This window comes from Prinia subflava, chromosome Z (genome assembly GCF_021018805.1).
Source record: "Prinia subflava isolate CZ2003 ecotype Zambia chromosome Z, Cam_Psub_1.2, whole genome shotgun sequence".
Taxonomy (NCBI): Eukaryota; Metazoa; Chordata; class Aves; order Passeriformes; family Cisticolidae; genus Prinia; species Prinia subflava.
This window is the reverse complement of record NC_086283.1, coordinates 53,584,024-53,656,112: the sequence shown is the minus strand read 5'-3', so window position 1 is coordinate 53,656,112 and position 72,089 is coordinate 53,584,024. Positions and strand designations below refer to the sequence as shown.

The following is a 72,089-nucleotide window of genomic DNA, read 5'->3' as shown; positions in this document are numbered from 1 at the left end:
AATGGAGTCATAGCATTTGGAGCCTGTAGAATCACCCCCAAAACTGAGAAAAGTTTCCATAAGAGTTCATGCTACCATAGATACATTCTTGATATTCTTACCAATTTCTCCTTCCTTTGGTGGCGAAAGTGTATTTTCTCAGGTATTACGAGTGGAAACAATGATCCAAGGAACTTCCAGCTGTTCCATCTGTACAAGTTAGAAAGCTGATTAGCCAGAAACAAGGCTGTGCCATGAGAAAGGAACAAACTGAGATTGTCTTTGAGACCTCTAGGCATGGAGAAAAAAGTTCATAACTACATGCATCTCTGTTGCAATTTGACATGAAAGAACCACATGAGGACACAGTGACAATCAAAGCAGGAAAACCCCCGAGTTTTTTATTTACAAAACTCAATTGTATACATTTCCAAAGGTTCCTGTGGATTGGAGGGTGGAATTCCACCTCTCAATTCACATTGGTCAACCCAACTGTCAATCAACTTTCTCCTCCTACCTAACAATATGAAAACCGCGAAGGACAGTTAGCAAAACAAAGCTATTGTTTATAGTAGCACGTGTGAGAAAGTAAGAATTCTGACTCCAGCATGAACAACAAATCAGAAGGCTTAGAAAAGTCTTCAAAAGCGGGGCGACATCTCCACAGGGAGAAGAGCGGGACGTATGTGACAGTGACATTAAACCTACAGAAGCTATTTGAGGAACAGCTACTAGGCGTGAGGAACCAGATGCCTTCCCTCAGGAAGCCTAAGGTGATGAGCTCTGTAAAGATATCAAAGATTCACTGAAAATGCTCCATACCATGGGAAATCTTGTCTTGCACCTGCCTTTGATTTGACTACAGAGACAGATTTCTCCGTGACACAAGTACGGACCAATAAGAAATGCCTCAGTTTATGATTCATACCTAAGAGACTGAGACCTGTTTCAGTTAGAAATGTCTTCTAGGACCGTTCTTGTTAGAGGTGTTAACACTATGGTGATTTATTCCATCCCCTAATCTCCACCACCACTGAAAATAATGGAGCTTCTTTACACAGAACCTGTGGTCCTGTCTCAAGGTAGTGTGTTAGCTCCGATGTGGCACTATCAGAAAATCTCTACACAATGCTCATCCAGTGGAAGTCTCCAGGGAATTCCAGGAATTAAAAAAAAACTTCCTACCGCAAAAAATTGCATTCATGATTTTGCTAGAAAAGAGCTTTTTATTCTTGAATTTACTACATTATTTTATGGTTACAGTATTTGGTTCTGTTTTCAGTCTAAGCCCAAGACTTTTAGTTTATTTGTGCTCACATTGGAAAGATGATCCTATTTTCCTGGTGAGTTTTGCTTCAATTAACACTGAAGTCAATTTCATATCTAGATTTTGACACACAATTGAGAATTTAAGAAAAAATAAATTAGGAGCCTGAATCATAAACTCATGCTTTTAATGAAATAGTGCAGCATGCTGAGAAAGAGCTCTAGAAGAAATGAACAGGAAGTAAAAAGTGTTCAGACTTGCTGACTCCGAAATAATGTAAGAAAATACAATATGCGCTCAAAGCAAAGTAATTCCATACACCTATGGTGGCAGAGTTAATATCTCTATAAGCTACACACAAGATGAAGTGTGAGAAGGTTCTGAAAGCCTGCCTAGGACTTCAAGGAACATTGCTCTCCCCTTCATGTACCTTCTGCATATCCGGAGCTGGTTTGAGTAGTAAAGAATTTTATCCAATAAACATTTACAATAAAGACTCCATTAAAACTTGTGCTGTGTGCATGATGTTGGATTTTTAAGTGAAAAGGTGTAAAGCACCAAGTTTCAATCTGCTTATAATTCTTAAGCATCCTGTAGGAAATGCATACCTGAAATGCATACCTGAAATGCATCAACACAGTCAATGTTGGCAGGCTGTATTATCCACCCCGTGAGAAGGAGAGTGTGACCTGGATTGAGAGCTTGTTGGCTCTGTGTTCTATCAGTCATTAGCACATCGTCTACTTAAGTTATACCCTGATAAAAGCATGTAGGTGACAAAACTAATCAAGATAAACTCTGGCTGGACAATACTGTATGTAGTGCAATCCCTGAAGAAGTCATATTAGTAACTGGCCTTGGTGAATCCTATTATGCGTGAATACTAGCCGGAGGGGAAATCAGACCCCAAAGGAGACCAGAACAAACAGAATAAAGGAAACATATCAGTGGGTTGAAGAGTTAAATTTGTAGCAATCATTGACCAAATTTTATAAAATAGCTGGAGTTTTTAAAATTCACTTTCATAATACACAAAAATGCGCTTTACAGGAGAGAGTTGTAATGTGAGTTATTGGTGAGAAAGCAGGCAAAGATACTCACCACACTGTATGCAGTGAAAAAAAGGAACAGCAAGTTTCTGGGTCTCAATCCAACACATTAACCAATGAGCTAGGGAAAGAAGCCAGTGCACAAAGAATTACTGAGCCAAAAATATTAAACTTTACCATGCACAACCTACCAATTAAAGTAGTTATTGCATATTCATAGCATTCCTTAGAGCTGACACATTTGGAACACCTTTTCCTCAGCTGGGTTCAGGGTCCTTACAACACAGTCAGCAGTGATACAGACATTTAGTGAATGTTCCTTCATGATTGTTCTTGGATCTGTTTCTCCTACATAACCTCCAAACACAAAAGAAATAACACTGTCTTTTCTCAAGCAGGAAAATTAACCAAAGAAGTAGCATACCTTTAAAAAAAAAATGCTATTTTATTAGTTTTCTATAATCTCTTTAGCGTCCATTGCAGTAGATATCAAGGGTTACATGTTAGGGAATCTTTTCCTCCATAAGAGATACTGGAATGTTGCTTAGCATTCTTACCACAAAGACATCTACCATCATCAGGACTGGATGAGAGCTGTGGCAGCTACCAAGTAACCAAAACATTTTAGTGCAGAAGATACTGTAAGGTATATATATATATATTTTTTTTCTTTTCTTTTCTTTTTTTTTTTTTTTTCCTTTTTTGAAGCAACAGGTTGTTGCTGATAAGAGGCAATAATTATCAGAAAACACTGCATTGACGAGGCTTCACTTTGGGTCCTGTGTGCAGTTTTGGATGCCACAATATAAAAAAGACATTAAGCTGTTAGAGAGCATCCAAAGGAGGATAACAAGGATGGTGAAGGGCCTAGAAGGGAAGCTGTATGAGGAGTGGCTGAGGTCATTTGGTCTGTTCAGCCTGGAGGAGACTGAGAACAGATCTCATTGCAGGCATGGCCTGAAGTTGTGTCAGGGGAGGTTTAGATTGGATAATACTTAAAGGTTCTTAACCTGGAGAGTGGCTGGGCACTGGAACAAGCTCCCCAGGAAGTAGTCGCAGCACCAACCTGACAGAGTTCATGAAGTGTATGGACAATGCTCTCAGGCACAGGACAGGGTGCCCTGTGCAGGGCCAGGAGATAGACTCAATGACCCTTGTGGGTCCCTTCCAAATCAGGATATTCTGTGGTTCTAGAATAACAATGTATAAGTAAACATTTGCAATACTAACTCTGCATCCCAATTTAAGAAGCATTACTGGTGTAAATAAATAGGACATATGGAAAGGGTAAAAGAGTGCTCTTTCAAATATTTTAAAATTAGCTGGATTTGAGAGTTTACAGGAATATTTTTTCTTTTAACCAGGAAATACTGCAACCTATTAACAGAATCCTACCATGCAAAATGTCTGTTATAAGAAGTGCAACAACTACAGGTACATTCTTTCAATTTACTGGCTAGAAAAAGGGCCGAGTCCTAGGGGAGCCAATGTCAATTTTACAGTGGTGAAACTAGAATGCTTTCCTGCCAGTAACCAAGCTGCCAATGCAGCTATGCCTCAGCTGCTAGCAGGAGTTCTTAATAAGAGTTTTGGCAGAGCTTGTTGACCTCACTGCAGTCACTTTTCTCATGGATTTGCAGATAGATAGCCTCCTAAGAGTTTTCTGTCTAGCATGCTCCTTTCATAAGAAATCTCTGGTTTTGTTTGTTGAATTAAGGCAATATTCTTTTAAGGCTGGGATTCACTGTTGTGAAAAATAGGGTTATTTAATTCATGTTCTATAGATAATTATAAACTGGAAACTGTAATACATTGTATAAATGTATGATAGATTTGTACGTGCTCCACCCGCGTGCCTCACAGATTCCCGCTGAGCACCTCTCCTGATTTTCCTGGTCCAGAAATAGCAGGTGAAAAAGACAAGGCGCAAACGCTGTCAGAAGAAGACAATGAACATCGCCAACCTACACCCTGACTACCTCAAAGCAAGGACTTACTCTGGTCATTAGCATTTGAATATGGACCGAGGGACTGTTTCAGGGCCTAATGTAAACACTCTTAATTGCCGGTGCTTAGCAGAAACTATGGGGAGAGTGCTGCTAAGGGGAAATAAAACGTATTTAAACTGAGCCCCTAAGCGGGCAAATTTGTGTACCCAGCTAGAGACCAGACTGCCAGGCTCTGTGTCTAAGGGTTACCCTTGGCTATTTCTCCCGGGAGAAACTCTGTCAAGTAGGTATTGCTGTTTGGTGGGGGGGGGGGGGGGGGGGGGTTGTTGCTTAAAATTCTGTGATTTGATTCCAAATTTTGTGATTTGAATTTTTAATAAACCAAATTATTGAATTTGGAAATAAATTGTCCTGGCATTTATAACAACTGTCATTTATATTGTATATATTTTATCTAGCCGCTGTAGATAAGATAAATCCCAAAGACCTTCCCCTTGCACAGACATACCCAGAATATATAACATTCTCTAGCCTGTGGTATTGTGTGCTCTGATTTTAAAATCATTAGAAGCACAGAAATATTTAAGAAAGCAATGTCACTAAATAGTCTGAAAACTCCACTACAAAACCCCCCAAAAAGTAGCCTAAGAAGGTAAGACTAGTTCCTGTGGTTAACCATGAATTTAAAAAACAGTGACTGTACTTTAGAGCTCTGAAATGACAACTTCAGAGAATGACAGATGTCAAAGACTCAGTGCTTTCATGTGCTACCTTCCTTTGCCTCATGACCATTGACTTTCACATAATTTCAAAATTTAATATTCACATAGCATCGCTGCCCATGGTGGGGGTTTGGAAATAGATGAACTTACAATCTCTAAGACATTTTATGATTCTATCATTTTCAGTTACCCAGAAAATCTTCTTGGGCAAGGAAAAGAGAAATCATACATAAGGTTGTTGAGTAGAATAAATCCTTATGCTTTTGTGGTGGGTTAACCTTGCATGACTGTCAGAAGCCCACTCAACTGCTGTCTCAGTCCCCCTCCTCAACAGAACTGGCAGAGAAAAATATTGAGAAAGTTCATCAGTTGAGACAAAGACACATTGTTTACTAAGTACCATTGAAGGTGGGACAGACTTAACCAAGAGAAAACTAATTTTTTTGCAAATTAAAAATAGGAGTAGGATGGTAACAAAGAAAGACCAAGCCAAAAATTACTTCCTCCCATCCCTCTTTTTCCCAAGCTCAACTCTGCTCCTGAATTTTCTACCTCCTCCTCCTGCCCAGCTGGTGCAGGGAACTGGAAAATAGGTGTTGTGATCTCTTCATAATCCTCCATCTCTGCTGCTCCTTCATGTAATCATAAAATTGTTAGGGTTGGAAGGGACCTCTGGATGTCACCCAGTCCAAAGGCCTTGCCAAGGCCAGTCAGCTAGAGCAGATGAGAAAGGAATGCATCCATGTCAGTTCAGAATGTCTCCAGAAAGGGAGACTCCACAACGTTCCTGGGCAGCCTGTGCCAGTGCTCTGCCATTCTTGACATAAAGTTCTTCCCATTATTGAACTGGAACTTCTTGAGTTCTACCTGATGGCCATTGCTCCTCGTTCCTCCTCACACTTTTTCACTTTTCCCCCCTGCTCCTGTGTGGGTCCATTCCATGGGCTGCAGTTCCTCAGGAACAGATTGCTCCAGTATTGGGTCCCTGTTGGGCTGCAGTTTCTACCAGAAAAACTGGTCCAGTGTGGACTCCTTTCCCCAGTGCCATAGGTACTGCCTGGAGTCAGCTTCAGGACAGACTTTCCACAGACTGCAGCTTCCTTCAGGGCACGTCCACTTGCTGCAGCATGAGGTCCTCCAGAGACTACAGTGTGGATGTCTGCTCTTCGGTGGTACTCCACAGGCTGTGGGGGCACAGCTGCCTCACCACTGACTGGACCACAGGCTTGTCAGAAACTGAAATATTATCGTTTATGACTTAAACATCTTCATGAAGAACTTTGCCTTTAATAGCAAAACTGTATTAAAAAAGCAGCAGAGAAGACCACCACACCGTGAATGAGGCCCTGGCAGAGACCCTACATTGCTCTTGATGAAGATAAAGTAACAACTCGGGCTAGGGGAGAAGAATAAATTCACAGAGCACAAGCTTAACACCTTGTGAGTGGAGAGTGCAGCCCAGGGCAATCAGCTGCCAGGCCCCACAGGCCCTGACACCAAAGGGTGGGGGAGAGGGGCTTTGGGTGTGTGGGGAAAAGGCCCCTGGTGAGGGCCGTGAGTGCCTCTCCTCCGCCGTGCAGAGCTCAGCTCTGGCCCCTTGGCCCCAGGAGAAGCTGCGGCCACATGAGGGACACAGGGGCATCATGACCCGTCAAAGATTCCCCAAAGGGGTCCCCAGACCCTGCAGCAGGGCACTGCAGCACGAGGCAGCAGATCACAGTGCTGCAGGGACAGTGTCAGACTGGGTCCCTGCAAGGGACTTACATGGGCATCCCCACCTGCCCAAAATATATATTCATCCACTGGATTCTATAGTTTTGGCATGGCGTTGCATGGCTTGGTGTGGCATGGCAGCACAGCAGTGCAGGGGACCCTCAAGAAGACCAGATGGAGGGGAGCAACAAGATGTCACTGGGACCCCTGGAAGAGCGATATGTTTCTACCTAATCCGTCACTCACTCCCTGTCCTCCCACGCTTGCTCTTGCTCCTCCCTCCCTCCCTGCCTTCCTTCCTCTTTCTCATAGCCTCTTTTACTATTAAATAATTTTTTTTGGCCCCAACATCTAACCTCATTTGGTTTTAACTACACTTTTGGATGTATTTTGAACCTTCAAAGTTCCTTCCATTTTATACACAGAGACCTAATTTTCTTTACTCTTCTGGGTTTAAACTGGATTGTAACAGGGCTCCAGGAGAATCTCTCCTCCAATGACTGCAGCGCTTTCCTCCCCTTCTTTTGCCCTGACCTTGGTGTCTGCAGAGCTGTTGCTCTGACATAATCTCACTTTCCTCTCACACCTGTCTTGCAGCATTTTGTACCTCTTCTCTAATATGCTTTCCAGAGGCAACACTAGTAGCTTGGCTAATGTGATCAACAGTGTCCTGCAGTGGGACTGTTTAGGCTGACAGCATCCTACCCAAGGGCAGTGCCAGATGTTTTCTCACAGAGGCCACCCCTACATCCTCTCTACTGCCAACACTTGACAGGTACACCAAATACCGCTATTTTAAATTCCTGCATCCCAATTACTTCATCCCAAAACTTTTTCTATGGTTGAAGCAATTCAGAAGAGGAATTATTTGAACACAATCATCTTCATATTCAGAAATTGTAAGGCTGCTAACTCTGAAAAAAATGACTGCTCCAGGGATACTTCTGGGGCAAAGCCACAGGAACAGATCACTGCAAACAGGACATGGTGAAGATGCAGGAAGTTGGGTCTAGGATGCAAGGATGCAATGCTGTACATGTCACCTGCCACTAGGCGGCTGGAACTGTTAGCTGCATAAATAGAGAGTTAAGTATGAAAGTCTCAAAGCGTTAAGTCTTCCATGTTCAGAGTAAGACCATGTTTCATTCTGCATCTCCAAGTGGCTGTGGCAGAAATTCTTCCTGTGAGGTGGCCCTGGATCTTGAATAGAAGTAACGGACTTGGGGTCAGACAGGACTCCCCCAGTACCAAAGCATCAGGACAGAGGCTTCCTTATGTTGTTAATCCCACTGCAAAGAGAGCATGGGTCAGGACCAACCTTACTCAGGTCCAGTCAATAAAGGATTACTGCTTCAGAACTAAGTATTTACATACTTACTGCTCTAGTCCAAAGGCCAGTAAAAAGCAGGTTCAGTTGCTGTCATACCTCGCAGGAGCCTACCTCAGTGCCATTCCAAAAGTTCAGGATTTCAGTCAGTTGGTCAGTTTTCACTCCATAGCACCATTTTCTCTGGTGCTTACTCTGCATCTTTACTCTGCCATTCAGGAGTACTGACTAATCCTAGTAAAAAAATCTGGAAAAAAACCTTTGAAATTGCATTTATTTCCAAAATGCTTTTAGTAATAGAATCAGGTAGTTTACAGAAAAGCAGATGTCTGAAGAATTCAGATTCCTGCCTCTGGCAGCACAGTGTACTTGATTATTAATTGACTTAAAAGGACACAGCTATCACTATCACCCATCTTTGCAATCTTGAGACTACACTGAGTGCAAAAAAATGCTTATGCTCCACAGAGAAGCATCTCAAAACCAAGCATGAGGTGCATCACAGGCTTTCTGCAATGAGGTTTTTAGCACTCTTCAGATATTTTCTGCCTTCCACACACAAGTGTCTTCTTTAAAAATATGAAGCAATTCAGATCTCCATTTCATGCTTTTGTATTATCTGGAGGAATATGATTAGATAGTAACAATTAGCAGTAATTTTAGGTAGTTGTAGTTTTCTAATCTGCTGGGGTGGTATTTGTTTGGAGAACATATGGTGTTACTTTGGGCCATTTACCTACGTAATTTGATTACATTTTAAATACGACAATTTTCATGTGTTTAACTAAATCTAAGTGGAAGCCAAATGCTGAGAATCTTGTCCTGTGTACATTGCTAGTCTTGTAATATCAAGAGAAAGGCCAGGATAATGTTTGGTTTTACAGCATCAGAAAGCACTTCCTGTTGTAAATAATTCTCTGTTCTCCTCAGTAAAACTTAATACATTTTATTTATCATATATTATAAGCATCCTCCTGTTTTATCTTTCTTCCTGATTTTTTTGAATGAAATCTTATTCTCAGTACCCAATCAGTAGATAATGGGTCCTTATAGTGTTTGGATTTCCACCCCCCTACCATCAGATGTTCTGAATCAGAGTAGTTAGCTTTTCTGCCTTGCTTTTTCAGAAAACTGCATTGTAACATCCCTTTTAATTTTTTTTTTTTTTTTGTCTAACAGCTACTGAGTAGTAATACACTGAGTAATACACTGAGCTGCACTAACAATAACAGAAGGCAGAATGACATCCTTTTAAGGCATAAACCCGAATGAAACGAAAAACGCTGGAGAATATTGAGGATACCCAGCACAACAGAGTTTCAAATTTCCATAATGAAATGTGTGGCATCATATTAAAAAGTGGCTTGCAGAAATTGCTGCTGCCATTCTTTCAACGCTTTAAGCATAACCTTTGAATCACTTTACCTTCTTAGTGCTTCTGCTGTTAGTGGCAATTTAGTTTGCTCTTACAGATTAAAAGGTTAATGTTTTGTAATTCATTAAATTAATTAAAGTTTGACATCTGCCTCTGCAAGCTGAAAATAGCTAGTAGTGAACAGTGTTGCAAAATCTAATTAATGACAGCTTTTATCAGCTGTTAAAGGTCTTTATGCAGATAATTAAATCAGTCATCCCCCAGTCCATTTCAAAGCTGAATATATCATGTGTAGCTAGGTAGTGCCACAGGACTAAAATGCATCAGCCCCAAACTCAGATGTGTTGCCCTGACACTGAGCAATGTACCACAAAACAAAGAGAAAAATAAGACCACTGTATCCTCCATGGCCATGTACAGGGATTCCTTTGATCAACATGAATGTAGCATTTAAAGTAGTATAAAGTTGTGTTTATTTATTTATTTATTTATTAATTAAAAAAATTAATTCTCATCTGTCAGATCTGGGTGGAACATCCTTAGGAAGTTACAAGATTATGCAAATTATAGTAAATGTGAAGATGCCCATGTTCATTACTAAGGTCAGCTTTGAACAGATCAGTCTATAGACCTGAGGACCAATGACATCAAAATATTCAAAAAGGGGTCCCTGTAAGCGAGAGAGTGTAAAAATCAGACTCCACTGAACATAAACATATTTAAGGATTAATTGCATGGGGATGGGTGGAACCAGTGTCAAAACACAGAGGTTTTTAAACTGTGAGGTTGCGAAACTATTCACATAAATTGCATACAAGTAAAGTTAAATCATAACTGATTTCAGAAGAAAAATCTGCAGAGATCTGTATTCTCTGCGTCTGTGTAGAACAGGGAAGAGTTGACACCACCTCACTTAAACTGCTGAGCCCTTGGCTGCTTTCTGTTGTACATACCCAGGTGTACATTGTGCATATGCAGCTCTGCACCCTGTTTGGAAATCAGGAAATTCACAAGCCAGTGGGAAGCGCAGAGCTTGAAAAAAATGCTTATTAACTTAGCTTGGTAACTTCCCCAGGCTATGAATCCTAGATATATAAAAAATTATGTCAAAATAAGTAACTCATAGAGGAAAAAGCAACATTTTTTTTTCTGAAAATATAACCTGTTCATAGGGACAAGGAGGAACCTGACAGGTGTGAAAATATAGTACAGCAGTATTAAAACAACAGCTCTGAGTGGGACCCCTACAACCCTCTTAAATCTGAGGGACACTACTGTCTACAAAGCACTGACATTTAAGCTGCTTGTAAGTGAACTTGTAAGTAACCAGCTCTCAGGAACCAGTTCATTACTGCAGTGATAAGACAACAAAGATACCTTTACTTTTATAAGGCCTTTCTTTGTCTTTACATAGAGAAAGATGCCACCAAACTGAGGCTGGTTAATCAGTGGCAATGCAGAACAGGTTCAGGCATTAGTCAAAACGTGTTAGTCTGTCTATTTTTAACTACAATTTAACAGTCTGCTCACAGAGATAACCACCTGCTTTTTGCAGGTGATACTCCTGCTACAGCAGAGAGTCTTAGACTCTCCCTAATCACAGATGTACACAATATAAATCTTCATGGGGAGCAGTGTCAGGGGCAACGGAAAACAATAAACTGGACGCTGAACTAAGAGAAGAGGCTTGGGTATGCATGCTGGCATACTTCATGTTCTTCAGTATAGGATTAAATGAGCTTGGTGCCAAAGCTCATCGTGTTTTAAAATCACTGCATCATTTAGGCTGGAAGAGATTCTTCAGATCAAGTCCAACTGTTACTACAAAGTCCACCACTATACCACATCCTTTAAGTGCCAGGCACCCTTTATTATCAGAAAAGAGGTAGTAATGAAGAAAATCTGTTCAACATGGAAAGCCTGCCTTAGTAATTTAACCATGGAAAGTCTTCACAACAACTTATAGGACTTTAGAAAATCCACAACATGGTGATGTTACTTTCTCTGCTCATCACCTCCAATTTGCATCAACTTTTTTTTTTATCACCAGTAAAATACACTTACTTAAACTTAAAATTGTTTTAATTCAAAGCAAATAAATGTATCACCAAAGCACTGCCAAATGCTTCTGCAGTTCCCCACCGCCAAGATTTTTTGTGTGCTCTGAAAATAGAGACTGCTTCACAGACTTGCACAGCCCCTGGGTGGGGGGGAGTTTTCTGTGTTTAGCTAAATGCAATTTATCAGTATGCTTTTCCTTAGGCAAGTTCCAACTTACCAGCACTTACACTTATTTGGAAAAAAGAATTAAGATTTGGCTTTGCAAGCAAACGTATTTCATAGGGCAAGTATTACACCAGCATACATGGCTTGACATTAAAACAATAAATCCTTTCAATCATAAAAAATATGAAAATGCTTCTTCATAATCTGAAATCACATCACTACATTTTGCTCATGAGAACAAAGTTTACAGGCATAAGTTGCACATAAAGGGTTTATTTTAAATGTTTTAAGGATAGAGTTACATCATAATTATAAAAATTACTTACAGAATTAAGTAACAATTTAAAGTGTTTATACTTCTAAATGCAGAGAACAGAGAACTGTCTACATTGTTCAAAATAAAATAAAAATAAAGAAACCAAGCTCTAAAGATGAATTTATTACCTAATTTAAAGATGTGAACACGAAGACCTCTGAACTATACACATACCAAGAACCATCCAAATTGCACTAATGATGTAAAATACAAAAAGCACAGCATTTTCAAGGAACCAGAAACTGTTTTTACCATAATTCTATTCCTTGACCCAACTAATAAATTTTCTCTGAAGATAAAGCCTCTATGTTTAAACAAACCATTTAAAGAATGCTTCTACCTAGTCCAACAAAAAAGTTTTCCCCATTTCTACTCCAACAGTTTAGGGTTTGGCACTCAAAAGAAAGAAGAATGTAGTGTTCTGCTATTCAACTGAAATTTTATTTTTTTCTTTAACAGAATACATGGTCCCTTCAAATGCTGTATGACACATACAACTGGAAAATTACCTTCTGTTGGCACTATGCTCGTCTCACCGGTGCATTTAATCCTACTAACAACCATTAAAACAGCACAATAAGCAAATTCACAAAAAACTGAACACAAAATAAAAACAGAACAAAACAAAAACCTAAACATTTTAACATGCAACTTTAGTTTGTTACATTGAATGTTCTAACCCTCTAAGCATGCAAAAAAGGATGGTCTGCATTTAAGTTTTTTTTGGTTTTTTTTTTGTTTTTTTTCCCTCTTAAGATTTACATGGCAGCCTGACATCACACACACGCACACACACAATATACAACAATACTACAGCAGGTAAATGTGAAAGGTGAATAACTTTTATACAAAGATCCATGGCTTGTGCCATCACAAGCCCTATGTGATTTTGGAAAGTAATGTTGAACCCCTATAACAAGGAACCAACATTTAGTTACCAGGGTAACGCAAGCACTGCATGCAGATCTGAAACATGAGCCTAAAACAAAGCCCAAAGCAGATGGGCAGGGAGTGGAATTAGTCTCAAGCCTCAAAACTGTGGTTTAAGCTATTAAAAAAAAAAGAAATAAAGAGAAAAAGAAAAAAAAAGAAAATACCCACACAACAGACAACAGGGACATTGAAAAACAACTGTGAAATTTACAGTTTATAGATGATACTCTAATTGTCAGAATAGTGTATTCAATAGGCTTGCAGAAAACCCACAAATGCAAGCCTAATGCTAAAACTGTTCCAGTAGACCTAAACCTCAGATATTTGAAAACAAACCTCTTATTCCTCAGATATCTAGCCCCAAGTTCAGTGTACTAGGTTATTAATGTATCTCGTGTGTAATTAATGCACTCACTCATTCCTGTGCCACAAATATCAACTTGGGCTCATGGAGCCAGGCTCAGCTTTGAGATTTACATGCAGGACTCTTAAGAGTCAATAGAAAACACAACAGATCTGCAGGATGAAAACACTGTGTTGCAAATCTGCTCACTTTGTTCAAACACAAGAAACATTTACGACTCAGGTACTTACTGCATAAGGACTGCATTGAGAAGCTATTCACTGAAAGACAATAGCCTGCCTTTGGTTGCCCATGATGAAATACTGGACATAATGCAATATAGTAGCAAAGGACAAAGAATTAAGGTATCATATTTATACGGAGAGTATTTATTACCATTCAACAGCATAATGAGGCACAAGCCTTAAGGCTAAAATATGAAATCAGGCAAAAAAATGGACAGAAAGGGGCTTAAACCACTGAGTCCTCAATATCAAGAATACCCACAGCAGAGGTCATATGTACCTCTGTCCTCTGATTAACAGCACCTCTCCTGCATTCTTCCACTAATGGCACACGGCTGGATATCAGGGTATTTGTTCCTTCCATCAACATCTTCACATTCTGTACTTCTGTGAAGCAGTTCTTTGAAACTTGCAGAGTTGCTGTGCTGGATTGTTGTTCAAATTTAATTATTTTTTAAAGCTGCCACACTTAAGAAACCCTAATTTTCATTTACAACTATCTTGCAAGATCATAACCATGAAAAAAGATTTTGCAGTTGTGGTCTGCTATTTACATCCACAATCTAATGCAGATGACTGAACCACTGAGACTGCCTATAGCTTCCATTAGACAGTACACCACAGGCATGCAGAACTCTAGTGTTCATAGAATGAAGTTCATGTTAACAGCATACCTCAAAGCAAGTACAATGTACACCACAAAAGGCAACGACAGGTTTAAACTGTAGATTTGTCCAGACACTCCTTATATGGAAAAGCCAGAAAAAGAATGAACTGGGAAGATGCCTTCTTGAATCAAAATGATTAAAAGCAAACCAACACAAAGGAATGCAACAGACTGAGCAGAAGGCAACAAATGCTTCTCCTTCTCTGAAGTTACATCTTCACTGTAAAAGGACACCCCCTCCCACTCCCCTGGCATGAGATTGTATTTACCATGTAAAATGTTAACTACTGTTAGGCTTGTAAGTCCACACACAAACATTCAGGTTGCTAGGTTTTGATATTAAATGAGAGACTACTAATGCCAATGCGTAGTCTAAAGTCTTCTGAAGTAGCATATATACTGTTGAAGTTGTGGCACCAAGCACTTGGGTTTTGCTAAGAAGTGTGTATAACAAAGAAAGAAGTACAACATTTAGGATTGAAGGCAGCCTTGTTGCATGTACTGGTTCCTACAACTTGTAAATATGGGCCATTAAACCTGCATATTCTAATTAAGTGGTTATACAGATTAAATGTAATTTTATAGTTTAAAGCCTTTTCACTGAAAGGTGTGTAATCCAAACACTTGGTATCCTACTGCCCTGTGACTAGTAAAAAATGCACAAGCATTTCCACGCACTGCAAGATCTTAAAAAGCTAAATTTAAAATAAAGTGTAGAAACACAGCAGATTGATATTACTTGGGTTAGGCACTCCTTGACACTGCACAAACTATTTAAACCTTTCAGAAAAGTCACCTCTGTCCCAACCCTGAAAACAAGGACTGCCAGTATGCAAGAAATTAAATTTAATGTTACAAAAGAAGGCGTATCAAAATATCAAACTACACTTGCATGTGGCAGTTGAACAAGTGAGTGCAAGATTGAACAAAAAGTCAAAATCTATGAAAAAATTTAGATTAATGATTACAATACTAGATCAACTTTACACAGCTTGAATTTGAGCTGTTCTTTGCTTTTAACTCCCTCCTGCCCAAACATACTGACTTCCTTCAAGAAAAGGAGTTCTCTTACACAAAATGTGTCATGTTTGTATTATTCAGAACAAAACAGTTTTGCTGGCAGAGATTGTGAGTTCGCAGGGACATTTAAGCTTTCGTTAAACTGGAAAGCAGTCAAGTCTTTGTGTCTACAAATTTTACATTTAATAGTTCCACAAATTTGGCAAAAGTTCATGATGATGTCTAGGATGTCTTCACCAAATCATAGACATAAATATGGAAATCATCATCAAACTTGATGAAATAGACAGATGGTTTGGCTTCAACTTGATGAATGACCATGCCAGTCCTTTTTGAGCCATCTTCTTTGGCATATTCCACTTGTTTGCCTACCAGGCTGTCCACAACTTCACCTGGTTCCCGTTCTGCAGGAGGTGAATCATCTGTAACATAAAACCAGTATGCTTTAGTACACATTAACAATATTTTGCACTATGGAAGACAACTGCAGAGTCTTCTTTAAAATACATACAAAACAATTACAAGTTGCAAACAGATTTATCAATTTCATTCAGACAAGCACCTAATTATTTCCATGCCTGTAGAAAGTAGTTGCAGAAAGTATTTTCAAGTAATACTGTCTTCAGCTTTATTAAGACAAAACCAGCACTTTGATTGGTAAGAGAAGTAAATTTTTGACAGGAATGTGTATGCACACATTGTAGAAAATGGCTGTAGATAACTGAATTGAAGCCACGGGCAGAAAAAGGTATTGGACCTCCTTAGCAGAAAGATAGCCTAACTTAACTTCCTTCTTCACATACACATTATTCAAAGGTTCAATGCATGCATTCAACTGCAACAAAAGCATTTCTTCTGAAATGGCAGTAGGAGTAAACTCGTTATTAAAAGGGACTTTTGACTCCATATTTGATTACTGCTTTTGGTAAAGTCTGATTGTATTATTTTCCTCTCTGGTAAAACCTAACCAGACAATCCCTCTGGTCAATCTGGACAATGAAAGGTGTAATTTGTAACATGCCACGTGAATGGCTACAAGCCAATCACAGAACAACTGGAGAACTGGAAGCTAGCCACATCTTTCTCAGCTCCTCTTCGATTCCTGGTTCAGATAAACTTGTAGTTTATATTCCACTGAAAAACTTTATAAAGCAATTGTAATATCTGATGTGGCTTTTATTTTGGAAATCATAAGCTTTTAAATCAGTAATTCTGTTACAAGTTTGCATCAAGGATCCCTTAGAGATTCTACTTATTTTCAGTTTTGAGAGCTGTGAAAGAACTCTCAAAGGAGAAAAAATAAACAACAAGGAAGGAATAGATTGGCTTGCATTTACGCTTAAAAATTCTTCTGCAAACAGAAGTTTATTTTCTGTGTTTCAATTCCTCTATAAATGCATTGTCACACACATTTATTATCCTCTTAGTATCAGTTTTGGCAAGTGCAGAAACGCAAGTTCAGCTCCTACATTTTCACTTAGAAGTACAGGCAAAATTTTAGTATCAGCTCCAGCAATACATTTTCCCCTTACAAAAAGAAAAAAGGTTAAAACAAATTATCTATTATTTGATCTCCTCACATGTGTAGAACCTATATTTGAAAAAGGACATACCCTAGGAATTTTATTTATAATATTATGGCAAGTTCCATCAAATTTACGGAAGTATTTGAAGATATTCTAAAATCTAATTTGAAAAATATTACTCCAAAATACTAACATCCAATTGTTGACTCAAGGACGTGATTCAAAATATCTGGAAAGCATTCACATTCAAGGAAGGAAGCAAATACTTAGAAGTGTTTTGAAAATCAGTTAGCAATAATCTTTTTGTGAGCACAGAGGGCAAACTGCACTAAAAGCAATTAAGATTCAAACGGAATGAAAGTATATAAGCTTTCCCTACTCTCAAGGCAGAAGAAAGCAAAGCAGATTTAAACCACATTCCTAGCCCATTTTGGTGGTTAATACAAAGGACAAGTTATTTTAACATTCATGTCTGAAAAAGCTTCCTTTATTTCTTTAAGAAGGTCACTTTTTCCCATTAGCATCTGTGGTTCATTCTCTAAAAGCATCAGATAAGTTGCTTTTTGCTAGGGGCGGAGCAGAGGGTAATCTAAACACAGATCATTAACACAAAGGTTATGCAAATAAGTGCCTTTTTTTTTATTCTGCCAGTAGATCATTGCTAGTGGCATCTGAAAGAAGATGATCTCAAACTCAACAAATTATTAATTGAATAACTGTAGTGATTGATTATACAGTGCTTTGCATATGTATTAGTTACAATTAATTTTCTTTAAATCCCAAATGGCTTCTGTCAGAAAGGGTTTTGTTACACAGGAGAAGTAAACCCAAAGTATTTGTTATAATCCCTTTTTTGTACTGACTATCTAAATCTCTGGAACAATACTGATTCTGTGAAAATCCTTCTAAATTAATAGGAGTCCTGAAGAAGATGACTTTCCATTCAAAATGAGAGGAAAAATACTAAGAGGAAATCTTTTTCTTACTGGTGTGTTACAAAATGCGAGAGAAAATCAATTTTCAAAAAATAGGTACTTCTTTCCCACAAGCAACTACTCAAGAAGTTTTTCACACTGAAGACACATAGCTCATTGAAACTGTTCATACTATATTAGTTTGACCAAAAATATTCATCCCACAAGAACTGCTTCAGAGACATAAATCAAGAGCCAACTCCACAAAACATGATACTTCTACAAGGAAACAGCAGTGGAAGACTTCTGGTTTGTGAGTTTCCACTAAAAAATCGAAACTTAAAGTCTTCCACAGTAGTACACCCATATTTTCAGCAGAACTAAGAATAACTATGAAAAAGTATTGCCCCACATATGTCACTGTTAAGAATAGTTAAGTATTTCAGCAGTTAACACACATGCTTTTTGTTTTACTACCATATTTGTTAGCTGTGATACTTTAAAAAAAAATTAAATGGAATAACAAACATTATGCTTGTTTGTCAGCTCTCTTTTTCATAAATAAAGCCACAGCTAAATGTTTAATACAAAAAACTGCCAGAATAAAGCAGTAACTGGCTTACTTACTTGAATCAGGCATAATGCGAAGGTCACCTTCTTTATAATCATCTAAGAGCTGGTACATGTACAAGACGGGATCTTTTTCGTACGTAATATAAAACCATGTGTTCATAATAGGAGCTCGAGCCAAAACCATCCCCCTCCATTCATCTTTTGAGCCATCCTCTGTCTCAAACATGTGTTCCACAGCTTTACCAATCATTGTGTCTGCCAGGTGGGCATCACTAATTCGAGACGAAGCTGAAATGACAGCATTTCAGAAAGTCATTCAAAAACGTAGATATGTATATTTGCAAAATATAATCTTTATGCTGATTAATGCACAAATCTGATTGGCAGGTAATAAATTCATAGACAAAACAAATAGTGTCCATTCCAGAGAGTTTTGTGCTGCAGAACTAAGACCTTCAGGTCATTGTTAAAATAACAATGAATTATGGTACTCCCTGTAATTAAACAATCATAATGCAAGCTAACAAGAGATCAGTCAAGCAGCAAAGACTCTGAACTTTAGACACTAGACAGAGACACGCACAAACAAAAGGCCTATCTCAGAGCAGTTCTATGATGTTATTAATTCAACTTTGGGCGTTGGTTCCTCCTAACATCACCCTACAGACCGCTACCAATTCCTTTGCCATTTGAAGAAGCTACAGATTTTTCTGTTTACAAACCAGTGTTGACTTGAGTAGATACCAAACTTGGTGGATTGAAAAACCTGCAGTTTAACAATCCAGTGCTAATTCTGAAAAACAAAATGCACTATTACTATTCAGGTTATTTCAGTTAGAAAATGTCTTCCTGCCATTATTATACATACATGGCAGCGGGTACAAGAAAAAAAATGTAACCTTATTACTGTTAGACACACAAAATAGACAACATAGTCTATTATGGCTTAGAATTAAAAATTTAACAGAAATATCAATGTTAATCTAAAAACTACTGTATGTAGTTTTAGATTAACATAGTATGTATGTATGTAAAATGTACTGCATACTACCTTAAGACAAAAGACAGCAACTGCACTCACTAGCATCATCAAAACTTTGTGGAATAGAAAAAAAAAATAAAGCACTTAGATCCTTTGCCATGAGACAAAAATGGAATTGACCAGTAAAATTTAGGTGGTCACAGCTTATCTTGGGGGAAGTCTGGAGGGATTAGTGGAAAACATTTACTGATAAATGTCAGTCAATATGTATATTTATTTAGGAGAAAAAATCTAAACACTCACCAACTCTGTCTGGAAGAACTTCAAGTGCTGAAACTCTTTCATCTTTGTGAAGTTCTAGTCCATACACACAATCAAATCCATCATACTTTATGAGATAGAGTGACGGATTTACAGGAACTTGATCAAGAACTGTGCCCTTCCATTGTGTTACAGGTCCACTCCCTTCTTTCCATCCATGTTGTATCCTGCAGCCTACAATATTTCTTCGTGGCTGAGAAATAGGTTTGCTTGGTCCCACATTGTTTCTATGTTTTCTGTACACAGATACAAACATTGATATTAAACAAGTACATACATATTCAAAATTTTACTTCAGAAAACCGATGTACGCTTTTACATGACAATATATTTTATAGTTCAGCATACTTCATTCTAATTGGGGCATAAAACTTATCATGCTTTATTGGAAAGAAAACCTACTTAAAGTAGTGACACATTTTTGATGTGCTGTATAAGGTAAGTTTCCTAGTAGTAAATTCTAAATCTGATTTGTTTAAGCCAAAATAACTATTCTATCCCTTGCTACACTGAATGTCAAAAGTGAAACTCACCTGATAAAATCTCAAAGCACAAGCTTAGCTAGCAGTATTACAACTTTACTACCTTGTTGCTCTCTGCAGAACAAAAAACAACTTTCCAGGTGGAAGAAGTCAGTGCACGCATTATGTGGCTGACTGAAGTTCTTTCAAAATGTTTGTTTTCCCTAAAACAGACCCGTTTTCACCCAAAGAAAATTTAGGCTCCTTCATTTACAGGTAATTTTGACTCCAAGTAGTTTTAGGGACACATGACAGTAACAACACTTTGTATTTAGTACGAAAAATGAAAAATTGCATGTAATGTAAACAGCCACAGAGGGGATACTCCTTCACGTGGAAAACAGATCAAGTAACTTTTTGGTCCTCCTGATATTTTCATGGACTTGGCATGGATATTCCCTCTGGTTAGTAACAGTTGCTATTCTGATGAACTGTAATGTAATCTATTTGACAGTTCCAAATCACTGAAAGTGTTATACAAGTTTTGTTTTATCCAGCTATTAATAACACATATTGACAATTTCAAACACAAATGGAAGAAACTAAGGGGCATTATGACAATATACAGAATTCTCCTGGATGTCAACTAGTTGTAAAAAAAAATTTTGGGCTATTACTTGTAGCACACATAATTTCAATGGCAGTAATATATGCCAACAACTAGCTTAAAAGTAACATCTAAAAGACGATTAGTTGCAGAAGGCAATACTCCTCCTTAGAGATAGTGATCAAAGAACAAGGTCCCAGGTATGATGAATGCTCTCACAGAAGTCCCTATATAATCCAAAAAATACAGATAACAATCATACCACTGAAATCTTGGAAGCAGTATTTCAGACTAATACACTCACAATATGGTACTGGAATGTTTAACGCTATATCATAACTGTAATCATAACTATTAAAAACAAGATACACAATTAACTTCAGTACTTGTCCCACCTCCAGACTTTAATTCACCATGAAGATCTTAGCAAGAGTGTTTTCAAATTTCACTTTTGTTATCATTTGAGGTTTTCAAAAATCAGACTGCAGTTTTGCATTCCTAACTCTGATAGCACAGATAAGTGGAACAGGTTGGAGTTCCTGTAGAGAGACTCTTCCACACAGCTTGTTCTAATTTTATGCAAAAACCAGAATGCATTTTCAAATTCTAGTTCTGCTCAAGTATTTGTATGTGTTCCTAGATGTAGTAAGTGTCAGTAATAGCTTACTATTACAAAACAAGATCAGAAGTCTGGTTCTCAGCACAATAAAATTGAGTTTCTTTTGTATGCAATTCATTTTGTTAGTGCTAAAGGAACACTGCTTCATTCTGAAGGGAATAAAAATAACTAGAAATAAAAAGTTTAGACTGACATAGCTTTGTCTAGTTTAAGCAGTTTATGTTGCTCATCATTTAATCTTTGAAAAACATCATAATGCTATTGATATTCAACCTCCCAGTCAACTTTACTTTCTGCCTAGAAAGCATAATCCATTTAAATATTTAATTTGGAACAATAAGAAAAAAAAATTTATACTCATTCTGAAAAAAAGATGAAGAAGACAACATAACTGAGTTCAAACATATAACTACGTTTAAAATGCCTCATAGAGCAAAAAGCATTAGGAATTTAATTACAAGTCAAGTACCCTCTAGGTGTACTTGCAGTTCAAATTTTTGTTTGAAGGTTGCATTACTGAACAGCTGCTCACTTCTCGTTTAAAGTGGCTCATACTGTAAGAAAATAGATATTCAAACTAGTATATTACCAAGGAAAACCTACTTCTTGCATCTAAATATGGTAAGAATGCAAGCAAAAGTTTCTAACTATTAATACCTAAGTTATGAATGTACTTCCATGCAAGACAATCAAGTGACCAACTCTCCTCAACAGTATGGCATTTTTGTAATAAATCAAGTTACACAACCTTCTGTGGTGATCTATCCAGAAGGTCCAACACAATTTTTCTCTTTCATTAAAATGATCTTTAAAATTTCTACAGACATTTGCTCTTGAATATTTGAAAACCATTAGACAGACATGTAAGACATGAAGCCAGGAAAAATAAAAAATAGCCAAGTCCTGGAAATAGTTCTTGACACATCAGACACATCTCATTGTAAACGGCCCTTCGATTCCCAAAAGTTTCTGATCCTCTTCTTTATCTTGCAGGCTGTAAGCTGTTAAGTAAAACCTAATGCGATAAAGTTTCATTATCAGAACCAGATACTTTGAAAACATTCTAAAGACTACACAGCCAGAAGGATCTGCCCTGATGTTAAAGCTGTGATGTTAAAGCTGTGTTTATATGGGCCTTGCGTAAACTTTAATTTGGCAACTGCTGCCCGGGAAATGAACATACTGCAGAACTGCAGAGGACAGGTAGCAGAAAAATCAGCCATTACCAGAGGGTTGTGCTTAAAACACAAACCAACCTTTAGAAAAACAGGAATGGCAATGCCCAGTAACCTATAAAGTTACCCCCTTAGGTTTGGCTGTTGATTGTTTTTTATCCTGATCATGTCATCTCAGAAAAACACACGGGGAAAAAAACCCACAAAATCAGAAGGATGAAAGAAAACCACATCTCTCAGATATGCAAAACACGCACAACTGTAAAAAACTGGAATGAAAACTACAAAACACTACAGAAGCAGTACAGCAGCAGTAGTCAGTATGCTTTCAAATCTTCCATGGTACAAACTAGAGAAGTTATTGAAAATACGATACAAAACTTAATACAACAGTGACCTCACTAATGTCTATGACTAATAACAGAATGTGATCAGAAAATTGTTATTAACCACTTTTCACAATATTCAGACTATGACGCACATTAATTAAGTTTTAAGTACAATCTGTACTCCCTCAAAAGTGAAAAAAAAATTATTCAGTTGTGAATTTCAGCTCTAGATGCTGCAGAAGCCAAGAGTATGTTACCTTAAAGTGGTATCAAAATTTCAAAATGTTTAAGTTCACTTGTAGTTAAATTATAACCTACAGCTTGAAGTCTCTGAACTGCTGACTAGAAGAAATCTGGAGAGCCTATGCAGAAAGGATTGTTTCATACCTGTGCTAGATCTTGCACTATCCTTATACACTAAGAGTGGAAAGAATGACATCTATGAGTTTACTGATTGATCTGATGCCAGTGAGGTCAGCTTCGCATTGGCAGAGATCACCACTACGCACAGACACAGCACTTGGAAGAACTGTCCTATAACCACGGAACCATCTCCAGAAGAACCATTTAAAGAGTTCAGAAGGCTCATCCACACTGCTCATTCTATCACAACCTCAATTATCGAGTCATGCCTTGTTCCTCCCTCTGCCACAAACATGAAAACAAACCTTTAAAATCTCAATGGCCTTTGAGTGACAGTAGCCTTCTTTTTCTTTTTCCTTAAATGAGGAGGCAACTTAATAAATAGCTAAATCAGAGACAAAGTATACATTACTAACTCATGGTCTATCATATTGCCTCAGAGTAGTATCAGCATATAGCATTACATCATATTCATATCCTACTCGTTTATGCTAAACTATAAACAATATTCTACTACTCTACTTCATTCTCAGACAAGTCAGTAAGCAGCACACAAGTCATCTTGGCTTGGTACAAAAAACCTTTACTAAATCATAAACAATTGAACTAGGCTAAATTAACATAAAACTAAGCTGGATGCTTAAGTTAAATACCTCAAAATTATGTCACTTAGGATGAAGACTTCTTATGTCCCACAAAAGCCTTTATGCTAAGAAATTTACAGCCTATTTAATTATTTAAATAAGTGTATATTAACACAACAATAAAGACAAATCTAGCCACCCTCAAGTACAAAAGGCAACCCACCTCTGTTAGTCTTCCCATCATACACTCCTTTCTCTGAGCGGTTGAAAAAGAACAAGAGAAATTAAATTTTAACCAACTCTGCCTGCCCCTAGACAAATAAATGTTTCTCTTTGCCTTCTATGAAGATAGACAAGAATGGATAATGATGAGCTGGTGGAAGGCATCAGAGTAGTTTAACATCAGGTGTTGTCTCTGGGAAACAGTTAATACTGTTAACAGTGATTAACTAGTTAACTGTGGAAATAGGACTGCCAAACAAATTGCTTGTGATTGATACACACTATATAACTTTACACTTACAAAGAGCTAGTAACATTTTAAGTTTCCCACTTACCCAGCTTAGATTTCTCTCACCAGATGTAGCCAGATATTGTATCTTGCTGCATGACACTAAGACCAATTATATCCAGAAGATTACCTCTACTTTCACACAGCTACTCACCAGTGTTAAGCTGCTACTATTTTAAATGTTGAAGATGGAAAAATACATGCCATGAAACTGTAGCAAAAGCAGGTATCCTTCCTTCACATACTAATAGCAGCTTCCTTACAGAAGTATTTCAGTACATTCTTTATTTTTAAAAAATGAAAAATCCTTTTCAACACTACAGTTATAGTATGTACATGATTAAATATATCTCAGATTCCTTCCCAACTGGGCTCTTAGTAAGCATGATTTGCAGGTTTTTTTAACCTGGTGACTGCATAAACTCTGTGCCAGAGAACAGACATCCTACAGTAGACATGGCTAAATTGAGGCTTGAAAATCCTTCTTTACAGATTCCAGAAAGAATTTCAAAATTGTATTCGTGTAATACAATGTTAACAGTCAAAACAACGTTTAAAACTTTATCTGTGGGGCTTTCTTTCCTACTACCCTCCTGAAAAAATTACAAGTCTGACACTACACACATATATAGACTGAATATTATTCCCTGGTTTTCAAGAACAAAGTGAGTGGAACAATACAGATACATTTCTAGAACAGTACTTCCAGTTACTGAGAGCTATTCTTTAGTAAATACATTAACAACTTACTTGTGGGATGTTCTTTTCTTCATCATGCTGGCAGACACTCCTGCATGACCTACAACATAAAAGATGTTGAAATTACTGAAAATTAATTTAAAAACTTACATAAAAGCCTTCATATTGAATGTCAAAATATAAACAATCCAAACACTTCATGTTATGACTGATCCGTGACCTGCTAAAATGGGAAAAGGCTCGAGAGGTAGGCATTGGCTGTATGCACAGGAAGCTGTGGTGAGCTGGCCTTGGCTGGATGCCAGGTACCCACCAAAGCTGCTCTATTCCTTCTCTCAGCTGGACAAGGGAGAGAAAATACAAGAAAAGGTTCCTGGGTCAAGACAGGGACAGAAACGCATCACTCACCAATTACCATCACAGGCAAACCAGGCTTGACTTCAGGAATATTAATTTATTACCAACCAAGTCAGAGTAAGAAAGATGATGAGAAATAAAGCCGAATCTTAAAAATGCCTTCCTCCCAGCTCTCCCTTCTTCCTGGGCCTAACTTCACTCCCATTTTTTTTTCTACCTCCTCTCTCCCAGGTAGCACAAAGGGACAGGAAATGATGCAGTCATGTTAATGCAGCCAGTTAATCACACATTGTCTCTGCTGTATCCTTCTTTCTCGTCAGGGTTAGGGTTAGTTCTCCCTCCTCAGAGGAAGGACTCCTCTCACTCTTTCCCCACTGCAGTTTGGGGTCCCTTACACAGGAGACAGTCCTCCAAACCTCTCCAACATGAATCCATCTCAGGGGCTACAGTCCTTCACAAGCAGCTCCAGCATGGATCTCTCCCACAGTGTGCCATTCCTCTGAAACAGGCTGCTCTGCAGTGGGCCCCTCACAGGGTCACAAGTCCTGCCAGGAAACCTGCTCCAGTGCAGAATTCCTGCAGGCTCACGGATTCCTTCAGTCACATCCACCCGCCCCAGTGCAGGGTCCTCCATGCGCGCGTTGCAGGGGCACAGCTGCTTCACCCTGATCTTCACCATGGGCTGCACGGGACCTTCTGCACCAGTGCCTGGAGCACCTCCTACCTCTCCTCCTGCACTGACCTTGGTGGCTGCAGGGGCTACTACACTCACATAGATTCACTTCTCTCCTGCAATTGCTGTAGTATAGGATCTTCCCTCTGTTCTTAAATACAACATCCCAATGGCACTACCACTGTCACTGACAGTCTCAGCTCTGGCCAGTGGCAGGTCCATCTCGGAGCTGCCTGGGTGGCACTGGCTCTCTTGAACACAAGAGAAGATTCTAGCTGCTTCTCACAGAAGTCACCCTTGCACCCCCTGGTACCTTGCCATGCAAACCCAACACAGAAGCTCAGTGATGAACATAAGGAGTGACTGACATCAACTATTAAAATGAAAGTTGAACTAACACAACAGGGACAATAGCTGCGCATCAGGAATCTGCATTTCCAACAGTAATGATATCTGAAATGTTCTTAATTTTTAAAAATTAGGCCTTATGTGTCAATTACTGCAGTAAAGATCCTACTTGCAATTTTTGACTGTTACAAAACCAAATAAAGAAACTGATTATTTGTAAAAACTTAGCTGGAAAAACAAAAACAGCATCACAAAAAGTTTGATTAGAAACCTGTCAGACTTAAGGACTATTACTACCTGTAAAAAAGCTTTCTAAGCATAATTGCAGTTACCTCTCTGTATATGAGGTGGCTGTGTTCTACTACTATATAATATAATAGAACACATTTTATTACACATATGGTGGTGTTTTATTAAAAGAAGAAAGTAATTTCTTAAAATCCAAGAACTGTTCTTACAAAACAGAGAAACTTCATCACCAGAAGATGAATATGTGTACTTTGCATTTTACATTTCCAGCTAATGAGAGAAAAGTAAGATTTTGGCTAAAGTAGCTCAGGTAAAAACACAACAAAACAACAGAATGGTGCAGCACAAGAATTTGCTTTCTGTCCACCTCTCAAGGACTTTGGTACCTGTGAGTAAGAAGGGAGGTGGGAAGTGTTTATCTTCCTAAGTCAAGAACAGAAACACTAGACTGACACAGAAGGAAGGTTTACTATAGCACTTGCAGTAAGTACAGAGAAGTTATGCCAACCTCTGGGAATGGGGTTTTGCTGTTTGCTAACTTCTCATTTTGGAATCTTCAGATTTTTGGTAAGATTCAACTTGTTCACTGATGTAATGCGCTCTATACCAAAGACAACACAGGCAACTAAGTACTGCTCATCATCTTAAGTCAGGCAGCATCTTAAGAGAGTGCCTAGTTTAACAGATGAAGTAATGGCATTTGGATGTTTAATAAAAATATCAATAACAAGTATTTGACGATCATAAGTTAAACACACCCTTGTACCAACCAGATGCCAATCTACCACAATCTGCCCTCCTAATCTGCACCATTTGAGTTCAGATAGGTCTCAGGGAGATGCAAACTCCTTTTATGGGTGTATCAAGTTACACTACTGAACTGCTTGACTACACAACTGTAGAAAGTGCAACAGAAGTCTCTGTCTTCTACAGCAGCTCTGGACATGGGAACAGAACAGCACAGAATCCTTATGTTTAACATATTCTAGTAAGAAGGTTAATGTCACTATTGTTTTAAGGATGGCATGAGAATAATGGCATGACTCCCAGCTAATTTAGCAAGTGAGAGTGATCCTTATTTTTCAAAAACTTCTTTTTATACAGAACTTTGGGACAATGAATATGATTGGTCATTTAGAGCCTACACCTCTTTGTAAACATCTTTGCTAGTAAACATGTTAGAAAAACACCACCTGCTAACTGTTTTTCACCTCCCAAGGATTGTTTAGATTCCTCCTTAGGATTTTCCCAGGCCAGAATGAGAGAATCGCTCTCTTGTCTTTCACACAGACTATAGTCAGTGCCTGAAGCCTAAAATCTGACTACTGTCAGCTCCCACAGGTTTAAATCAGAATTATCTGTTTCTTGAATCTTTCTTGGCCCATAAGAATGGACGAGCTGGACATGACCCAGCCATGGGCACTCCCAGCCCAGAAAGTCAAATGTGTTCTGGCTGCATCCAGAGCAGCGTGGGCAGCAGGGGAGGGAGGGGATTCTGCCCCTCTGCTCTGCTCTGGTGAGACCCCACTGGAACCCTGCATCCAGCTCTGGGGTCCCAGAACTGAACAGACCTGCTGGAATGAGGTCACAGGAAAGCTGTGAAGACGACTGGATGGCTGGAGCATCTCCTGCATGAAGAAAGGTGAGAGTTGGGATTGTTTGGCCTAGAGAAGAGAAAGCTCTGAGAACTAATTGCAGCCTTCCAGTATGTGAAGGAGGCCTATAAGAAAGACGGGGACAGGACCCATTGTGGTAAGACACAGGGTAATGATTTTAAAATGGAGAAGGTTAGATTTAAGAAAGAAGCTTTTTAAATTGTATGTGGTGAAATACTAGCACAGGTTGCCCAGAGGTGGTGGTTGCCCCATCCCTGGAAGTGTCCAGGCTGTAGGGGGCACAAAACAACCAGATCTAATTGAAGATGTCCCCACTAATTGCAGGAGTTGGACAAGATGATCTTTAAAAGGTCTCTTTCATTTCAAACTCTTTTTTTTAGTTTTTATGACTAAGAGCACAGAAACATTTTTGTTAGAAAGTGACCACAACCTCCAGCTTCCAGACAAGAGCAACAGAAGTAAGTATTCAATTGTCATACCATGTTTTGTCATAGTGGTCATACTTGTGTTTTCTGAGACTCATTAATTCTGCTCCTTATAGTAAACCCTTAAAATTCAACAACAAAACTAGAAACAAGTCCTGTTTCTGAATATTTCTACTTTACTCAGAAAAAGATAAAGGATATGACAATAATAATAATAAAAAAAATCTTTCAGGATGTTGGCTTCAAGGGAAATGTACACGTCATTTCACCTAGGCCTATAGGAGAGTAAGAAGGATGGGAGAAAGCTACTGGCAATGTTTTGCTATTACAACGTGAGTTGGTACCCTCCATGCAATCCATGAAAATCAGACAGGTTCTTCAGAAAACAGCAACCATATTTTACTTCTCTGAATATCTCCTATGTTTACAACAAGCAGCAAAACCCAGATGCTTTAACCTGTATTCCAGAAGCATCTATGGGAACAGCATTAATTCCACTTTGTATCTGGAGACTATTTCAGAATTACTTTCAGGAACCTAACAAACACTTTAGTGTGCTGATTCACACCTAGTATTGCTCAACCTCAACTTCAAAGAGTTCGAAGAAGGGATGTCTTTTAATTGAAGTAGGTCAGAAGTACAACCATAAACCAAATTTTAATTGCAGAAAAGATTTCTCTGCAATTGTAAGCAATTCACATCCATTATCTCTTTTCTTAGTTCATAAACTTTTACACTTGCTTTTTTGGGTGAAAAAAATAGATATGCTCATTTATGACTCAATAGTTACAGGTGTTAAAAGTTTTCTTTACTAAGAGAGTAGTTTTATGTTTTCAAACCATCCAGTAAAGGCTTTACAATTGCTCCTGACCATCATGAAGTTTGGTAGGATTCTGTATCTCTGGGAGAACACTGCTAAGAAAGACTCCAGAGGGCCAAGCCTTTCACTTATATAGCATTAAACAGGTGATCATTAGATTTAAAAGGGTCAATTGTGTTAATGCAGGGTAATCACATTTTACAAACAATTATACTGTATTTTTTTAAAAAGGGCTGTATTTCTCCTACATTTGGGACAGCAATACACTGTTAAGAGAGACAGGCAGACACACTGCCAACAGCACCTGTCTGATTTATGGAAACTATATCATGGAAAGCAACTCTACACTTTCACAAACTCTGTAACCATGTACTCTACTGTTGTGTAAAAATCAAATGCGTATTCTTTTCTCCACCTTCAATCCTACCCTTTGTCTCTCAAAAAGGAACTAAGTACAAAGTATGTTTCCCAGAGACAGAGATTTCAAAGCCTAGATATTGTAAATCACATGTACCTCTTCCTTTACACCTACTTTACAACATATAAAAGCATTTCTTTCCCAAGCAGATAGAAAGGACAGCTGAAAATTGGCTTTGTCAAAGGTACCACCAACCTGTAGTGTCACTGATTGATAAGTCTCTACAACAGGATGAAATCAAAGCCAGTTGAAAAATGTTAATACATTAAATTTTCCCCTATATGAATACCTGACACTACCACTGGTTTATCTCTACCTCCAGACTGTTTTTTGCAATCTGTACATGATCTGAAAGTCTCCTAGAACCCTGCAATTTTATTATTTTACATGATTAACATATCAAATATAAAATACATAGACTACTTCTACTCTTTCACTGTATCTTTTTCTTTTATTAATTTTTCCTCCTGATAAGGACTATATTACTGCTTTATTATCCAATCCCAGATGACAGCAATTTTATAGGCAAGACTTAAAATCCTAATTTCTACTTAAAATGTATTCTGGATCACTATGTGCTGTTCATAAAGTTTCTTGGCAACTGGAAACCACCTTTTAAAATGGAAGGCAATAAATAAGATATTTGTATCCATAATGTTGTAAAGCTCAGCAAGTCTGATTTGAAAGTTACTTCCTTAAGTACAACTTTTTTTCTTCTTTTACAGCTGTTATAGGCAATCTCACAGATCCTCTTGAGGTTACCTGGTTCAGCCATATGATGGGGAAAGGGACTTTTCACTAGATCAAGTTGCTTAATATCCCTTTGAACATAAACTTAAACATGTCCAACGAGGAGTCACTCACATTTGGGTAACCTGTTCCTGTTTCACCATGCTCATCGTAAAAAATTTCTGAACTGTACTCTCCGTCCAAAACAACTACCTCATATACAGTCACTGAAGGCTTTGGCAAATAGTCTTTCTCTGTCTTTCTCCCACTCAAAAACAAAAAGGCTGCACTCCCTGGAGCCTCCTCTTCTCCTGGCTGAACATGCACAACTCTCAGCCTTTTCTCGTGAGAGGAGCTCCAGCCCTGTGGTCATTCATGGCCATACTCTGGACCTACTCTCTCTCAGTTTGAAGGCATTTCCCCTTGTCGTTACATGAGCTTGTAAATAGCTCCTCTTCAGCTTTCTTTTAAGTCCCCTTCAGGTACCAGCAGGCCATAATTAGGACACCTTGGAGCATTCTCTCTCCAGGCTAAACAACCACAGCTCTTGAAACTGGTCCTTGTAGGAGAAGTGCTCCAGGCCTCAGATTATCTTCACGGCCCTCCTCTGGACTCACTTCAACTAGTCTACATCACTCTTACATTAAGGGCCCTAGAGCTGGACGCAGTGCTCCAGGTTGTGTCTCACTGGACTGAACTAGAGAGGCAGTAAGGCCTCCCTCAGCCTGCTGGTAATGTTGCTTTTGATGCAGCCCAGGATGTGAGAGGTCATTGGGCCTGTGAGTATACCGTGATGGGTCATGCTGAGGTCACGTTCTCATTTGCCAACACCCCTGAGTCCTTCTTGTTGAGGCTGCCCTCAGCCATTGTCTGTCCAGGATGTATTTGTGCTTGTAATTGCCACAATGCAGATGCAAGTGCCTGGTACCTTGCCTTGTTGAATGTTGCCAGGCATGCAGTGGCCCACCTCTCAATCCTGTCCAGGTTCCTCTGGATGGCATCCCTTCCCTTCAGCATGCTTGGTGTCTTCAGCAAACCCGCTGAGAAACCACCCCTACCAATGAATAAGATGTTAAACAATGCTGCTCCCAGTGATGACACCTGAGGAGCTCTACTCACCACTGCCTCTACTTGGTCACTGAAACAAGTGTTCAAGACTTTGCACTGCATCTCTCCTTTGAAACCTGTAGCTGCTATTTGAAAGGTAACTGTACTACCTTTGGAATCAGTATATATTTCAAATAAGTGACAGCAAATCTTAACAGTCTCAGGTAAAGTATACCTTTTTAAGTTTCCAAAGGGTTACTGAGAAATCCTCCAGTATCAATTTCAGTTTTCAATGAATCAAATGTGTATTTGGAAGCACCCAAATGGTCTACTGCTTAGGTATTTTAAAAGTTAACTGAGCTTTCCCAATTACATTTGTCAGTTGGTTTCCTGAGAGTTTCATAAAAGCTGTAATTCACAATGGTTGGTGATATAAAATATGTTGATTTTATCCACACAGGTCACTTATTCATAACTTTTGAGGCAATACAAAATAGGAAGGTCAGATCTGTATTGCTAAATTTATGTTTGTCTTTTCAAGCCATGACCTAGAATAAAAGTAAATTTTCTTTTAAAACAGGAATTATGATATCTAACACGGTTAACATCTGCAGAAAAACATTAACATATTTAAAAACCCAATAAAGTAAGAACACTTTCTATCCATTAAAAACAAAGAAAACCATCCAGAAAGAACACCTCACCTGCATCAGCTCTGGATCGCTGACCTGGTGATTTTCCAAATGGGGTCTTCATTCATCTGTGTTTAAGTGAGCAGCAAAGCTGCTGGACTAGGGTGAAAATCCAGTTCTTTCCAACTTCCAGGATACCTTCTTTTTAGTCTTAGGATTAGACAACCACTTATTAATCCACCATTCAATCAAGAACTTGTTCTTCCTCTAATGTAGAAGATGCACTTTCAATTACAGTACTCTGAAAAACAAAACAGGTGAAGTGTAAGTAGCTTGATTTTAAAACAAAAACATTCTATCTTAACCAAACCTCATTTTAATGCTTATTTTCATATGCAGTAGGATATTCCTTCACATTCTGTTAGTCTGCAAACTTTCAGCAACACAGGACATATATGGCCAAACAAATACAAGGGCTGCTACTTTTATCTCCTAGTCCCAGTAAAGTTCCACATCACTATGTCAATTATATAGAGAAAGAAAAGCTTTTTAAAAACCACTGAGCTTAACACAGGGAAGTATGGCTACTAACTTAGAAGAAACTGTACTACCTTTACCTGGTTAAAGCACCAATCAACTCTTTCCATTTGTTAGAAATAACTTGCTCCCACTCACAGCAGAATAACTTTGCTTCACAAAAATTTTTTAAAAGTCAGTTGAAAAAAATGCAACACAAGAGGTTTTAAAATCACTGATTTCACTGCAATAACTCTTCATGCCAGCAATTTACTGAGTAGGTCAATAGTTCATAGATCTGATGATTCATAGATCTGTTTAAGTTTCTGGCAACTCTCTCCACCTAAGATCATCAAAAGCACTACAGCATTTACTCATCATGCTCCTCTAGATGAGGGAGGTAAGTCAGAACAACTTTTTAATAGATTTTTCATGATTTAATTACAGAAATTTTTGACCATGTGAAAAAAATCAAAGCATTACAGGCTAACTTATTGCAGAGTAACATTTCTGGGCCAGAAACATTTATGCATAAGAATTCACTACTTCAGTGTTGGCCACAAACACGGCAAATGAGATTAGATCACTTCCTTAAGAAATGCCACTGCTAATCTGTGAAGAGACAGGGCCTGTCCAGTCTGTGACCCAGCACTATCTTCCCCCTTTTACTTCAGTTTTGGAAACTGATGTAAATTTTCATACAGGGGTTAAAACCAGATGAATGCCCCTAACTAGTGTTCCGGATGAGGGATTAAATGTATATGAAGCTTGTGCCTTACCAGATAAGGGAACATACAGGTGACACACTTTGGGGTATGGTGAAACTTACACAGAAAAACGCATTTACATCTAACACTTGACATTTCTTTCAAGAATTGTACCCATTAACTTCTTGCAACTATACAGCAACAAAGAGCAATATACCTAGGAAAAATCGGTAGGGAGTAATCTGCAGGTTTTAGAAAGAACTAACTTAAGACATTGACAGTCCGGAACTCATAAGAATTTGTGGAATTAAAAAAAATACTTACAGAAACTTTCTATTTTTTCCACATTTCATGTCATCCTGAAGTCTACCAATGTATATCAACCAATGCTAAATGATACCATGGCAACAATATTCAACAATATTCTAATAGGAAGCAACTAGCTTGCTTAACTAGTTTACTGGAAACACAGGATAAAGATTTTTTTTTTACTGAACTCATATGTATTCTGCTATGGATTAAAATACATTAATATAGAAGCATCACAGATTATGAAAAAAACAACTCTAAAAGTTGTAGCACTGCTGTAATATACTACCATACTCAGTCTCACAGGTACTGCATAAACATACAAGAAATCAATTGTTTTCCCCCAGAGAAGCTATTAGTTGAGAAACGATTGTAATATTATTACATCTTCTGATCTAAAACCCCCCACAAAACTAAAAGAACAATCTCTTCAAAACATAAACCAAACCACCACCTCTACAAATTCACAAAATACATTCTCCAGATTTAGAAAATAAACCCTTCTATATAGTAAGTTGTTGAACTGTTATTCAGAGGAGTTGTTTTTCAACACCTGTAGTACACACTTACCCCTCACAAGATTTCCAATTCATAGTAAAAACATTAAGTACTAGATATTTTGATTTCACTGCTTCTGCAGTTATGTGTAGAAAAATAACTAAAACACCACAAAAGATATTGTTTTCTACTAGTTAAATTATTTTGTAATAGAATATCCCCAATCATTACTATGCCCCAAGTTTGAAATCATGCTTTGGAGACAGAAAATTTATTCCTAATCCTTTTCAAGTCACAATTCATTTGCTACCACTTAATAAAGTGCTTAAGTATATTCTGAACCTATGGATGGACACAATGTTACTGAAGTTAAAACTAGATACAGCCATTTAAACTTATTTTCTAGAAACTAAGACTAACTGCTACCAGTTCAAAGCCTTACTGAAGATGAAACTAGTGCTTTCCTAACACTAGCATTCCAAATTCAATTTACATTTCAGTTGCATAGTGACAGTTCTGAAGATACCAATAATGAGGCATAAAACCTGATTTTCTGAAAACAAATTGATGCACTTTAGCAACATTCTGAATTTTTAAGAATATGTTAGTAAGTCTTACTTATTTGATTAAAAATACACCAAACCCCATAGAACTTAGGAATCTCAAATGTGATAAATGACAAACTATCAGTCCACTTAATGCCAACATAAAAATATCTTGATCTCCTAATATGGAAAATCATAAAGAAAAGAAAATTAACTCACAAAATAAAAACTTTTACTGCAATTCTCAATAATGTTTCACATAAAGGTTAAGAAACACAAAATCAAAACACACTTCTGATGCACTGAGTTGCAATAAGCTCTTCCATTAAGAAAGAGCAGATACTCCTTGTTTGGCTGTATGCAAGATAATCAATGAAACAATCAACTTTTCTAAAGTCATTCTGTTGATAGTGGCAGACACAGTAAATCCAAGGTAAGCAGAGGTTTTTTGGAATACAAAGTGACACACATTCAAAGCTGCTTAGACCAGACTTTACAGACTGCCAGTAACTACCTGAAGAGAAGTGCCACTGCCTACTTGTCAGACACCCATTTCCCCAACAGCCAGCAGCACAGGTCATGATGGGTGCAGCTGCAGGTACCAGTTAAAAGATAGACATTGTTTTGACTTGTGAGCTGCTATTCACCAGCCCAGGTGTGTTGCTTATCTGTTTTTACAAGCTTTTCTACAAAAAAGCATACTTTAGGAAAAAATGTGGAAATTAGAGGACTACTTTGTCTGATAGTAGTCGAATTATTAAGGAGTGTTTCAGAGACTATTAAGTGTTAGATTAGAAACACTAGCATTACAAATTGTCAATCACACCAGTTCTGTCTGAGAATAGTGGAATTGCACTATCAAAATAGGCAGGAAGACATGACATAAAAAAATAAAGTCACGAAAAAATGTTTTTTGCCGTATAAAGGGAAATAACGGAAAAACCAATATATACAGAGTTCACTCTTCACTGTGAACTATCTTAACCTTCTCTATAAACTTAGTTGTTTACAAACATTAAAATGTTTTTATGAGCTTTTAACTTCATGAAAATAAGTGTAAGCACCTAAAATAACTCCCTAGCTTAAATTTTAGTGGACATTCCTGTCTGTATTTCCAAAAAATTGCATGCATTTTACTGCAACACAATGTTACTTTCACAAAAATGCTTCATGGCTCTACTATCCACTGAAGAGAGGCGTTAGCTCACAAAACCAGTGATAATGCTGACACCAAGCCCACAATTTTAAGTGCCTCACTCCTAACCAGCATATTTAAATTTTTCCATTATGAACACAGAAGCAAGTATTTGCTGAGGAAATCCTTTAGGGGCAGAGAAGTTTGAAAAGAGAGGAAGGGTAATAGCATGCGCTGCTCGTATTCAGATGATACCATTTCTGACAAAAGTGGCAGGCTCGCACCTTCTCAGGTCTGCTCCGGCTGTCAGAGCCACCAGTCATGAGGCCTTCTGGCACCACCTGGTGGGCATCAACATTTTTACTTCACTATCTAAAATACTTCTGTATGCAACTCGCTGAGAACTTCCACTGCCAGCTGCTCAGGAGAGGAAGGGCACTTCACAAGAATGTTCTGGGGAAGGAGTCCTTCTAAACTGAAATGCATCAACTAAATTCCTTGGTAAAGTAACTGTGATTTCCTTAATCAGCTGGTACATGTTTCAGATGAAGTAGTAGTATAGTTTATTCCAGCGCTAACAAGTTGGATGAAGCATGTTATTCAGCATGTTATTCAGTCTGTTATTCAGACCCTCTAATCCTTACTATATGAGCAGAAAGGATCATTCTATGCAAGTCTTCTGCACATGCCTTCCCAAAGACAATCTTAGTGTTAAGATATAGCCTAAATAATGGGGGAAATAAAAATATGCCTGTTTTAGTTTCTTACTGTTGGGTTCGTGGTGGTTTTTTGGGGGGTTTTTTGGTTTTTTTTTTTTTTTTCTTTCTTTCTTTTTTTTTGTTCCCCAGTAAAAAGTCCCAAACACTTTCCTGTGGTACATGAATTCAGCAACTCAAATTCCAAATTTCTGAAATACCCTACCTGCTTGACCAGCATATTAGTTATTAGAAACTTCTTTTATTCTATACTAGGATTTCTTGTAGGTAGTAAGATCTGATGTCTAAGAAGAAAATACAGTTACTGTACATGAAGTCTAAAGACAAAAGTGATTTGCAGCTGACAACACTGGAAATAATACATTTCAGAAGCATGTTTATGAATTGAAAGACCCCAGAGTAAAACTACCTCTCCACTATGATGGTCTCTGCAGTTTTACCTGTACCCAGAGAGGTGCTGTTAACAGTTGTACAGAAACACGCAACTCTGGTGTACAACTGTGTGTGCACATATACAAATACAGACATAGGCTGCTGCACAGGTACTGGCTGTATGGGGCTTTGACGTGGTCTAGGGAAAGAAATCCCTGCCAATGGCAGGGCAGTTAGACTAGACGTTCTTTAAAGGCTCCTTCCAACACAAACTACTTTCACGATAGATATAAACTCACACAATTCAAAGTTAACTCCACCTTGCAATGTCATAGTGATGAAACTGCGGATTATTCAGCAGAAGACTAGAAGAATCTGAAACTCATGCACATTGTCTTTTGTTGATGGGGTGTCATTAAAATTTAAGAGACAGTACAATGGCATTTCTAATTATTATTAAAATATTTTAGCATAAGCAAACAGGGAAGTTATTTACCATAACAAAAAACGATACAAAAAGGTTTGCTTATGGTAGTAGGGAGGGGGTGGAACTCAGAACTGCATGGGTATGGCTTATATTGCTATTCTATGGCATCAACACTGCAGGGCATGTGGGGGTGGGTGCCCCTGGGTAGTCACCTTTTCTCAGGGGCAAGAAAAGGTGAGCACCATGCAGAAATGACACCACTTTGCTTACCTCTTCCTCAGATGTTGCTGGAATCAGCTGAGTGGACCCTGCCCTCTCTTGCGGCTCCTCATGCACTCCCGGCCGCCAGGAGAGGGCGGCTCTGGGTGGCAAACACAGCTGAGCTCAGCAGAGCTCTTAAAAGCCATGGTGCCTGCTGGGAACCACGCCCTAGCAGAGTAAAAAGGGCAAAAGCAGCTGTGCTGGGGTGAGAAACAGCCATGGGGAACAAAGCAGTGGCATGGCACAATGTGAATGCTCTTGTTTTCATGGGTCAGTCACTGTTTTCCATTATCCCAGGCCTGCAGGACAAGGAGAGCACTCTCCACAGTGCCTGTCATCTTGTCTTTGCCTGGGGAAAACACATGGTGCACATGGCGCTGCAGGGAGTGTCTGTCATATTGACTTTGTCCCAGCTGCCACAGAGAACCACATGGAGGTAGTTCTGGAAACACCTGTTTCCATGTATAACGCATCTTCTCTTCTTGTATGCTTTTGTTATTAACATTGCTGCTATAACTGTATGTTTCTTATTCCAGTGCTGTTCGCTTTCTCTAGCTCGTGATTTCAACCCACAGTCTCTGCCTTTGTCAGGAAGAGGGAGAGAGTTTAATTTGTGGCTTGTGTCAAACCACTGCATTCATTGGTGCCCATTGTGAGCCACAAAAGGGTAGACATAGCTTTGATTTAGGTACAGAACTCTCTAGCCACAGCTGCGCTAATTTTTCATGGAGGTGTGATATTTATCCCTGTATATATTCCTATACATACTCCCCAGGAGGCTGTTTTTCCACAGCAGGGAGAAGATCAGGATTGCTTAGCACTGTGTGGCATCATTTTATGACGCGGTAATATCAATGGCAATGAAGGTCATTTGGGATGTGTATTAAGTGCTGTTCACCTGTTCTGGCCTTGGCTGCTACCTCTGAGGATTCATTAATAACACTATCCAGCCTGCAGGGGGCCAGTGGACAATGATTTTTCTGCCTTTCATCCCTTTTCCCTCCTTTGGGCCTGCTACAACAGTTTTTGAGAATCTTGAATTCTATTTGGATTTAAAGAAAGTGTATTTGCAATGTCTGTCAAATTTCCTCACGGCAGTCTTGAACAAGTGCAATTTAGAAAAAGTGACGTCTATACAATATTTCGAGTCAGGATAGACACATCTAGGGAAGTTGGTCAGAGAACTGCCCTGGAGCTGAACATTCATGGGTAGCATGGGATGGTGGAGAAAATGAGCCAGTTTGTAAAGGAATATGTTACTCCAGTGGTTTGGAAGTCCACCCCTGAAAAATATAGGACCTGGATAAAGTGGCAAAACACTTGAAAGAAAAATGCTGTGACAGCTGCAGAGAGGAGCAAAGTTATCCAACTTGCTGGGCCATGGCCACTACTCATCATACACTGCTTTTTACTACACAGCACTCTCAGAGAGAGGAGAGGAAAGCAGAGCAGCAGGCCGCAAGGTCACTCAAACTGCAGCTCAACCACAGGAACAACCCATGCCAATAGCAGCTGCCCCCGTCCAGAAGAAAAAAATGCAAGAACAAATCAGTTCACATGGTGAGGGATGAAGAAGCAACAGGACCCTCAAAAACAGAGGAAGAGACAGGGCCAAACGTAATCACCTGATCCCTATCCACAGGTGAGCTCTGAGATACACTAGAAGATTACAGCCCCAGGCCCGTGAGCCCTTCTGACCTAGATGCTTCATGCTGGGTATCATGGCAAATGGTGCAACACTAGATGGCAATGAGGCCAAGCAATTAGGATCTCTGTCCTGGAATGCAGGCATTGAGCAAGTGATTTAGGAAAGACCAGAAACTCTCAGCCTCTGGAAGTAACTCCTGTCAAGTCTGATGGAAAAGTATCTTTGCACAGATGACCTTTTAGTGCACCAACACAAGTGGAACACCAGTGGAGGCAAAGCATCCAGTACCTGAGAGAATTAGTTGTACTGGAGGTAATCTGTAGGCATTCAAATCATGAACAGTCCCCTATAAATAGAGATGATATCCAACATATACAAAACATTTGGAGAAGTTCCTACAGAGCATGCCAGTGTCACATGCCAACTCACTGGCAACGAAGTCATAGAAGGAAGGAGGAGAAAAAGTGAACAATTTGGTTTGGCTACCAAACTCCAGCTATATGAAGACACTATCACCATGCCAATACAGGACTGCATCACTGCATCTCACCTGTGAAATGACTGTCCAAGGACTTACAATTGAAGAGGACCAACAACAATTTTAAAAATACTATCAAAAGTTTAAGGAGGAAATATCCCATACCTTACCAGTAGGGATCAGAGTTTCTGGTATTACGCAGCAGGGGCTCCCCAGCTAGAGAGAGAGGGTACACACCACAAGGTAATCGTGGTTCTACCTGCATGACCACCAAAAACACATAATGAAGTGGGATGGAAAACCCACCTCTGCTCTAGCAGCACCTGTGTTGACAGGAAGAATAACCACCACATGAAACTTTTTGATAATTAATGATGCTCCAGTTTTCCCTGGGCAAGTCCTCAGAGATTAAAAAGGCTGATGTTATTTCTGATCCTCCTGAAGGGACCTCCGGATCACATTTACAAGAAGTAACAAGTACCATGACCAGACTGAGAGATGCCCTGCCTCTAAACACGAGGGGTAAATTCAGGTCTACCAGAATGTGGATCTGATGGCCTGGCACATGAGTCCCCTAAGAATATAAGGTATTAGTCAGCACCAACACACCCTGCACCCTGATGCCATCAAGACATGTAGGGGCAGAATCCACCTCTATTTCAGAGGTGACAGGGTGATCCTAACAGTTGACTCCACTGAAAGCTGAAGTGAGCATGACTGGAAATGAATGGCAAGAACATTTCCTCAGGAGACTGTGGCTCTGGGTGCCAAGCACAGCAGAGTCCAGAGGAGCTGAGTGGAGATGTCAAAAGTAGTGTCACTGGTTCAAGAAGAAGTCATCAAGAATGATGCAGTGGTGCAGTGTAACATGGATGGTCTTGCTTTCGAAGGTTTCTCTGTCATTGTTTTCTGTTGTCATGGGCTTGGGGATAGGGAGAGCCAGCTGTGAGGAGTACCTGCCACATTGTCTTTGTCTGGGAAAACCACATGGCACTGAGTGCAGGAACAACCACCATCTTGTCTTTATCCTGGTGGCCAGACAGAGCTAAGTCACAGTGATGAACACCTGTTTTTGTGTGTAAACTCTTTTCATTTTCCATACTTTTGTTATCAACATTGCTGCTGCTAGTGTGTGTCTCTTATTCCAGTCCCATTTATTTTCAGTAATCATCTCAACCCATTGTGTATGCCTTTGTCCTTCCTCTCTGACTAGAAAGGCAGTGTAATTGAAGTTTAGTTTCCAGCTGGTGTTAAACCATCACAGTTATGAAGACAAGAGTGAAACTAGGAAAGTTGATACAACCTAGAAATCCAAAAAAAAAATTTGTAACACTATTGTATAACAATAACTATTAACAAGAATTACACTGAAGAGTTATCCCAAAGGTTCAGAATTAGTTGGGTAGCTTTAAAAAGGATACTATTCTTTCAGAAGGCTGCTATCTCAGGCAACAGTTTGAGCAAGTTTCATTGAATCTATCATCTTAGCACATGTCCTTACCATAGCTCTCCTAAAGTTAGAAACAGTGATTGAGGTTGAAAGGGGGATTTATTTTGTTTCAGTTTAATTTAATTAACTTGAAATATTAGTATAGTCTTAGAAGATCACATGTAGGTGGTAACCTGTGCATATTGCATTCAAAAGTTCTTACACCCATGAAAAATAAAGATGAATGGAAAGAACAGCCAGAGAGAAATCCTAAAAGTGTAATTTCCATTGTTTCCTCTCCAGGCTTGTTTTTTACTTTCTGAATCAGCAAAATGTAGCTACCCGGTATAGAGAACCCAGTACAGTTTGTGCTTTACTTCCATTACATTTCCTTCATGTCACAGTATTAAAGCAACCTGTGTCACTTAATGCAATTCAGCATTTAAGATTTACAATGAGTGTAATTTGAAATAAAGTCTGACAGTGTATATCTGAGCTATCTGTAAAGGCAGCAGTAAAAACTTCATTAGAGCTGTACTATAAAACAGTACTTTAAACAAACTTACTTTTTTAATTTCAGAAACTTAATTAACATCTTTATAGGATCAGAGAATTACCTTGCAAGACTAATTTCCAGAATTCCCTCACTACGGTTCTAAACTGCAATAAAAATATCAGTCAAGAGGGCACAGAATTCTCTGTCCCCTTCTTAGAATGCAGCTAGTTGTGATTTTAAAAAAATGAAAGTGTTACAGGCTAAATGATAAAAAGATGTTCCTTTCTCCAAGCTTATAAATATTTTTAGTGTCTACATTACCCTTATGCTTACATATATTTGTATGCACATGCCTTTGGAATATCCCCCATCACTGTGAGTGATTCAAGGTACTAAAAAAGGTACTAAAAAAAATAATTTTCTTGTCTGCATTAGAGCACTCATCTGTCAACAGAATGAAAATCCAAAAAAACCAAGGAAATAGGACCTTTCACTGTCAACTGAGAAACACCAAACAACATCCAAAACACAGAATAATGAGGTTAGACCCCACCATGCAGGACAACTGCTTAAAATGCACTAAGAACACATTGTATCACACTTGATGGTAGGAGTGGATTTTCCTTGAAAAGCCCTGGATTCCTGAGAGAAAAATCAATTTCAGAATTCTAAGCACTATGCAAAGAAGTTGTTGGTCTTAACATATTAACATATAAATATGTATTGTAGTTTAAAGTGAGTAAAATCCATCGGTGAAAAAGTGTCTGTGAAATGTGAGACTTTCTATGGAAAAACAAATGAACAGAACAGAGAGCACAATGGAACTTAATGATATCCTGGCCTTGGTAGGATACAGGCCACGGGATAAGCGACAATAGATATGCAAAGAACTGGGAAAGTACAGCATATGCAGGTATCAAGGTTTTTGAAACTACGTAGTTCTTTAAGGCTGCCAAGAAATGCAAACAATACGTTAATTCTGTAACTAATGGGAAATTCTTGCCCAAAGATGTGATTGCTTAGAGCTGTAATTGCTTGGAGCTACAACAGTATATAAAACTGAACTCAGAGGAAAATAAACAACTTCAACCCCTTTTTGCTTGAACTTCAATGACTTCAACTCCAACTTCTTGCTCAGGACTTGGATTTCTCTTTGCTTGGGCTTCTTACTTAGGCTACTTTTTGCACCACTCCTTTGAAGTCCCATCTCTCAGTCATGTGGCAACTTCCCAAATGTTTTCCAGAGCAAGATAAGACTAAACAGACCTAACTAGTGCCACTTCACTGAAATAGTTTATTGAAGTTCACCTTTAGAGTCAAGGTCTTTCCAGACACCAGGAAGTACTTTCCTGAAAGTTTAGGTATCTAGTATCCAATGCCTACTCTTCTGAAATATACCAGGGGGTCATTTTTTAAAGTATGTCTAAATTCTACTGCATACAAAGGATCATTTCAGACTTTCTGGGCAACTACAAGTTAAGATTATGTCATCTTGATTCTCATGTGACCGGCTTGATATTTTATGCTGCCCCTCTGGATATAGCAGAAATTTTCTATCCAACCTGAACATGGAATTCTGGCCTCAAGAATACTACTGTTTTTATCTGCCACTTGGGTACACCTCAGAAAGAACCTCTGGCTTGCTTCCTTTGTGAATCCTTTTGTATGGAAAGTAACATTATTAACATACTTGAACACAACTCAAAATAGTAAGTATGCATAATCATAAAATAGCTACTTTTTAGCTTCAGGGTTACAAAGGCCCAGGCTGTACCAGCCTAACCAGCCTAGGGTTGTGGTGTTGGTTTGGTTTTTTTTTTGTGGGTTTGTTTGTTTGTTTGTTTGTTTGTTTGGGTTTTTTGTTTTGTTTTGGTTTGGTTTTTTTTGGAATAATGATGTGGGAGGAAAACAAAAAAAAGCCCTTTCTACAAACTGTCTAAAGAGTACTAGCAAACAAAACAAGAGGTTGAAGCCTGATCCATTAGAGACCTGGAATTATCAGTTTCTTGCACACAGGTAAGAATCTCAACATAACCTCTAAAAAGCTCCATTATTAACTTGTCATTATCTGCCCATGTACTTGAAGAAATCACTGTGTAGGAAACTTCAATATGCAGTTATTGTAAGGAGATCCTGCTCTAGAAGTTCACAGAACTGTGAGCTCAATGGACAGAAATTCTTCCCATAAAAAGAATTCTTTTTGAGGGCTCTTGTAGCTCAAACCCAGCTGGAAATTAAGCTCCAAACTGCCACTTCCTTTCCCCTAGCTGCTCCAGTGAGAAAGGGACAAAAAGGCAGAGATTATGGATTAAGACAACAATTCACTAGAAAAACAACATTGAACTAAGGAACACAAACAGTAGGAGCAACAATACTAGTAACAATAGTGTATAAAAGACGGTGAGCACATGCAAAAAATGCTTATAGAAGTCCAACTGACCCAGTGTTACTGTGTCCAGTGATACACAGATTCCTGAGACAAGGAGAACATTGCAGACATTACTACAGCCACCACCACCTTCTTCCCTGCGCTCAAGACAATGAAAAACAATAGCAGACAAATAGTCTTGGGCCCTCAGCTTAGGAAGGATGCTGAGACACTTTGAAGTGCCCAAAGGAGAGCAACAAGGCTGGTGAAGAGCTTGGAACACAAGTCCTATGAAGAACAGCTGAGGGAGCTGCGGTTGTTCAGCCTGGAGAAAAGGAGGTTCAGGGGTGACCGTATCACTCTCTACAATTACCTGAAAGGTGGTTGTAGCCAGGTGGGGGTTGGTCTCTTCTCCCAGGCAATAACTGACAGAATACAAGGACACAGTCTTAAGCTGTGCCATGGGTAGTTTAGACTTTAGAAAAAAACTCTTTATAGAAAGAGTGACTGGGCACTGGAACTGCCTGCTCAGGGAGGTGGTGGAGTCACCGTCCCTGGATGTGTTTAAAGAAAGACTGGATGTGGCACTCTGTGCCATGGTTTAGTTGATAAGGAGGTGTTAGGATGGACTTGACCTCGAAAAGTGTTTTCCAATCATTCTGTTTATCTGCATTCATGCTCCTTCCCCAGGCCTGAGACAAAAAACAATGATGTACAAATCCCCCAGCTGGACTGCCCACACACTACTCTGTTGGCTGCTTTGCTATCCTGGAAAAACAGGACAAATTAATGGCCATTCTGCATCATGTTCTCTTTTTCTCCAATGGAATGCCACACCCTTTAGTGATGATGTGGGTAGTATAAAATAACCTGGCCCTGCCCATACAGCTCCAGGCTCCATCTTCCTCCTGACAACTGTAACGAAATTAACTCTGTCCCAGCCAATATTAGGACAAGTATGAAATTAAGATCATAGAATAAGGATGAAGAATTAAAGAAGTTTAAATGTGCCTCAACTGTTAACAAGGAAGGGAGTGAGGGAAAATACAGAGGAGTATTACCCTTACTTGGAGTGATTTCACTGGCATATATGACCAGCTGCTTCCTATACACTTTGTTACAGTCGGAATTTTTGTCCTGATGCATTAACCAGGATGTGCTAACCAGATCTCACCTCTACTGGGCCTACAATTAGCATCTTCCTATTGCAAATTCTTCCCTTCTGTCCAGGACCTCAAGTTTCCACTATGATGCCTTATTTTACAGGCAAATACCTTCAGCAGCCTTGACAGTTTGAGATAGGAAACTGTGCTAAGTCCTTACACCACCCCGTGGCTCAAATATTGTCCTCCAGGGAGTTCGTTTCTCAGTTCATAGGCTGGCCATAAGGGTGATGGATATGAAGCAACAGCAGGAGAACAGACAGAAGCAGTAACATGACCAATCATACAGCCTACAACAGCTATCCCAATCATTAAAAATGCACATCCAATGGCAAACAACCCAAGCCTCATTAGCCCCTTCTCCTACTCTCTGAGTCCCAAGGATCAAAGTATTGACATCATCCAGGAATCAGATGTCTGTCTGGGCTTGAAGCGATTGGTGGCAATGTCTTTAATTCTGCTTTGGGCTTCCTCAGTCGATGCCACTGCATTGTGAAGAGTGATACAACATTCAATTTTACTAGGATTTAACATTCCACATACCCCTTGTTCTTTTAATAACATATCTACAAAAGCCCTGTTTGACACTTTTTTGGATTTGTAAGTTAAGGTCTCTGAACACATACCTGATCCAAATACTGAGGGTGTATACCTTCAACATGAAAAGTTCTCATGCAAAATACAAAAAAGTTCCATACAAAAGGTTCTCATGGAAACTCATCAGTCCATTGGGCCCATACTCTATTTCTCCAGGGGACAGACTACAGCTCCAGAGAGGTGGGGGAGGAAGATAGAGGGATTCAGTGGTGTCCCATGGGCCCTTCTTCACCCTGGGCTTCTTCATGGTGAGCAGCCCAAGTAATTTTTCCAGGAATACCACCTATACAGTTCAAATTACACGTATCCATGGCAGCATACACCCTTAACTTGGAGAGATCTGTTTGACCAATGATAACAGTATGAGCATGCATTAACCAGGATGCACTAACCAGATTTTGCCTCCTCCAGGCCTAGAATTAGCATCTTCCTGTCAAAACTTCCTCCCTTTTCTGCTACCTAAAGTTGTTGCTATGCAAGCTTATCTTATGGCAAGTTCCTTCCGAGGCCTGGACAGGCACAGAGCACAGGAAAGTTCCTTGAAGTCCATACACGTGGGTTATATCAGAATCACTTTGTACACTAAAAACTACCTAAAGTCGTGACTTCGGATCCATTTAAGAAAGTAGGGGCTGCTAAATGGAAGTAGAAACCCAACAGCATGTTTTTGATCAAGTAACACATGAAGAACCTTGCTTCACATGTATGTTAAAACTATGAGACAGTTTTCTCCTGATCTTATTTCAGCACATTCTGTGCTAAGAACAGTGTAAATAAAACACTGCCCATGATCAAACATCAGATCTGACACAGGAACTGCTGTTGGCCAAGCTGTTGAAACTCTAAGATAGCAATGCTTTGATTTTAGATTTCTTATTTCAGAGCGATTAAAAAAAATTGCTCAAAGAATACAAAAACTAAACACAAAATAAAGCCGCAGTGTACAATACAGTGGATCCTGAAAACAATCGAAAATACCTGAACTTTATCTAAAGATCACATCTGAGTAAAATACAATTCAGAGACCAAATCCCTATAAACAGCAGGGATTTAACTTATCAAGCAAGGATCCTGCTTGATAAGTTAAAGAAGGCTTCTAAAGTACATTTTTAAAGGCTTGTTCCATAGAACTCAAGGAATTTTTTTTGTTTCTCCAAATCATGTAAATCAGTATTAGCACCCTTCCTAGTAGGATCTTTTAAACATGCCATGAGGCACTGCTATTTAATGAGAGTTCAACAACTATTAGAGGCAAAGTTAAGCAACCCTTAGACTTGCTTCATTCTAATTGCATAGCTGTCTTTATAAAAGCACAATTCATTATTTCCATGTTCATTAGAGCTCTGATCTTCTCACATTTCTCAACATTTTAAGTACATGCATAATGACCATTTAAGAGATGAGGTAAGCCTTAACAGGCAGGCACACAGCAGCAGTGGCTAGTGATACCACATATGCACATTCAAATGCTTCTATTGAGTGTATCAGGTTAACAAGTCTGTGCCACTGGCAGCACCTAGGCTGCCCACATTTACCATACATTGTTTACTCTCCCAGACTTCCACTTGTCTCTCTAGTTTCTAAAGTTATCTGCCACTCTGAAATACTGAACTAAAGTAAGCCACGAATTCCCTCACTTCTTTTAAAATACTTCTCAAGCACTGCCTTACACGCTTTCGGTTTTATCCCTCTCCCTGACTTCAGCCTTTCATCTATCTTGAATTTAAGTCATTCTACCATTGCTTTACAGAAAAAGTCCTTCAGTCATTTGACCATGAACAGTTCAATCAGTTGCTCAACTTTTTTTACGTAGTTTCTCATACCAATAATCTTGGGATTGCTGCAGCATTTTTTTCTGTCATAGGCTGTTTGCAAAACCAGCCAAAACTAACATTACACACTTCTCTGTGATTTCTGGTTTCTCATTGAGGGCTGCTTGTCACAAAACTTACAGCCATCAGCTCTGAAAAACTCTATATTTCAGTCAACATCAGAACTAGTAGCATAAAGCATATCACTGCACACAAACTAAAAGTCTCAGTGGTTGTCTTCAACAGTGCAACAAGTGAAACTACAAATTACAGTTGCAGTCTTATCCAGCCTACACAACGCTGGATAGAAAACATGGGGATTTATAAAGCTCTGTTGCAGTGGGTCTTTGGTTAAGTATGCATAAACAAGAATTGTTCAGTGCTTATTTCTTTCGAATTGAAGTGATCCATTAGCAGTTCACTAATTTTTTCCACTTAAAAAACCTCCATGTCCTTAACAAAATATACTCTTTATACCCATCAGTTTCACATCTTTGATACAAAGTTTGACATACTTAAATAAGAACAGTACAATTTATTTCTGCAGAAAAAAAATTACTGTTTTTCCTAACGATATCATCATAAAGAAACTTAAGAAATTTTGACTGAAGTTTCATTATAAATTTTCTTTAAAGATTTTTGAAGCATCCAGCATACATCCAGAGTAAGACGTACTAACGTGATAAATGGAAATGATTTGTGCTAAGTAAATTGTAAGTATTTAGAAAATCATTGTTATAAAGCAATAAAGGAAGTAGTGTTCCAAAGCAGATGGGCCCTTTTGCAGATGTTATATGTACAAAATAGGATACGGGATGTAGTTCTGAGATAAGAAATGTCTCAAGACAGACTCGACCTTGGGACGAACAAACTTAGGACGATTTCAAGTACAGGATCTGAAGTTGTCGTTTTATCTATGAAATGCAAGGCTAATCTTTTTGAACATAATACTTACTTTCATAACACAACATTTAGTACACACACACAGCCTGCAAGGTTATGCAGAGGACAACGAAGAAGACTGTGAGCCTTCATCCCAAAGACTACCTACAGAAGACAGAAGACCCCCTAGCAACAAGTGAAGCGTGCACCATGAAGTGTAGCGACGTAGATATCAGGAATCGGAAGTAGGAGGAAACTTACAGGAACCCTTGATGAATAAGTCTTAGCACACAGTATACAAGTTTAGCTTGAATTGCTCTGTTTTGTGAGGTAGGGTGAGAAGCCCTCCCTGTACCCCGGTCGGTTTTGCTTATGCTTTATATGAATCTTAATCATACTTAATAAATCACTGCCAAATTTTTTGTATCCTTGATCATATTCATTGATATAAAATTGGTGCTCAATTAAAATTGCTGCTAAATTCAACTTTGTTGTTTATTAAATTAGACATACAGAACTTCATTCATAACACCAATGACAACCACAAGCAGTCGGAAGGAACTGCAAATAAGCAGTACCACAAAATTCTAAAATGCCTGCTTAGAAGCACTCCCCAAATACACTGATCTTACTAGTTAAAAACACAATAAAAGGAAGCCATTTTAATCCCTCAGTTTACACCATTTTCTGACCAGCTACACACTGCTCTTCTCACCATTTTGTTAGTAGACTGATGTAGTAGTAGACTATGGAGTCTTAGAACCAATGATCCCTTTCTGCCTTTCACCCAAGGATGTCTGATAATGAATTAGGCCATCCAAATTATAAAAGGGCTATAGCAAATATTCAGTTCATCAGCTAATAATGAAAAACCCCACAGAATCATTCAGGTCAGAAAAGACCTTTAAAATTAAGTGACAGAACACCATCTTGTTGTCAACTAGACCACATCACTAAGTGCTACATCCAGTCACTTCTTTCACATTTTCCTGGGCAGCCTATGAATATACTTTCAAAAATATTTCTAACTTTAGTCCACGAACACGCATCATAGTGAAGTACTGAATCAAACATGTTTGTCAGAAAATTTATATCTGACAAGTCATGTCACAGGTCATTTTCAGTTATGTATTCAAAAGTTTTAGCCAGTCAACAGCAACATGCAGGGCACACATAGGCCTGTACGCTGCAATTTCCTAAAGTCTAAAAGAGAAAATGTTTTTTAAGTATTATTTGAAATATTACTTAATTTGAAATATTACTCTGTTGCTTTTGTACTTTATATGAAAACATCAATTTCCATTACAGTACATAAAACTCAAACTCAACAGATTACACATTTGATCTTATATGACTACTCACAAGCTTCAGAACAAAAAAGGCAGTACAGGACTTAGAAGTGCTATGCAAATTTCCTTGCAGGTTTTTTTTTTTAAATACAATGAATTAGTGATGAAGTAAAAACAAATTTCCAGACAATTTGGTATACACATGGACCTACAAACTCACCACATTTTACACATATATCTCAATACCTGCATCAACACAGAAAAATTAATGCTATAACATTCAGCAACAATGATTTCTCCATTTTGCCTTCACAAATTTTAATAGCAATGGTAGAGTGGACATCTCCCAACCCTCAGGCAATCAGCAATAAAATGTGCCTTGTTACTTCTAATAAGCAAAACAATCCAAGATGAGGAACAATTCATTATAGTTTTAAAAATCTCTTTCCTAAAAGGCACTAAAACATCACCAGTTCTACTGAGCTTACATTAGTATCAAATAAAGTGAGAAAACCCCTTTAAATAATTATAGACAAATTTTCATCATTTCAACCCATTAGTGGCAGATATTTCTGCTGAGAAAATCATCCTTTGGCAGAGAATTCTGTAAATAATCAGACATACTACGCTTCAGTGAAACTTGTGACTAATTGTCCACAGCTCCACAACCTTTCAGCTTGCACCCTTTACTGAACTATCAGGAATAGAAGTCACTAGAGTGAAAGCAACATAAAAACCAACATATAAATTCGCTAGTAGAACAAAACCAGCAAACTTTTAACAGTTCTCTGAACTTAGGAACTTGCTTAGTATCTGTAACACTTTTATGTACATGATACACTGAGCAATTTTTGTAACAGCACCAGAAGTACAGATATACATCTTCATGTTATCCTTCCCCTCTCCTACCAAACAAATGTACAAATCTGGAATTTAAAAAATGCACAAAGGACAAAGGGAATGACTTTACTTTCAAGAGAAGAAAGGTGTCCTTTGTGGGCCTGACATTGGTCTGAATTTAGGCTTCAGGCTCTGCTAGTGTCTGTGTGAAAGGCAAGTGAGCAACTTTCTCATGTTAGCCTGAGAAATCTAAAGGAGGAATTCAAACAAACCTTGGGAAGTGAGAAACCATCTGCAGGTGGTGTTTTTCCAACATGTTTACTGGAAAGAAATATTTACAAAAGAGTGTAGACGCTGAATAACCAATCATGTTCTTTGTACCGAACTACTCTATAAAAGTAGAATTTAGAAGAATAAAGTTTGCTCTCATCTTTACCATCATGGAGAGTCATGTTGTTATTTCTGTGCCGTCCGAAAACCATAGCAACATCTGGTGACCTGACGTTTTGAAGAAGTTCAGCGCAGCCGGGACTGATTCATGCAGCAAAGCTTGAAAATTCTACCTGCCTCCTCAGAGAGGTAAGCGAAATATCTCCACGTTTTTTCTAAAGAATGCTGGTCCTGCTGACCATGGAAAAAGATCAATCCTGCCAAAAGACAGCAGGTCGGACGGCACCCAGCACAGCTGGACTTTAATTTCTAGAAAAGACAGCTGGGCAGAGGTTCCAGAAAAACCTGGGGAACCCCTCTCCTGAGAGAGGACAGCTTGTGCCTTTCCTGACAAGAGCAGCTGGAATTCTTCGCTGCCGACAGCTTGCCCAGCGCTCCCCCGACCTCTTTCGGTTCTATCTGGCCGAGATCAAAGCGAGCGTCTGTAAGCCTCTCCCGGCCGGCAGAGACGGCGCTTCCTTGGCTTTTCCTTCTCCTTTCTTCATACCACGGATGGCTGGCAGTGGTTCCTGCGCTATCATCCACTGCGACTGGTCTGTACCGTGACTTTAAAAGATGCTAGCCCGTCCAAGATACAGCTGGTCAGATTCCGACCCAGAGTGTGACACAACGATCCTTTCCTCCTCGGCGTGGCCCAGCATCTGGCCTGCGGACGGGACCGGGATCGAAAACCTTTGATCCCTCTGTATCCTTCTGTGTGTTCAGGGCGAAAAGTTCACTTTATGAGTGTTTTATGCTTTTAACGTTACCTGTGCTTGTTTTTATGATTGCCTGTGTGAGTTTAGGGCTTGTCTTTCCTTGTGTCTCTGTGTTTTAACTTTGTTCTTTCCCTTGCGCGGGGATGGGGGGTGCGGTGAGACAGAGGCATGGCAGCACGGATGCGATCTCCCTGCCTTCTCTCTCTCTCGCTCGGTTTTTCTCCCGCCCTGCTCCAGGGCGCTGCAGCAGCTGCAAAATCTCTCTCTCTCTCGTTTTTCCGTACTCGGTTCCCCCCTCCCCACAGGCGCGCGGGTCGGGGGGGGGCCCGCAGGTCCCTTCCCCGCGCGGTGCCGCTGAGACGGGCGGCTTGGAGCAGCTTTGCCTCTTCGTTCCCCCCCCCTTCCCCCCAGGGCGGTGAGGGGGGCCACCGGCTCTCCGCTTGAGACAGGCGGCGGCAGGGCGGCGGCGGGCTGAGCTCCGCCGAGCACCGCTCCGTTGTCCCCTCCCCGTTTCCCCTCCATTTCCTTCCCGCGTGAATTTGCACAGCAAGTCGTCATAGGAACGGAGGAGCGGTCTCCTCGCTCCTTTTCCCCCTTCCCCCCGCCATGAGCGGCGGGGTTCGCTCCCCCACTCCTTCCCTGCGGGCCGAGCGGCTGACTGCGAATAGGGCACGAGGAACTTGCCGTTCCTCTAGACAGCGGATAATGCTGTGGGAGTTGCTTCGCTTGAATTTTTTTTTTTTTTACATAGAAATGGGGGCCACGTTTGTTTGGATTTCCCCCAGCTCTGCGGAGCGGCCCTGGGGCCATTGAGCCCCCAAAGCCCCACTTAGGGCAGGGCCAAATAGCTTCACCGCCTTTAAGGCAGGCAGAAGCTTTTTCCTTTACAGAAAAATGGGGGCCACGTTTGTTTGGATTTCCCCCAGCTCCGCGGGGTGGCCCTGGGCCCTTGAGCCCCCAAAGCCCCACTTAGGGAGGGCCAAATAGCTTCGTCGCCTTTGAGGTGAGCAGAAGCTTTTCCTTTTAGAGGGACAGTTGATTTTTGTTTGGGTTTTTTCCCTCCCCCCCTCCCTCAAAACATTTCTTCTCAAGGCGTCTCTGTGAACAGATGCCTGTTCATAATAGAAGAAAAATGACAAGAAATACAAAAAACAAATAAGCAACCTTTGTTACCTTTCGCAGATAACACAAGAATTATTAATAATTCTACAGTATAACCATCAGTTATGAGTTTTAAGTGTTATCTCAGTTTTTAAGATATTTGATGTGAATTCACTGATATGATAAAGTTATTACAGTTCTACAGCCGGCTGCTGCTGCTGCTGCTGCTGCTTCTGCTTCTTCTTCTCATGTACTTTGCTATTTGTCTATAATTGCCTGTAAGACACGTGTCACCCAAGAATTTTTCCTTGTTTTCTAGCTGTCTATGCTAGTTTTGCATTCATGATTTTCTAAATATTTTCAGATTTCCAGACAAGGTTATCTGAGTTTGTAAGAATGCCTCCTCTGTCCTGACGGTTTGGGATGCAGTTCCAATCCTGGTCACAGACCATCTCAGGAGCCTGCTGAGCTCAGAGCATCTCTACCCTGACAAATTTAGGAGGTGTCAATTACCATATTAGTTTCTTATTATAAGATTTTTAAGAAGTTTATTTTTAAAATTGGTGTAAGGGATTCCTCTGCAGTTAGAGCTGGGCACTGGCCATGCCTTGGCTCTCTCTGGATGGGAATTGCCTATTTGCCCAGATGTTTTAGTAAAAATTACATATGAGTTATTTGACTCAACAATTTGACCTTTAAATATAATAGCTGAATTGATCTTTGAGGTGAACCTGGAATTCCTGCCCGGGAAGGATGAACAGGTTGTCACTGGAAAAGAAGCACTTCAGCTTTTGCAGTTCCTGGGCTGATCAAAATTATTATCAAAAAGATAACATGCAACAATGTAACATTTATGTTATGAACCTGAAGAAAAAGTAATTCTGAAACCTGGATGTTGAATTTAGACAATGGAGTCTGACAAGTTATCAGTTTAGGGCAGTGGAGCCTGACAAGTTTGTTAACTTAAGGAGAAGATGTGCCTGTGTTTTATCATTAGCAGGTTCAGCAGTCGTGTTACCCATCACCTTTGAGGAGTGAAAAGGGACATTGCATAGCCTTAGTGGCTGTCATATAGACTGCAAAGATGACCATGCGGTTGGAAGTTATGGAGACAACAGAAGTCCTGTGTCAGCAGCATGGTCCTGTTTTCATCGATCATCCTCAAGTCACTCCCTGCTCCAGGCTTCAAGAAGACATCCAGTGATGCTAAGGATCAACATCTTGTCTCAATGGACTTTTTCTTTTCATGTGTTTTAATTTTATAGTAGATGTTGTTTCATTTAAGTTTCTTACATAGATGTAGTTGTATTTTAGGTAATATTTCACGTGCCTTCGGTGTATGTTTTGTAGTTATTAAGGGCTGTTATTTCACTTTGTGGTTTTTGCCTTTCTGGTCTTTGGGATCATGTAGATTTTTTTTGGAGTCAGATATTTTTTATTGATATTTTTATTAATTTTGTTATTCTTTTTTTCTTTCTAGGTGACATCCTACAGATATCATGGGCCAATTGAGTGAACAGTGGTCCAGTCCTGCACATCCTGCAATGGGTCTTTGCCCTTTCAAACATCGCATGCATTTTTGCAATTAAAAAAAAAAAAAAAAAAAAAAAAAAAAAAAAAAGGGTCAACTCAGGTTGTCCAAATAATTGGAAAATTAAATCAGTTTGCGGTTGCAGGTGTAATGCAAGGACCACTGTCCTTTGCTAAAAGGCAGAAAAAGCCCTTGTTATCTGAAAGGATGATTCCTAGAGTGATGGATCTTGACAAATTAGACTGCCATTTTTGAGCAGGCTAATGATGTTTTGTTCTTTTCTGTATTAGAATTAGTAAATAGCTAAGCTTGACGCTGGTGCATGGACATGGTTATGAAGGGTCAACACCAAATGCCACAGAACTTCCCTGACCATTTAAGTTGGTGCCCAATGAAAGTTCTGTTTAGTAATTGGTTGATTACTAATGGGACTTCTGGTGTCATGTTTGTTTTTTTCTCCTGCAAGGGCCCTGCAGGAGAGGACACAGACACAGACGCCGCCCTCAGCAAAAACTAAAAGGGGGAGATGTGGGCCTGACATTGGTCTGAATTTAGGCTTCAGGCTCTGCTAGTGTCTGTGTGAAAGGCAAGTGAGCAACTTTCTCATGTTAGCCTGAGAAATCTAAAGGAGGAATTCAAACAAACCTTGGGAAGTGAGAAACCATCTGCAGGTGGTGTTTTTCCAACATGTTTACTGGAAAGAAATATTTACAAAAGAGTGTAGACGCTGAATAACCAATCATGTTCTTTGTACCGAACTACTCTATAAAAGTAGAATTTAGAAGAATAAAGTTTGCTCTCATCTTTACCATCATGGAGAGTCATGTTGTTATTTCTGTGCCGTCCGAAAACCATAGCAACAGTCCTTTAATCATGCTTTATCTATTTTTCATTCTGTTTTTTCCATGAAAAAGGGAATAGTGAAACTAATGGAACATCCAGCCCAGTATTGCTATGTGGGAATTAAGCCACCAGAGGTTTTAAAAGTTCTCAATCTCCCATAAAGAACAGAGAGTTGCACCTGCAAGACAGCTGGCCCAGCTCAATAGTTCACAGATCAAGACTTCTTCCATTGTCTGGACCTTGGAATCAACTGGAAAGAGATTGGGAACCTACAATCAAACCTTTCTTCATTTTATTTACATGTTATATGGCGTTATATGGTCCTGAAATTCTTCAGAGAAAGAAAACGGGACAGAAAATATCTATACAATGCCATTACTAAAGGTGTCATACATCAGTGGTTATAAAATTCATATCTAAAATGCACTAATTTTTAAATGCCAAATTTCAAGTCACATGGCTGGATTATAAGTAAGAGGCAGTGATAACACTACATAGTCACTAAGCCAGACATCAGCTGTTGATTGCAATTGAAAATAGGCATAGGATTTTGCCTGAAAAGGAACTGCTGGTTATCAATACGCACAGCTGTAAAAAACCCAACCCACTGACAAAACCAGTGATAAATAAAGAAAAATGAGATTAATGAGGTAAAAGAAAGTAGAAAATGACATGCCATATCTAGAATGCAGAAACAAAATTTTAAAAGCTCAGTTAACTCCAATTTTAAGTTTACTCTCACACTAAATACAATTATGATTCTGAAATTCACTTTCTGAACTTTCCAGGTAAAGGAAAACTGCAGGACTGCCACTTTAAGCATTCATAAATAAATAGCCCAGAAAACAAAGGAAAGTGAAGTTCTCCAGAAATTCATTTCAGAAAACCTTGCAGGCTTAGTCTGGCTTCTTACAAGTTATGAACAGTGAAGCCGTGCAAAAGTAGAGCATTTTACTGATATAAAACTGATTAAAATGTAATAGTTTCTCATTTGATCTGCTTCCCACATAGGCAATATTACAACCAGATTAAATATTTGGCTAAGGACTCACTGACATTTTGACATACATTTGTCCTTTGAAGAACTCCTTGATCTCTCTTGGTTCAAAAAAGAAAATGCCAAAAATTGAACACAAAAATGGAAAAAAAAAAAAATAAATAAATAAATAAAAAAAATCTAGTATTAAATGCACACATTTTGGCTGATCTACTGAATAGGAATGAAGCTACTGAAGGGGTTAGAGAACTGACTCATGCCAAATGAGCGTACAAGAACTACCTTAGGGAAAAAAAAACAACAACAAAACCTCAACAAACAAAAATATGCTTCTCAACATAAACTTTCAAATTCCACATTAGATCATGTAATGGTTTTTTAAATAAAGAATAATTCTAGTCTATTTTCTTTCTAATGGCTAAGAACAAATATATCTATTTTCCTGTACATACAGATGGAAGAGCAACACTAATTTTGAAAACAAAAAAATTTTCCCAGTACTGCAACATTATGCACACCTTCATACAAGAACAATAAAGACACACAGTGCATTTTAAATGACTTTTCTTATAGCTCATGTCTACTTTCAAGCAGCATGGACAAGCACAACCTCTTCTATGACTGAATGATTTGTCTGTGCTAAGAAAAGAGGAGGTTCAGTTTCAGTATTATTCTGTCCTTCTACTATGGAATCATCAGCAGCTACCAAAGTTTAGCCAAACAGTTTATTTAAAAACAGTGACAACATTTACATTATACTAAGTAATGTGAAGATATTTCTTTCCACTATATTGCTTCAATTCTTCCTACAACTTTGCACAATATACCAAGACTCTGAAATACAATAATTTCTTTTTAAAGCATCCTCTTACAGGCAATGCAAAAGTATTGCTGATTTAACCTTGTGTATGTTCTAACCTACAGCCTGATCATTTGATACTTACATGGTCCTCCATGCTAAAAGTAACCTAACAAGATAAGGCTTTCTTTAAAACAATGTGAAGAGATCTGGCCAGTACTTAATCAAAGTCATGATAACCTCCCTTGCACCACTTTATCCAAAGGTAAATTTTAACCCACTCCTAAGTGGTCAGTCTACTGCAAATAACTTTGCATTTAACCACAGAGCAAGAACCTGCATAGACAACACAACAAGTTGTCACAGGCTTGTGTAATCACCCAAAGCAGCACACTTTTTCATCATGGCAAATATGAACCAAGTTAGCTTCTCAGCTGATGATCACAGGGCTGGCTCACATCTCTACAAGGTCGGGTTGAGAGGTGAAGTTGTTCCACCTGGAAAAGACCAGCCTTTCAGTACCTGAAGAGGACCTACAAGAAGGCTGGAGAATGACTTGACCAAGGCAAGCAGCAACAGAACATGAGGGAGTGGTTTCAAAATAAGAGAGGACAGGTTTAGATTAGTATTAGGAAGAAATTCTTCACTGCGCAGATGGTGAAGCACTGGAGCAAGCTGCCCAGAGAAGCTGTAGATGCCTCCTCTCTGGAAGTGTTTAAAGTCTGGCTGAATTTGCCTTTGAGCATCCTGGTCTAGGATCTAGGTCTAGGAAGGTGTACCTGTCCATGGCAGAGGAGTCAGAACTAGGTGACTTTTAAGGTCCATTCCAAACCAAACCACTCTGTGGTTCTAAAACTTTCCTTCCTGGTAGGCAACTATCCTCCCCTCCCTCGAATAAAAAAACCAAAAACCCGTGGACAAAAATAACAGCTACCCAGGATATGACAGCAGCACCGCTGTGTCACACAATCACTGTGCTTACTACCACTCTAAGGTAAATGCAAGTGAACTTAAAGTTCTACAATACATTTATTTTGTTCTTAGTCATGTATTTACAGACAGAAGTAACCCAAATAATTTATTACAACTCTAAGCAAGTTTACTCAATTTGGTTTGGAAATATGTACAACAGGTCTCTGGAAATCAGGGAGAAAAATGTCTGTTTAAAAAAGTAAAGCACCTCTGTTCTCTGCTTGTGTCTCCTCAAGGAGTATACTTTGGTCAGCCTCTGTCAGAAGACTAGGTTTGATTTCTATCGTGCTAATCAGAGAAGAATCCAAAGCCAAAAGGATCACTCCAACATTCTGGAAGAGCAAGCCTAGGGCAAACGTATGTTCCCTTGTAGTTAGAATGTAATGGAGTGGAAAGTTACTGCACTTATAAGTCTGTTAGGCTGACTTATCATGGCAAGTCAAACTCTTGCGTTTACGACTCTTGAGAAGGATGGCTGATCTTTCTAAGTGTCATTTTAAGTGCGTAACAACCATTTCTCAACAATCCAGGCTAGCAGGGCTACCACACCTTTAAACATGGAAGGAACATGAGCAGTGTGATAAATGATGTGGGATAATTTGTGTTTATAATGTATGTATAATATAAATCAAGTTATGCCCTTTGGAATAAAAGGTAAAATCATACAAGGCTGGGGGGCGCGGGGGGTAGACGGATTCGGGAACGACCTTGCCGAACTGGGGAATGACCGGATTTACAAATGAAGGTCATGTTCCGCCACCAGGGACACGCATCTCAATGCACGATTCCCAGAAGTTGTACCGAATATTCATCTCCCCACAGGAGAACTATTCAAGGGACCAAACGGCAAAGATGAATCTCCATAAATATGAAGGAAAGCTGATTCAACTGACCAAGCAGCAAAGATGGACCTCCATGAATACAAAGGAAAACTGGAGGGACAAAGAATGCATGGAGTAATGCTCGGTCCTGCTAAAAGAACTGCATAAAAACTGGGCTCACGGAACCGACAGCGGGAACCGGGGGAGCAGCGGTCCGATAGAGGCCGCAGCTAAGGCTCACCCAGTGCCGATCCCGGGACTCGACACTGATTCTTTGATTGTTGGCTTACCCAAAATTCTGTCCAATTATTTCTCTAAAATTAATAAAATCATTTATCAATTTGGAATTGGCTTGGCATTTATTACAAACAGCATATAATTTTGGGGGGCAGGGGGCTGATCTCCATTAGATGGACCACTTGCAAGCTTTTTAGTCTGTGTGTCACAAGTACCAAATTATTCTTTGATATGTTTTTGAGCATCCTGAGAAGATGCCACTGCAAAACCAAATTAAACCTACGCATAATACAAAAAATTCCTAAACTAATGTAAGAATTTGTGACACAAATACCTGTGCAAATAAAATACTTGTGCAACACAGCAACCACCTACCAACTTTTAATGCAAATAAAGTGCATAAATATTCAAAATTCTTAAAACAAGCTATTATTCAAAGTATTGACTAGAAAATCAAAATTTAATTGTTATGAACCCCAACCCAAGTAACCAATGAGGCTATTGACATATAAGTAGTAATTCAGCACTTACAAAGAAAAGAAAAAGCAGGACCAAAACTATGACAACCAAAAGTATGACAATCAAAACTACGACAAGATTTGCCAAATCTATTTATTCATAGATTTGAGACACATGCCTCCAAACTTCTCCCATAACCATCACAGTAGCTACAACCATAACAGTTTTTAATAAATCAGATATTAACTTGGGGTTTCCACTGGACAGAAACACTGATTGCCCGTATTTTAATAAAATCACAGCTCTTTTTCTTAAATCTGCTGACAGCAGGAAGAAGAATTAGAATTAAAATATTGATAAACTTTGGCCTCCTCTAGTCAGAAGAAAATGAATAATTTTTTTTGGAATCACTGCAATGTAGGAGCAAACAATACCACTTTTGCAAACTGAAGCATGATCACAGTGATAGATATTAAACTCATATTCTAAACATAGGAAAATTTCTCCCTACACATCTGATTTTCAAAAAAGCTTATAGACATAGGCAACTCCAATCAATAGCATTTTTCATCCTATCTTTGCAATGACCAGGGGAAAAAAAAAACATTAAAAAACCAAAACTGAAAAAACAATTCAGAGAAAATGATCTCTATCATTTGAAAATGCTGAGCAGTTCTAAACTGAATTCAGATTCAGCCATTTTAGCATATACTGAATCAGTTCTCAAATGCATTCATGTAAGTGTCTACAGTGGACTCATAAACCACTTAAATGAAAACACTTGCTGTCAAGAATGGCAGTCTCTTGCCATGGCTACTAATGAAAAATGAGATGTTAGTTTTTCCAGATCAACTGCAGAATATTCACTCACTGTCTAAAAATCTTGGCCTAAAAAGATTACCACATTTAAATGGTGAATAGCTGCAACAGATGTCAAAGATGCAATCTGCATAACAGCAAGTCACTGAAAACAAATTTCAGCATTGTATTATATGAGTTCTAATTACAGCTAACTACAACGGTTTCTGTAAGTCTGGAGAGTCAGAAAGAACAAAAACTGTTCCTTTAAAAGAAGAGAAATTAGCTGTAGAAGATTTATATCAGGTATTTGCAATATTAATTTAAATACTGCAGTCAGCACTGGATTCATCAAAGACAATGGTACCTTATTAAACCACCAACCATAGATTCTTCTCTAAGATGAAAACCATAAGCATTGTGAAACCATCAGCATTGTGACATAACATTTGTTTGAGTACAGCCCTTTCACACTTTTAGCGAAAAAACACAACACATTCTTCGTAAGTATGTATGTGAGTGTGAGCAATTATTGGTAAGGAGCAAGATAACAGAGAGAAAAGTTCAGCTGTGAAACCAGTGACTCTCCCTAAAAGCTGTTGAGACATCGGAACACACAAATCCTCATACCACTAGTATTTCTTAAAAAGCACATTAGAAAAAAAATGCACAAAATATTGGTTCTCATTTTAGTATGGTATCTGCATACTCATGAAACTAATTAGTATATCTGAAGTATTTAAGCAGATGATAAAATAGCTTAAGTTATTCTGCGAAGTTATTTACTGGACTGTGAAAAAATGAACTTTAAGACAACATCTGCATGCATTTGAGTACAGACGACATAAAACACTATGTTGTTCTCATTCTCTAGTTGCAGAAACCTAACAAAATGATGTCAGGGCTTCCAGAGTGACAAGCACCTTGGAATTACTTGTTCTCTACCATACCATGTCTGACCCACAGTAAACCTGCTTTCCTTGTCTTACTTTGGTGGTAACTTGCATTCAAAATGCTGCTCTGAAACTACTGCCCTGTGCAACTAGAACAAATGGAAATGAAATGAAAAAGTAAATTAGTTATGACAGAACGTGGAGGCAGAACTTCCAGCTTCAGCAAAAGGTAAATGTAGGTGGTTTGTTTTTTTTTTTTCCTTTAAAATCTCATTTTGTCTCTGCTAAGTTTTATATATGATCTCAGTTAGATTCACAATAAACACTTAAGTGTATTTTCTGAGATTCTGCACCAGTCTGGGTATTGGTGGCAACAACAATCCTCCCCAAAACACACACATCCCTCCTCCATTTTGAAAATGCACATGCTTATTTGCAGGGAGGACTAAATTGTCTTGTGGTCCATGAAACAAAGCTGAGTCTACTCCGTTGGGTAGCAGAGAAGGGGAAATAAAGAAAATGAAGAACAGAAAAAGTGATCTATCTTCCAGCAAACACAATCTCAGGAAGGAGGATATTCTTCCCCATAAAATCAGGTGAGGCTTTCTAGAAGTCTGTCCTGGAGATTATCAAAGTACACGCTAAAACAACCACACCTCTGCCTCTTTTGCTCATGCCAGTGCTATGCTGCGCCACCCTTACCCAAATACAAACACTCCTAGAAATGTGATTAGAGGCTTAAGTACAACCAAAACCTAGGAAGTTTATTCACATAATTCACTTTTCTTTCTTCAATTAAATTATACCTAAGAGCAAAGGAAAAAACCTGCCTCAAACAAATCCATGTAAATTCAGTTGTTCAAGCCTCTAGTCTAAAACTATCTGCAATGCAATGCCCGTTTTACTGCTGGTTAGCCACCAAGGTTACAGCATTTGCAAATGTACTTTTCATCCACTATTAATACAGCCGCATATCCCTAGTGGCATGAAGTAACATTAACCTGTCTGATCTCCTTCCATACAAGCAGGTGTAAGTACTGTAAACACAGTGCTGGGGTTTAAGATTCTTCCTTTCGTTTGTTCCTCTCAGGGAATCTTCTCCCATATGTGTTGCTAGGAGACAATAGCGACCGGGTACTTAGGAGACAAGAGAAGTGGCCAGCTCAGGGAAGAGGTCCAGCTGGCTGCCTCTCTGGAGTTTCTCTGGGAAGGGCAGAGATGCCTCGAGAATTGTGCTGCAAAAAGAAGGGGCTGGGGCAGCTCCTAGCTCTCTTGCACTCAGCTGGGGAAGAGAATTCACTGCCGCTGCTGGAGGCCAGCCCCGTCCTGCTTCTTCTGATGTGGGTTGAGCCTTTGCTCGTGAAAGCAGCCACTGAACTGGAACCTTATTAAGACCTATCTCACTAGAAAAGGGACTTTTCACCATCTGCTCAGGAGCCTTAAGAGAAAACTCTGGGATCCCAAGCCCTTTCCCCTCCCAGGGAGCCTTTTCCCTGCCCCACTCAAAGGCAGGCTGCCGCTTCCCCACCTCCATCCATTTTTTTTTGTTTGGTTTTATTTTGCCACTGCTCTGAGTTTTTCATGACACTGTAGCTCTCCACAGACTGAACACCCTGTGGTTCCAGCCACAGCTGTGAAGTTTCTGACACATGTCGTCCACCACTCTGACTTGCTCATCCCTGCCATCCCAGCTTGCTGCTCTGAGGTCCCTGCTACAGGTTCTTTTGCTGTCCAGAGGGGGCACCAGGATCAGCGGCCCCTGGGGGTTTGTAAAGAAAACCTTCTCCATCCCTTCTGCCGGCTGCATCCGCCATTGTCCACCTGGAGAGAGGCCGGGCCCGCGCCACAGCACCCCCTGCAGGCGTGGGGCAGTAACCGCGATGGCCCCGCCCACCGGGAGCCAGCAGCGCCCCCTGCCGGCCGCGGGCGGAACTCCACCAGGGGAAAGCGCCTCGAGAGCGGGAAGAGCCTGCGCTGGGTTTGCTGCTCCTTTGTTGTCACTGCCACTGTTGCTATTTGTTTGACTTGTTACCCATACTAGTAAAGAACTGTTACTCCATTTCTCTTACCTTTGCCTGAAAGCTTCTTAATTTCAAATTTGTAACAAGTTGGAAGGAAGAGCATCATAATCTGCATTCCAAGGGAGGCTCCTGCCTTCCTGAGCAGACATCTGTCTTTCAAACCAAGACACACAGGTATAACTGAAGGCAGGAATAAAATTCCCCCCAACTCAAACATATAGGAAAGTGCTTGCCCTCTCATCCTCTGTCTGGCACCTAACAGTACGTATGCTTTACTGACAAAATAGGGGAGCAGAAGACAGAGATGTAATTCACCTGAGATGAACTAGAAGTCTAGGAACTGAAGACTTCTGTGCTTATTCACTCCTCCCTTCAGCAGTAGGGAGAGACGACCCAGAGGTCAGCTGCTCTGCCTATAAACATAAAACCATAAGAATATGCAACAAGCTGTAGTTCCCAAGTATACTGAACATCTGCATATCCCTTAACCCTAAAAGCACTCAAGAACAGATTTCTGTGAAGTCACATGAAAGTCAGAATCTACTGTTAAGCTGCTTTTGAAGGCAGACATGACAGACTATGGATTTTGGCCTATTATATCTCACAAAATCTCAGCACCACAATATCTCATTTGTAATTCTACCGATAGCTAAACAATCAATTAATGGCTTTGTACATCATCTTTCACCAACAAGACAAAGAATTTCTGAAGGGGATTTCTGAAGAAAAAGCTAATTACATCCATTCAACAAAGCTCTTTGCAGCAGAAACATTTTGAGAAAGGAGTAAATTGATCTCTAACTTGTTTGCCCCCATTCAAGCTTCACTCTGTAATAAATGAGTATTGTTGGTGCTAAATTGTAACTTTATATATACTTATATCAACAGGTTAGTGCTAAATTGTAACTTTATATATTTAATATTAATGGTTAATGTTAAATTGTAACTTTATAGTTAATCAATATTAGCAGAACTAGTAAAACTTCAGTAACAAAGGTATAGTGTTAGAAGTTGTCCCCCTCTTTGGCAAAATATCATCAGAAGCAGGATGTAACTTCTGTTAGTAGTTACTAGTAGGGAGTAGTAGTGTCCTTGAGATGCTAAAAACAGGTTTGGGATGAGTCCAGGAAAATTGAGACAAATCCAGATTTTTTTTTAAAGAATTATTGCCTTATCTATTGGAACTGTAGCTTGGCACACATATGTAACTGGTGAGGTCAAGCAAAGGACACACAAGGAAGAGGAGCAGTCTTCATCTCACGACCGCCAAAATGCGTCGGATGACCCCCAGAAAATAACCGGAGCATACGCAATGAAGAAGGTGACGCAGATTTCAAGAATCAAAACTGGGAGGAGACAATCGAAGATGGGAGGAGATGGAGTGTTAGCTATAGTATAAAAGTATAGATGAAATAGGCTTTGATTGTACATGTGGCAGGGTGTCTTGAATCCTGCACATGTACCCCGGCCTGGCTGGCCTTTTGCTTAAGTTTTATTGATACTGGGTCCATTCACTGCTAAATTACTTTTATGAAGATGGGATACATTTTATTTGAATGTATCCTTTTATTTGATTAATGCAATTAAACTTATTTGCTGCTATATCAATTTTGTTTGGATTGGATTTTTTTGTTGATATTCATAACAACTGTGATGTTTAGATCATTGTCTAAAACATACATGGTTATTAAACATGACAGGCAAGCTATTGTCCAGAATCAGTCAATTCTTTTCCAAGTATAATTTTATCAGTTACACAAACTCCATGTTTGAAGCACTATTTTTACTAATTTTTATCATTCCTAAAAACCTGAAAAAAGACGGTCTAATTTGCAGTCACTTTTAAGTGCACAATGAAAACCAGAAGTAAGTTACAGATACGCAGCAGAATACACACAAATACTTCCCAGTCCATGGCACATACTCAGCTTTTGCTTACCAAAAGAACCCTAAGCACAACCCTGGACTTCAGCAAACATTGTGCTTGTCACGGTATCCAGAAAAGTCTATCAACAAAACTTTACAGAATTATCACTGGAGAACTAATCTAGAACATGAATTTTCTTGTGCTACTCAGGTCACAAAATATTAAATCTAGAAAGGTGAAAATTTCCCCTATTTAAAAATTTCAGCTGAAACCACAAGATAATATATTGGACTTGAGCTGCCTTGGTGCTGCATAACTAGCCACAACTTCCATGTAAGAAACATAAACACTAAATTAGGAAAAAATTGAAACAGTTCTGAATCAAATAATTACTTGATTTTTATAAATTAAATAGACCAAAAGTCTGACATCTAATGACTCTTTCTATCCTTATCCACCTAGGGTATGAAATCATGATCTTGCTAAGTTCTTTTACATTTAAGTGGGATCCAAAGAAGTTAATGGAAAAAGAAGTTGAGCAGTTGGGTTTTGCTTGTTTTGTTGTTGTTTACATTGTTTTTGAAGTCTATGTTGGTGACACTTTACCTCAGTATGATGGCATAAACCACCTAGAACAGCTTACTATACTACAAAGCAGTAACTATCTGATACAGCTCCCTTTTGTTCAAAATACTATATGGAACAGAATGCTTAAATTCAGCACCCATTCTGTGAAAGTCAAGTATTTATTAAATCACTGAAATCCACAGAACTGCTTCTGAAATAAGCACCTACTCTCACTGGTATTTGTAGGTGCAGAACTTGAATACTGTACTGGAATATTCCACAATAACATTAAAACAACACACAAAAAAGGTCTTAACAAAAAAAAAAAAAACAAACCAAACCAAATCAAGGAACTCATCAAGTTTTAGGGATTTTTAAGTCTTATCAAAAAGAGTATAAATTCATCAAAATATTTCAAGAACATCTCCACCAAGGTGTAATAACTGCAAAAATTAAAATATGATTAGGTATCAGTCACAGCTAGAAGACACCACAGGTAATCATTACTATTTCTATACATTTCATTTGGTGGAACCATTATGGTAATGAAGTTTCCAAGTCAGTCATTCAAGACCTCAAATAACATAGATTTACAGCAGTTTCACAACATATATTACAGGAAAGAAATAAAAAAATATAACCTGGATTTGTAGAACCATCCTCCACAATCTGAAAGCCAAATCCATTTACCTCCTGAATTGTATGTCTTCAGCAAATTCACATTTTACCCTATTACAGAAAGGGTACCCTATTAACTTCAGCCACCACATGGTGAAAGCAGTTCAAATTAAATTATTTCACCATTGTTTGAAATGGATCAGTGACAAGGCCCCTTTGTCTCTGGAATCAATTGTTCACAGCTAAATAGAAACCAGTTTACTGGACTGTTTTAAGGATCTCAACATATATTCACGTCAGAGACACAGACAGAAGCAAGTCTATGAATTCATAAAGCAAAGTCAGATTCCCCATTCTTTACAGTAGATGGCACAATGACATCTAGATAGCATCTGGACAGCAAGTAGGACACATCCTGATATACAGGAGATACTCATAAGGAGAACTAGTGTCAAGAAAGATCAGTATTCACTCTTCCATCATAAAATCACTGACCTCTGAAGAGCAGTAAGAGAAGGAACACAACGAAAACAACAAACCAAATATTTCTCTCACACCTGTCAGGAGAAAAAAGCTAACCACACAACAGGAAACAACTTTCTGTAAGTGTGTTCTCTCTTTTGGTTCAGCTTCAGTGAACAACTTTCGAAGATGGTTTTCTAAACCAGTTTGTTGAATTGGTTTTAGTCCCCTATGAAAACATGTTCTCATACCATACCATAAAGAAATCAAGTTTGATCTTTCTGTTACCTGGTGAAAAAAAAGAAGGAAAGGAGACAAAAAACCAAAATGGAATGATAAGTTTGCAGTAAAAGGCTTCATTGTTCAGAAAGGAAAATATAAATTTAAAAATGGTGTTTCGCTTCAGTAAATAGAATCCTTCTAAAAATATTTCGTTTGTCAAACATTAAGCAAATCATGCATTACATTAACACACAGCTCTTGCATCAGCTAGAGGTGTACAGATCTGAACATGTCAAAGAGTGCAGCCTGGCAACAGATAGCAAGGAAAGATACTGGGTAAGAGGATGAAAGAATACTCAGACTGAGAAAATATAAAGTACTGAATATGAATGTACGAAATGTTTATTACCTTTAGGCCTGTATGTTACTTGGTAATTTCATAAATATTTAGAGCTACACTGAGTCACTACTTACATGAGCAAAGATCTATTGAAAAGTACGCCTGGTTTAAAGAAATACTAGTTCCTAACTTCTTTTGGCAAGCTGATCACTGAGACTGCATTACTTGCAGTCTTCTTTTTCCTCAGCCTCACTTGCCAAACAGTTTTTGAAAATAAAGTTTTACCAGTCTCAGGTTTTTAATTTGGTTGAATACAGCCTAGCATAATTCACAATGGCAAGAACACTGGAGAGCCTTCACTAAGTGAAGATACAGAGATTAGGCAAGTTCTTCAACTACATCTACTCCTTCTGGGATATGAAGGCCCACAGTACTGAATTTTGACTAAATCAACACAACCAAGACAGAAAGAAAAATCTTCTGAATGTCACAGAAAAGAATACAATGACAAGCTAAAATAAAGATGTTATAGACAAGAAACTTCACCAAGACGATAAAATAGAGAACAATTTTACAAAATAAAATTTAGCTCTAGCAACACAACTGCAATGTAACAGAGTTAAGTGTGACTACTTTTAAGTGATCCATTATTTTAAGAGACATGTTGTGGATGGGTTATTTTTATTTTGTTTGTTTTGGTCTTCAGCCTAAGAATTGGTTTAAGTGGCTGAAGGCCTATTCTGAGGGACGAGCTGCATACTTCCATCTATTTCACAATTTTAGTAGGTGAGCATAATTTCAAAACACGGTAGTTATCACAACAAAGGACAAATTAACTACAACTGGTAAAACTATCCTAGTTTAGGCAATATTGCTTTCAGACTGAAAAATGTAAAAAGAAGTAACTGCCTGCTGCAGGAATTCACTGATGGACAAGGCTATAGACTTTTGCTCTAGATGTAACACAACTGCCTCAGAAGCTATGATGTAGACACCCATTCCAGAATTATATTTTAACTTGGATGACTTAAGTTTTATGTCATAAAATCTTTCTATATATTATTTTCTCAATAATAAATGTTTGCTAATTAATCAATGCTTATTAATGGGGATGGAAAAAGCTGCAGAAAGAAGTATTCATATACAATATTTAATGAGCATATTTCTATCTCAGTAAAAGCTGCAAGGTTATGCCATTCCAATGCTTCTCCACTAGAAGCTTCTAAAGCAAAGAAGACAAAAGATGACATAGCTAGGACATTTGTTACTTAAGAGCAGTGCTCAGAAACTATGGCTATCCATGTGTATAAATAAAGACCATGTCTTTAAGTATGATCCTTGAAAAACGAAACATTTACTTTGAATTACGGTAACAGGTCTAGAACGCAAATATAAAGTATCAGGTCTTCCCACCCTCAGCATTCACCCTTAATTTACAAGCTAGAAATAAAACAGTTTCATGGCAGATCACTTTAGATATGCTTGAACTACCTTCAAGTGTTTTGGTTTTACGTCATAAGCAGCAAAAAAATAAGCCATATTTATCAAAGCCAGAAGGGGGTGCTCTGAATAACTGAGGTGGAGGGTACTGAACTAAGCATTTGCCTTACACTAGTAAAGAGGTCAAAAGCATGCTGTCTTGTTTTCATTTGGGAGCTCACTTAACATGCCTTTATCACAAAAAAATCAAACAAACAAACAAGCAACGACAACTGCAAAAAAAAATCTGAAGGCACTTCTTTTAGGAAAAAGGAAATGCTTCAGTTTGTACTATCGTCATCACAAGGGCAAATTAATCAGTGACAGACAGCTAGCAACACGAAGACCTGACAAGTGTAAATTCCGGTTTTGTATTCCATGTTTTGCAAGCTGTTTAAGATACTAACAAGCAGATACAGGAAATACAAAAAAGCCAAAATGCCTACGCTACGGGTTTTACCTACACAATGCCTATTCTGACATAACTAGTTCGGATCTTTTTAATGTGATTATGCAGAGTTGACCCCTTATACCGAATTCTGTCCTGAAATGAAAGAAAAGGCCCTAGCTCATTCTGCCAAGTGTAACACAGTATTTCATCTCTCCCAGCACTTTGGTGCATCAACCTCCCCCCACCCAACACGAGAAAAAGATACGCACATTCCAATCAAGCCTCTCTCAGCGGGGCTCACCCAGTTCCCCCCTCCTTCCCTCCCTTCCTCCCTCGCCCCAGGCCTTGCCAGGTTCCCAAATCACCTCTGATTTTAGGTTTCATTTTGTTGTAAACAGCAAAACGAAAGGAGAAAGCTTCCAAAGCGAGGATCCTTACCCTTGAAATCCCGCCATGCGAGCAAATAAGGAGGGTCAATTGTTTTTCCTTTTTTTTTTTGGTGGTGGTTTTTTTGGTTGTTTTTTTTTTTTTTTTTGGATGGGCGATGAAGGGGGAGGGGAGAAGAAACAAAAGCCTACACGGAGGAGCGGCTAAGCAGCGGAGGCTGAGGGAGAAGGCGGAGACCCTGGTGGAGGAGCAGGGCGGGCGTCAGCCATGTTGTGTGTGCGTGTGTGTGTCTGTGTGTGTATGTGTGTGTGTGTGTGCGTGTGCGTGTGTTGGTCCAGTATTTACAAACCTGCAGCTGCAGCAGCGCTTGGAGCCTGGGAGAGAGAGGGGAACGCAGGGAGGCAGCGGGAAGGGAGGAGGGAGGAAAGGAGCGAGGGAGGAGGGGAAAGCGGCACAGCAGACAAAGGATCGCAGCAGCGCAGAGCGAGCGGGGCGCGCACACTCCGCGCCGGCGCTGTCTCCCGCGGCCTCGGCTCCCCCGCCGCCCTCACGCCCCCCTCGTCCCGCTTTCCCGCCTCCACCTCCCCCGGGAAAGGTTTATCCGCCAGCAGCCCCTCGGCGGGCCCCAGCCCGCACACAATAGCTCCGCAGCGGGGAAAGGGGGAGGGCACCGCTCCCCTACGGATGGATGCGGCGGGGGGCCGTGCCGGGGGAGGGCGGCAGAGCCTCGGAGCCCGGAAGGGCGGGGGGGTTGCCAAGCAGCCGGGGAGCTTGCGGGGGAAGGGAGAGCAGAGACGACACCTCCAGAGCGGAGCCCCCGCGGCCCGATGCCGCCCGCGGCTTCCGGGTGGGGAGGGCGGGGGATCCACGATGCGAGAGCCCCGAGGGAGGCGAGGCGCGGCCGGGCTGGGAGCGCCGGTCCCCCCACAGCGACTCCCTCCGGCTCTGCCCGGTACTGGGCCGGGCCAGGCCAAGGGCGGCGCGACGGGCTGCGCTCCCCCCGTCCCCTCCCTCGCCCCGGTCGCTCACCTGCCGGCGGGGCGGGCGCCCGGGGCTGCCAGGGCTGCCGCGCAGCCCCTCCCGGCCGGGCCGCTCAGCTTCTCTGCGGCGGCGGCGGCAGCAGCGGCGGCGGGCACGGCCGCTCTCCTCGTCTCGCTTGTCCCCCTCCGCCGCCGCTGCTGCCTCCAGCTCGCCTCTGCCACATTTGGATCCCCCTCGCCCTACGCGATCTCCGCCGCCAGGATAGAGGCCTCCTCACCTTCCTGCCAAATAGTGAGCCGCCCGCATCGCGCCGTTCAAAACACAGGGCCGGGGCCCGCCCTCGTCCCCCGCGCCGGCCCCCCCTGCCGGCGCGCAGGCGCACTGCGCCGCCCCGACTGCGGCGGGCGCAGCCCCACCCGCCCCGCCGAGGGCCGGCTGCGAGGCCTGCGGCGGCCGCTGGCGCACGGCGTGTCCCCGGCGCGCCCCGGGTCACCCTGCAGCCCTCAGTGTGTACTGAGAACCAGCGAACCATCGCCGAATGTCCTGTGCTGGGAGGATCATGGAGTCCCGCTCCCAGCCCTGCACGGGACATCCCCATGAGTCACACCATGTGCCTAAGAACATTGTCCGAACGCTTCTTGTGTTCCGTCAGGTTTGGTGCTGGAGAAGGTCAAGAGTGTAGTGCAGATGCCAGAAGGCCCGCTAGCACTTCACCTTAGCAGGGAAGGTACTTGTAAAAGATACAAGCAAACAACTGCATTTTGCATGAATTGCCTTCTCATTTCAAGAGAGGCAATATTACTGGGAGAAAGAAGGAGTAGTTCCTTCAAAACTTAAGAGTTCCCTGAAAACATGTTGATCTGTGCAATAAGAACATGAAAAAAAGGTGAGGAAGCCATCAAAAGTCAGTACTGAACAAAAGCACTAGTTACAAATCCTTACCCTCTCTTGAAGGGCTGTCCTGCATGCCCCTGGCAGGCTGAGAGACAGTACTTGAAGGAGCAGTAATGGAAAACCTGCAAATAACGAAGACTTGTGCAGCAACTGACAGACCAGGTGTCAACTTTTCAACTGTTGGCATAAGATGCCAGGACATCTAGGAGAAAATTAGTCGTTTCTTGGTCCTAATGGGGAGTATTTTCTAATTCATTGTGAAAAATGTAGAATGTTAATTCATGTTCTTATAGTTAATGAAATATATTGAAAAGTATAAATTACTGTATATGTATATGTGATAGATGAGAACATGTGTTTCAGCATGTCTTGTAACATAAGGTTGAAACAAAAAAGCAAGCACCATCCTAGGTCCTCTTGTTCAGAAGTAGAAAAAGGATGAATGGGCAGCGCTGGGAGGAAACTCTATCGAGATAAGAAATCAGCAGGGCCATCAACACAGCGGGCCACCTCCCTCCCAGAGTGTCAGCGTCCAGCTGCAAGAACCATCGACCATATCTCGACCATTCATCAGCCATGAAGAAATATAGAAACTGGACATTAACATCTGAACAGAGAGAGAAAACTCTTTTCAGCCTAGCCGGAGACACCCTTGGATTTGAATA

The 72,089-nt window shown here is 39.7% G+C and overlaps 1 protein-coding gene across 3 annotated transcripts; it reads right to left on the bottom strand.

Annotated features, from left to right (window-relative positions):
* Positions 1–11,860: 11,860 nt before the first annotated feature.
* SPIN1 (spindlin 1) lies at positions 11,861–70,930 on the bottom strand. Of its 3 annotated transcripts, none has more exons than XM_063421571.1 (6): positions 70,808–70,930; positions 32,182–32,410; positions 24,847–24,895; positions 19,430–19,683; positions 18,199–18,432; positions 11,861–15,553 (listed from the first exon to the last, which is right to left on the bottom strand). In XM_063421571.1, the coding sequence occupies exons 2-6, from the start codon at positions 32,231–32,233 to the stop codon at positions 15,354–15,356; spliced, it is 789 nt and encodes a 262-aa protein (XP_063277641.1). In that variant the 5' UTR covers positions 32,234–32,410; positions 70,808–70,930; the 3' UTR covers positions 11,861–15,353. The 3 variants fall into 3 exon arrangements, with proteins under 3 accessions (XP_063277641.1, XP_063277640.1, XP_063277639.1); XM_063421570.1 differs by lacking the exon at positions 70,808–70,930 and adding an exon at positions 70,579–70,721; XM_063421569.1 differs by lacking the exon at positions 70,808–70,930 and adding an exon at positions 69,601–69,743.
* Positions 70,931–72,089: the final 1,159 nt, after the last annotated feature.

Excerpts from the sequence above, each read along its gene's own strand:
- SPIN1 (XM_063421571.1), bottom strand. The coding sequence starts at position 32,233 with ATGAAGACCCCATTTGGAAAATCACCAGGTCAGCGATCCAGAGCTGAT. Across the intron at positions 24,896-32,181 it reads GCGATCCAGAGCTGATGCAG|GTCATGCAGGAGTGTCTGCC; the intron begins GTGAGGTGTTCT and ends TTTATGTTGTAG. Across the intron at positions 19,684-24,846 it reads AAGAAAAGAACATCCCACAA|AAAACATAGAAACAATGTGG; the intron begins GTAAGTTGTTAA and ends ATCTGTGTACAG.